This window comes from Ambystoma mexicanum, chromosome 10, assembly GCF_040938575.1.
Source record: "Ambystoma mexicanum isolate Mex_15411 chromosome 10, UKY_AmexF1_1, whole genome shotgun sequence".
Classification (NCBI taxonomy): Eukaryota; Metazoa; Chordata; class Amphibia; order Caudata; family Ambystomatidae; genus Ambystoma; species Ambystoma mexicanum.
In genome coordinates, this window is record NC_090932.1 from 1,390,250,740 (window position 1) to 1,390,322,828 (window position 72,089).

Consider the following 72,089-nt stretch of genomic DNA (forward strand, 5'->3'; position numbering starts at 1 on the left):
AGGAAGTAATTCCACTTCATATATGGTCCTCTAGCATGTGATTTGTAAATGGAAAACACTGGCTATTCATTAGGTGCCAGCAGAAGATAGGACACCTGTGGTACTCCCTAAAAACACATACAAACCCAAGGTCAAGATCATAGAGATTGCCCGAGTTCATGGTCTGAGGAATGATGGATGGTAATTTAGTAGATTGCGAGAGTCAACCAGAATGAAACAAACATTCTGATTGGCTCTCGCGAGGTTCATACCTCGCCGGGAATCCCTCGGCCGGGATTCCACTGCTTTGTAGCCGGCGGGGGGCGTGGCAGCCTCTCAGCCAATGAGGAGGCTCGAAGCGATGCAATCCTTGCTCCGAGCTTCCACACGGCTGGAGGCCGCCATCGTCCCCTGCAGGGGATTCAGATATGTGTTGTTGTTTTTTTTCCTCCTCCCTCCCCACCCTCCAAACACCACTTACCTTCTGATTGCTCCTTTTTCGGGAGCGAATGTGCTGGGAACAGTTCTGTTCCCAGCGCGTCCGCTCCCGATGGACGCCATGGAAAGGGAAAACATACTCAGTTTTCCCTCCGTTTTCCCTTTCCTGGCACCATTTCCTTGGACATTTTATTTTCCTTTCTGTTCCGAAATGCTGCAATGGTTAGGAACAGAAAAGAATGGTATTAGTACCCTGGTCTTGTGGGCCTGGGTACTAATAGCATTATGCCCCTTGCCACGGGGCATTACCTAGTCTGGTAATGCCCCAGGGCCTTTGTTATGGCCCTCGTGGCTTGGGGCATATTGCTTAATTCTTTAATGAATAGAAGACAGTTCATCGGCCTCTCTCCCCCTGTCAAAATGTCCAAGGTTGGTTAGCAAAGAGCCAACAAATTGAATCCCTTAGTGTCATGCCGTCCACCATGTAGAATGCCAGCCAACTAGTTTTCTTAGAAGTTGTGCATTTTTACTTTTATCAATATCGGGATGGTCTCAGGAGGAGCCATCAGATATCATGTACACAATTAGCTGTGTTACCCTTATATGATCCATGTCCACCCACATTCCTTAACCATTCCCCATTCCCCTTAGGTTTTGTAAAATTGTAATGATGTATGATGTGAGAGATGATGCGTTAGAGTAACCATTTATGTGTTGTTTTGTATGCATTCAAGGAGAGACTCAAGATGTTGATTGTTAAGGGACTTCAATTCAGCACTCCCACTAAGTCAATGCCGAGTCTGGGATGCCCAAGGGAAGCCCTTATTTATATATTTTTATGACAAGTTATAATCTGGATGATAAAACCCTTATATAACACCCCTCTCTTTGAATCCCCCTGACCTCACTGAGCCAAGAAGTAGGTTTGTTTTACAAATTAAACAATATATATATATATATATATATATATATATATCACACTTTTATCATAAATTAATATTTGGTAGCACACTTATGAATATGACAGTGATCAACAATGGATAATATTACACTAGTACACTTAATTAATTACTTAGGAGTTAGTATAGAAGGGATAACGTAGCTGAGAATGCTTTATGGTTTCAAAGAAAAACAATGATGGAAAGAATGCAGCACAGAACGGATATGGTTTCAACAAGAGAGAATATAATCACTTTTTCTTTTGACAATTCACTCCCCCCTATGCAATATAAGGAAATGGAAGGGGAGCACACAATTTTCAGGAATACAATCAAATGCAATTTAATTCAGTTGCCCCCTAGCAAGCTTAGAGCACAGGGATGAATTTAAAACACAGGAAAAAATAATTTAAATGTGGTTTGCAAAGAAGTGAAAATATGCTAAAAATGATTTTAATTCCCAATAGGCGATTCAGGGTAGGTGGAAGCTACTTTGAATTAGTTCAGGTCAACACCATTAGTGATTCATGAGGGATTATTAGGTTGAAAATGGATTTCAGCAATGCAAAGTAAAAGACAGCGATTTTTTTTACAAGTGATGAAATTCAGCTAGTTGCAATTCGCGGCACTTTTTCCAAATGCGTCAAGTGCGATTACGGAAAAACTATAAGGAGTAGAAAGTCAGATTAGGGCTTGTTGGAAAGCTGAGGATCTTAGCTTTCAAATGAAAATCTCGTTCCTAGCACACGCGGTTCCAAAGATACGGACAATTTAGTGGAGGTAGATTTTCAGAAATTAAATTTTAAAGTTCAGAATGGCAAAATGACACTTTTACAGGTTTAATCAGAGAATGGACACACGATTTCTATGATGCAGTTCTGGACAGGTTAAAATGGTTTGAATCAGATTATTTTAGACTAAGAGATTGGCTCTGGCACAGTTTTGAGGATACTCACTCCTAGTCTTGGAAGGAATGGGCCTCCGTCACAGATCTGGTCAACAGGTTTAGCTGCGGTTCTCTCGCCACGGACGGTCTCTGGTACTGGTTCTGCTCACAGCGATCTGGGTCAGCTCTGCTCTGCTGGTCTGGATCTCTGGTTCTGGCAAAAGTTCTTGGCACTGCACAGCGGTCTGGGTACAGCTCTGCTTTCTGGGTCCTGGCACAGGCTTCTAGCCAGAATCAATCAGCACAGCCCGGCTGTTGAAGAGTGGAGTTAGGTTGCAAAAGATTTTGAGGCCTGCTGAAAAAGGATTCAGCTGGTGGTTCAGGCCCCTGTGCTACAAGTTCTGGAGTCTGGATTCTAAGTTCTGGTTCTGGAGTCTTCTGGATATTGTCTGGTCCGGCAAAATGCTTCGCAAGAAATCAGTTTGAAGTGGAAAGTGAATGTCCCTACCTGGATCCCAGTGGCTCCTTTTATTTCTTTAGAAAATGGGTGTGTGCGTGGGCATAAGTAAGCCTGCCCCTCACAACTTACCATTGGCCAAGCTCTCCTCTATCCCTTGATTGGGGGAAGGAAATGGAGTATCATCGTGATGAGGTAAGTTTATGGGTCAGAGGATCCTCCCCTTGTCAATTTGCACACAAATCTATTTTTGATCCAAATACATATTTATCTATGTACAATTTTTCTAATATTATATGTCTAGTTAACATATTTTCTGTAGTACCAAATCATCCGATCCCTGTCTTTGTAAGATGTCGTGTCCACTTCTGACAGAATTCTGCCCTTTTCATCAAGAACACAACCTCTAAACCTTTCCAGAATTTACACACACATGAGCAAGGAGTATGGGCATCAGATGATAAAGTGTCAGATTTTTAACATACAGACATTTGGAGTAATACCCTGTTTTCCGCTACTACCCCCCAGAACATACCACAGAGTCCTAACACCTCTTAAAATGTGCACAGAAAAATCACAAGAATAAATGATATTATTATATAATTTTGACAATTTCGTACTATGAATTATCCATGTCTACTTTGTCATTGAGTTTGGCTTGGAGTAATTCCAGTTCTTCTGTCATACTGGGAACTTCTGATGGGCCTGTGATGAATCCGATGGTGTCCTTTCCCGGCACTGAATTCTCCTTGTGTGGCCATAGGACGGCAGTTGCTACCTAATCCAGACCATGGGGATGGCTATATGAGGGAGGATCACATGGGAAGAGACAACCTCTGAGGGAATAGGGGGGCACCATCAGACAGGGCATGGTATTCCCCTTACTCTCTTGAGGATACTCCATCCATATCCAATTCCTTAATGGCATATTGTTACACCTCCCTAACCCGTCTAGAAAGACTACTGAAGACCTTTACTCAAGATCTGTATGGACATCTCATGAAAAAACTTTTTCAGGCTCTACCAGCAAATTCTTCAGAGCGGACCTGCCCTTAAAGAGCACTTATCCAGACATTACATGTGAAACACCAAGAATGGACTACCGTTCCCATAACCACAAGGATTTTGGGATGAGGAAGATGAGCCAAGTAATGCAGAGCAGCAAAGACCAAGAGTACAGGCTGTGCTGTAGTTATTGGGAGCGCATATCTGTAGCTGGGAAATTTAAACAGCTGCCACAGCTGATTGAGGCACACTGCTGGAGAGAGAATTCTGCTTCTCTTGATATGGAATGAGAGACCATGAGGCTGGAGAGAGAGCTGTGGAGTCGACCAGCTCAGGGTCCAAAGAAAGGGATGCTGGCCAAGAGAGGAAACACGCTAGCAGAATGGCAGAAGCCAACGGAGGGCTTCTGGGCATTCGCAGGTGTTTTGAGGCAGCCGTCGCCTTACCGAAGTCTGACAACATGAAGCACCGGAATGCAGCAGGGACCACGAGAAGCAGATAAGCCAACAAGCTGATGTGGCAACAGAGAAGGAGACGCCAAATGACTGCTACCGGCTTGCTGCAAAAGAAGTAATAATGTAGCATATGAGAGAGAAAGAATGAAAGAGTATTTATTTGAAAGGGAGAATGTAAGAAAAACACAAGACTTTCAAGTTTACAAGTGTATGCAATACACTTCTAGGAGACGACCCGGAAGGATAATTTACCAGACAGATATAATAACAGAAAAAGCAAACACAAAAGAGTATCACGTTTGGAGGGGTGTTCAGAACCCATATGAGAAAAGCCCTGGCAGGGAAGTATACCAGGCAAAGTAACGGTGTAGGAAAGATACATATATATATATATGAAAGCCCTAGCAGGAGAGTATACCAGGCAGTTGCAAGTGTATGCCATGGAAGGGAAGTACATCAGGCAAGGACAAGCTGAACATTGTATAGGAAATACCTGATCTAAAGAAGTCCTGAGAAAGACATATCAGGACTAGCAAAAGGGCTGTGCTGATCATGTAAAGAGGAGGGAAATGCTGGCAGGAGAGTCCACCCGGTATCCTAACAAGATATAGATTAAGAGTCAAGTCGTTTTGTGTATCAGTTGTGTTGTTGATCAAGAGCAACCTAAAAACTGACATTGGTGAATAAACAGCCAAGGGAAGAGAAATCCAGAGAAAGGCCAAAGACATTACCATTTTCAACTTAGAGTTTATTTTGTTAGAATGTGAGGACCTGAATAGTACTTTGGACATGGGACCGTTTTGCTTTGGACATTCTGATATCGACAGACCCATTGTTTTGGTTTTAGGTAGGGAAATACCTCTTTGAGTAGGGACAAAGAGGCATTTCCACACACCCTTTTATTTTATTAATGGTCTTTGAGTGAACTATGAATCCCTTGTTTCTGAGTCTCATTCCTGGCTCCTCACAGCCCACTCAACAATTTGACAGCAGATGTGAATTACAACATCAGGAACATATTTAATTTAAGAGGTTTAAAAAGTTGAGTTTTCTGCACGGGTCATATGTTTTGAAGACATTGGGCCTCATTACGACCCAGGCGGTAAGAGGTTAACGGTGCCGTAAAAGGTGGCAGTGCCGTTAACCCCTTACTGCCTAATTACGAGGTCCCTTTGCGGGTCCCTACCTTAACGGCTGGTTTTACCAGCCGTTAAGGATTGGACCTGCAAAGGGACCTTGGAGGTAATTACGGTACCGCAATTTGCGGTACCGTAACTTCCGCCTTCCCCATTTCCATTGAGCCCTATGGGGGCAAAAATGGGGAAGGGCCAATGTTGAATGGGGAATACCGCCCCGCCAACCTTGGAATGGGGTGGTAATTCCGCCATTCACCATGGCGGAATCGGTAAAATTCCGGCGGCAACCATGGCGCTACTAGCGCCATGGTTACCGCACGGGTCGTAATGAGGCCCATTGACTGCAAATTACCTTTACAACTACGCTATAAAAGGTCAAACAAATCTCATAAAGGATAGTTCTGACTAGGGTGCTGGCAAGAACTCCTAATTTGCCCCAGTCAGCTGCTAAAAAGCTAATAAGAAAAACTATATGTATTTGTTCCAACAAATCGTGGAGCATTGGGGGCAGAGAGCTCTACCCGCTTGTCACTAGCAATCAATTGATCATTCCAGCCTCCAACACAGGTCTTGTAAACCCACTGTAAATCTGAGAAATCATATGCACATAGAAATCACAGGTCCTTTTTGACTCTTTGCTTCTTCATTGGCTTTAAGTAATAAAGTTATGTATGCTTAATAGACAGTGGTATCTACCCCATGAAGTCTACTTAAGTTTCAAAGGGATATATCATTTAGTTCCACTTGAAAATTATCAATGTGCTAACTTTTTAAAAGCCTTGAGTTGAGAACAACACAGAGGGGCTCAACATAGGCTGATGATATCATATGATATGGCATTTGTAACGCGCCTATACACAAGTGAGACTGTGAGGATATCTCTGGCCTTTTATGTTGTTCTGCTCCTCCCGCCATCTGAGAATTACTCTGCAGGGCTTTGGATCTGCTAACTAAAAAACTACAATTCTAGACTTTAGCTCAGTTTTAAGGTGCTAGAATGTATTTTGTTCTGTTCCATTCTGACTAATATTTGGCTTTTTATTTGCCAATCGTTGGTGCTGGCTATCCTTCTTTTCACTCATTATCTTTGTCTAGATGCTTCTCTTCTAACTGTCCTTGTTCTGATTGTATTTTCCCTTAAAATATGTTAATCCCTCCTCCTCAGGGGTTCACTTACATGGCCTGAGCCTATAGGTCCAAAGACTCTGAAAACTCAATTCTTGTTTGTCTTTCCTACCAATGGCCATCTCAGTCTTAACATACTCTTCATACTCTGACTCTAACAACTCATTGGCTACGGGTTTGGCAAATCAAACATTAGCTCTGTTAAGCTTCTGATTTTGAACTTCCCTTCTCCCTCGGGAAATTGCCAAATGCCAATTCTTTAACATTATAACCATATATTTTTCACTAAAATCTTGGTATTCTTTAATAAAATAATTTGCATACCTTTCACATTCTACAAAGTGGTGGCATTTTATCCATTAGCCCGGCCCATTGAGATGACGAAATATCTGTGATCCAGGCAAATAAAGGCATCACATTTCTCATACAAACAAGAACTCTGATATTTATGAAACATACATATTCCAGAAGTGTTCATCATGCCCTTCACAACCAAATACAATGTAGGCCTCACACATACATTTGGAAGCAGCTGTGAACATTTTAAATACTTCATGCAACTGTTTAAAAGATGTATCATTTGTTGCTCTCTGCACACAAGCAGATCTGTCATTTGAATACTATTATGCAATAGCATTTGCAATCTAATTCTTATACAGGCCTTCTCCGACATGAAGCACAAAGTCAAGGGGCCTCATTACGAGTTTGGAGGTAACCATGGTGCTATTAGCACCATGGCTGTCTCCAAACTGGGCTCCATTACCGGGTTCCTGCAATGGGGACTTACCGGGTCATTCCGACATAGGAGTAACCTCCTTGCAGACCATTCCCCATTCCCATTGAGCCCCATAGGGCTCAATGGGAATGGGGAGGGAGGTAACAATGGGCACATTATAAGTGTCCCGTTGTTACCTCCCTCTTCCCCTTGCGGGACTGGAAAAAACATGTGGTTTTACCAGACGTCTGATCCGGGTCCCGCAAAGGGAACCTCGTAATCAGCCCTGACAGAATGAAGGGGGCCGGTCCCGTAACGTCCCCCTTCATTCCGTCAGAACCGGGGTCATAATGAGGCCCAATAACTCTATTTAATGTTTACATGAAAATAGTCATTGTGATATCTCTACGCCCCATAGTATTTCCTTATAATTCAACCACCAGACTACCTCTTAATATTTATTTATGATGAAAGTACCTTTAAAACGGTTACATTCACCAGACTGTGTTGCCAAGATCCATATGTTTCATTAGGTAATATTCCATACAGGGCAATTTAAGAACCCACTCTGTAACCAGATTTACAAGCTTATTTCATATAGGTCCTTTAATGAAATAACACCTGTACACTGGTGCCTGCAGGAAAATCCCACCCCACTATTTTGTTTATAATATGTTGTTTTTATTTAATATCAATGTGAACTTAAATTTATGATCCCCACCCCACAACAGAGGTAGTCACTAAAACACTTCAGATCCTTGTGTGTTTTCATGAAATACAGTATGGCATCATAAAACAAGCTGCCTACATCTAGTATTGTTCATCAAATGGAAAGACAGAGCTCAGTTTCTAGTATGATACCATTAGATGGGTGATGTGGATGTCCATTTCTCAGAACAAGAAATCACACCAGCTGTAGGAACTACAGATATTCTTCTTGGTGTCAATACACAATTCTTCTTAAATTGACCACATTTTGTGGTTGCTGCTCTGAGGATCACAGGCAGGTTTTCCAGAGTGAGTGAGGATGATGTGGAAGTTTTGTTGAATTGTCATTTGCTTGTTAAATGTTGTATTGTGTTGTTTAATTTTGTGTTTATGGTTTGTGTTTTTTTTTTTCCTCCCATCAAAGATTATTCGTTTGGATCGATAGTAAAATTACTTTATTTCAGGGTTTTACAAAAATACATACAGGTAGTAATTAATCATTGTTTTTTTTCATGTAATCTATTATCTGAAATAAACTCTAAACTCTAAGCTCTAATCAAATGTAATTACTTACCTTAGTTAATTTGTTTCATTTCATTGCATTTATGAACGTTGTTCTTGAAGTCTTCTTGAGGAGAATTCTTGAGATAAGTCATGATCGAGATGGTGTATATACGTTATTATGTTCTTCTAATGGATAACTTGTATGTGGGCTCCAGCGTGGTACATCGACTTGCTTCACTGAGGGATTTATTTCCCATTATTGTATGGCTAATTCCTATATGTCCTGTATTTTCTTAACACAGAGATAGACCATTTGGTATTTTGCAAAAACATCACCACTAATCCATCTTCTTTACAGAAAGACTTTGAGATGTTAAGGTTTCCTTGGAGATAGAATTAGCCTTTATACAGGTCCGATGAAGTCCATTGGTTTCAAAATGAAACTTTACAACATTGGAACACAGAATGGTATAGCCCAACTAGATTTTGCATATAAGCACACAGGCATCATATAAATTACTTGAATGGCATGTGCTCATCAATCATTAAATACTGATCAACCTAAACTGTAATTCTTTTTTTATAGTTCTCCTGGTGCAAATAACATGACATTTGAAACGTGCTGTGCTTAAGTTATGTGCTACACAATCTAAAATGATAAAACATAGCTATTCTTTATTTAATTAAAACCCAACTTGATGTCAGTGTATCTGATAAAAAATAATATAATAACTACCATGTGTGCACCTAAATGGCTTTTATTTCTTTAGAAAAAACAATATTGTTCTCTTTTAACTATGTTTACAAAGAATCTAGTTTGAACAGATATGCTTCTATTCCAGGTAGATGACAAAATACTCCAAAATATATATCTGAAAGTGGAAACGGTATTCATGAGTTCCATTATGGTGGTCTTGCAAGATTAACAGACACACAATTTAATGTTATTAAACTCCATTGCTAGCAATACAAAAACAGATTTTTGGTCCCCTCCTAGACTAATTGAAAATGAGAAGTACATTATTTCAGACATCATAATTCTGCAATGGAAACAGTCACTACGCTACACTTAGTGGGCAAAGGTTCCTCTAAGGTTTTGAGGAAAAGACCTGGGTACACGGTTAGGCACGAATGATATGATATGATATTATAAGTTACTAGGCGTGACAAGACAAGGGAGTGAAGACAGTGGGAGGACAAGACAAATGATCTTGCTAGGCCTTGTGTCATGCAGATCGTGCAGTGCAAAGTGCAGTGGAGAGGGAGAAGTGCCAGAGAGACGGAAGGGCGTAGTGCAATCAGGGCAGGATTGCTCTGAGTACTTGCAGCCAGGGCGGCGTGGCTCTGGGTAAGTGCAAGGAGGCAGGGGACTGTAAGGTTACAGTTACCACCCCTAAGTGAATGGCAGGCCTGGAGGCAGTGCAGGAGAGAATGATCATGGAAGAGCCTGGTATCCAGTGAGACTCTGAAGGTAGCCAAGCAACCAGTCAGTACAGCAGACAGGTAGGTCAGCAAGGGAGAGAGAGAAAGCAGAGGAGAAGAGGAAGGTCTTGAGCTGCTTCCGAACTTCAGGTGGTCCGGCTCAAGTTTGAGAGGGGCATGGAGGCCATTGCATAGGGAGGCACCTGCAGAGGAGAGATACCTACCCCCCACTCTCTGCCTGGAGAAGCATCTGACCCTCAGAGAGTTTGAGGTAGCTGAGCGAAAGGCTCGAGAAGGAATATATTTTGGAAGAGAGAGTTGGATGTCAAATGAAAGTATTTAATGTGGAATTAAAATTAATTCCACTTATGTTCACAAACGGAAGCATAGAACATGTAATTTGAAATGTAACAACAAATAGATTTTTTTCTCAAAAGCTTTGAGGAACTTTTACCGACTAGAACCACTGATCTTGTAGCCAAGGTCTTACCTGGAGAACCGAAGAAACATCTTTAAAATCAATTGATATTTGATAAAGTGTTGAACACCTTGGAAATCTATAGTGTGCACCTCTACACTCTCTTCCTTTACTACACTACACTTACCCATAACATGACACAGTTATATTCCTGGTTGCATTTCCCATCTCTCATGTTATGTGTCTCATTGAAACAGTTCTGAAACAGGCTTTCTTCAAGAGAATCTGTTAAACCACACTCATAGTTGTAGGACATTTCTATTTCTTTTAAATTAACTTACATATGAACACTCTCAGGCTAGTATGAAACTTAACAACTTTATGTTGGTTCCATGTTAGAATGCCCAAGAGCTTCTATAAAATCCCTAGAGTTGAAAAGGTATTTTAAAAGCATAGGTGTTCCCTATAGATCACTAATATTTAAAGGATGTCTTAATGTTAGAATACATTCTTATAAATGTCGGCAGTGTCATACATGCATGTTTTGTGTGTTTAAACTAATAATGAAGACTGTATACATATTTTTTTAAGGTTTTTTGTCCTCTATGAAACAATATATTAAACTGAAACAAAATTCCTGAATTCTATCCCCAGTTGGGTCTGCCCTGGACTCATCAAACATGAGGAGCTCGAAATAAGGGTTACCGCTGAAACATAGGCACTAATAATGCTACCACTGGCGACTCCTGTGCTAATAGCGCCGGCAGAAATTGCATCGCTGCCGAAATGGGCCGCATTACAGCAGCCATTTTGACAAACACAATTCATCAAATATCTCCATTTCCTGCAGCCATTCGGACCTGGAAACTAGCCAGAATGTCTCAGGAGAGGATCAGAGGCAAGGTGGATAAAAATTGACTCCGAAAACCAAAGTTTAGTGAGGCGGAGCTGGTGATCCTGACCAATGAGTTTGTTGCTCATACTGATGAGATATATGGCCTTCCCCAAAGGAAAAAATCAGCACAGCTCAGGACAGCCACCTGGAATGCCATCAGCCAGAAAGTGACAGCTGTGGCCAGCATCCCCTGTGATAGGGAGAACTGTCACAAATGCTGAAATCACCTCAGGGTCAGGGTGCTTGGGCTGCTGTCGCAACTGTGGAGACACTTCTGGACATGAAGGTAATTAATGGAGTCAGAGGTGGGTGCCAGAAGACATGAGCAGGAGGTGAGTCAACCCCACCCCCAGCACAAGTGCAGGCACAAATGACAGTCTAGCATAAGATGCTCAGGTGGACAGGTACACATGTCAGAAAACCCAGTAGCAGGGCATGCAAACAGTGTGGAGTGAGGGGCTGGCACATCAGCCACCCTCCACAGCAGCCACGGGGCAGGGCACCAAGAACAACCTTGTGCATTTCCGTAGTGGGAAGGGGTGGCAAGTGTCCTATCCAAGTGCCATGCACCCCACACCCCTGGAGGTGCACCCTGTGCCAGCAGGACTGTTGTGCGTGAGCAACCACGACACAGTGCAGCAGTCACACAAGCATGTTGCGGGCCCAGTTGGCTGGCCCCATATTAGGAGGGAGTGTGGTGGCATGAAGGACCACAGGCATGCATGCCAAACATCAGCTGCCCCAGCATGGACACCCTGCCCCCCTCCCACAGGCCAAAGACCAACTGGCCATGTGTCACTCACTCATTTCTTCTACCATCCCCATGGTGCTGGACCCAAATGCAATATGCCCTGACCAACCATGTCCATCTGCCCTAATGTGTGGGTTCCCACCCTGTCCCATAGCAAATGTACATTGTTTGCCAACATACATGGGGGAACCATACCTTATAAGTCTTATAAGTCCTTAACCCAGTCCCAGCAAGTTTCACACTTATCACCTCCTGCTGCTCAGCCCCGGCTGCTATCCTCTCCCATCCCTCATCTAAGTGTGTCCATAGAGTACTGTCCCTACTAGAAACTGCTACACTGGTCTCTGTCCTCGCCATCACAAGTCTCTACAGCTACGGACCTTCTTTACTCCACTTATCTCTGAACCCTCTCTTATGCGATCTACCAAATCTCCTTTTCACCACCCTTTCTTCCCTTCCCCCTCTCTCGCCCCCTCTACCTTCTCCACTTCCTCCTACTCTCCTTTTCCCTCCTAATGCCCCGCCCTCTCCTCTATCGCCTCCCACACTCCCCCTGTCACACACCTACCCTTTCTCACCATCCTAATCTTCTTTACCCTCCTACTCCCCCGTCACTCCAGCCTCATGAATATGGCACTCTGGAACGCCAGATCCATCTGCAACAAGACAGCAGCAGTTCTTGACTTATTCTTTCGTCCCTACCATCATTTCCTATGCCTAACTGAAACCTGGACCCCCCCTATAACACTTCTGTCCCCGCTTCCCTAACCACCTCCTTGTCCTCCTTCTCTCATACCCCTCACGCTACTGGCCGTGGCGGAGGCATTGGCCTCCTCTACCACCCCAAGTACATCTCCTCCTCCTCCTCACCATCTCTTCCTTCTTTACCTTCCTTTGAATTCCTTTACAAATCTTTCTCCTCTCCTCACCCTATTTCCTTCCTTATCATCTATCGTCCCCCTGGCCCTCTTCCTTCCTTCTATGAAGACCTTGATCACCTCCTCTCGCTTATCTCTCCCTCCCCCTCTCCTCTATCTGTGCTTGGCGATTTTAATCTCCACCTTCCTTCTCCCCCTCAATCCTTTCCCCTCTTCTCTATCCTTGACTCCTACCTCCTTTGCCCCCTTTCTTCCTCCCCCACTCACACCTCTGGCTCCACCCTTGACCTCATCTTCAATTCTTCCTACCCCTCTTCCCCAGTCTCTACTCTTCCTGTCATTCTCTCCGATCATGCCTTACTTTCCTTCTCCCTTTCTCCCCTCCCACACTCCTCCGCTGCTAACCCCTCTCCTCCAATCTACTCACAGCGTGACTTTTGCAACTTCGACCCTGCCCTCTTTATTGACACTTGCTCTTCTTCTCTTCCCTCTCTCCAAGACTTCTCCTTATTATCAGTGAATGATGCTCTATCCTCCCTTTCCTCGTCTATTTCCTCCTCCCTTGATCAACTTTACCCCCTTTCTCTCTTTCGCCCAACCTGGAAACCCTCTCAACCTTGGCTCACTCCTCATCTGCTCTCTATGCGGCGCCTTCTCCGATGTCTGGAGAGACTCTGGCTCAAAACTCCTGCACTTTCCAACCAAACCTCCTATTTCTCTTACTAAGCACTCTACGACTCTTGTCTTGCCTCGGCTAAATCCTCCTACTACTCCAACCTACTCCAATCTCAAGCCACTCACCCTCGTCATATCTTCCAAACTCTCCCTCAACTTCTCTCTCCCCATACTCCTGATCCCTCCTCCAATTCTACACTCTCTCCTTCTGACTTTGCTAACTTCTTCTCCTCCAAGATTCTTACCCTTCGGCAAAAAATCAACTCCTCCTCAGATTTCCCCTCTTCCACTCCCCCTCCCTCATCCTGCATGTCCATCTTGTCACCTATCTCCCCTTCTGAAGTCTCCGCCCTCCTCTCCAAAGCCCACCCCACGTCCGCCCCAACTGACCCTCTCCCTTCCCTTCTTATCCCTAAGATTTACGCTCTTCTTATCCCCTACCTCACCTCCTTCTTCAACATCTGTCTCTCCTCAGCAACCTTTCCCTCTGCTTTCAAGAATGCCACGATCACCCCTATTCTCAAGAAACCTTCTGCTTATCCCCTTCTCACCTCTAACTTCCGACCTATCTTCTCCCATTCCTCTCCAAGCTTCTCGAGTGCCTCGCCTACTCTCAGCTCTCCTCCTTTGTCACTAATTTCTCTCTCCTACCACCCTCCCAATCTGGCTTCCGTCCCAAACATTCTACTGAACCTGCTCTCACCTATATCCTTTACTCCCTCCTCTCGACATTCCAAGCAACCCTCTATCCTTATTCTCCTCGATCTCTCCGCTGCCTTTTACACTGTCGATCATCCCCTCCTTCTCCACACTCTTTCCTCCTTTGGGTTCAAAAGCTCTGTTCTCATCTGGTTATCCTCTTACCTCTCTTCCCGCTCCTTTACTGTCTCCTGGGGTGGCCGGTCCTCTCCTACCCATCCTCTTGAATACGGCGTACCCCAAGGTTCGGTGCTTGGTCCTTTCCTCTTCTCTCTTTACACCACCCTCCTTGCCCCTGTTATCTCCTCATTTGGCATCTCCCACCATTTCTATGCCGACGACACTCAACTGTTTCTATCTTTCTCCTCAACTGACCTTCACCAAAAACTTTCTTCCTGCCTTACTGCCATAAAGAACTGGATGTCTTCCCACTTTCTCTCTCTTAACACTGACAAGACCGAAGTCGTATTCTTTCCCTCCAACTCTCTTCTCCCTCCCTCTCCTCCCCCATTCATTCACTTTCCTCCCTCTAATCTCCCTATTTCTCTTCATGCTTGTAATTCAGGCATTCACTTTGACTCCTCTTTCTCCTTCTCCCAACATATTTCTCTGACTTCTCGTACCTGTCGATACCACCTCTTCAATATTCGTAAAATCCATCCCTCTCTCACCTTCCATACTACCAAACTCTTAATCTCCTCCCCCATCTTCTTCCGCCTCTTCTACTGCTCATCCCTACTCTTTGGACTACCTACTTCTCAACTTGCCCCCCTCAAATTCATCTACCACTCTGCTGTTCGTACCCTCTGTCTCCTTACCTCCCGCCACTCCATCTCTACTTCCCTCTCTTCCCTTGGCTGGCTTCCATTTCACTCCCAACTTAAATTTCACTTTCTCTGCCTTGTCTTCAAATCTCTCCATGGTCTTGCTCCCCCTTATCTCTTCTCACTTCTCTCTTTCTACTCCCCCTCCCGTTCCCTTCGGTCGCTGACCATTTCCTTCTCACTGTACCTCCGTCCCCCTGTGCCTCCTCCCGTTTCCGCTCCTTCCAACTCCTAGCGCCTCTGCACTGGAACTCCCTTCCTCTTGCAATCTGCTCTACCCCCACCTTTAGCTCATTCCGCACTTCCCTTGAATCTCCCCTCCTCCAATCTCCTCCTTGAAACCCCTTCCCCCTTCTGCATCCCCTCCCTCCTTATTCTTTCCCCTTGATTATCTTCCTCCCCCCCACTCTCACCCTTCCCCTTCCCTCCTCCCACTCATCACCTCCCCCCGCCCAGTCCTACTCCTCTATTCTCCCTATCTCCTTCAGTTAATTGCTCTTCTCACTGTTTGGTTGATTGATTCATATTGTAATTTTGCTTCCACCGTTATATTGTTAATGTTTATGTATTAAGTTGTTCCATTGTACAGCACTTTGGTGTAATGCGCTCTATAAATGAATAAATACAAATACAAATACAAATACCTGACAACATTTTCTCTGTCACCTACAGGCACTCACAGTTTGCCAGGGGCATCTGAGGAGGACAAGGGAGCAGTCGCATCTGGGAGTGGCACATGCAGGCCCTCAAGGTCCGCCACCACCACTGCCACCCTGCAAAGGCAGAGCCAGCCCATGCCAAGGCAGATGTTCTGCCGTAAGACACCACAACCCAGCAGGGCCAGGCCGATGTCCACCACACAGTCCACCAGATCCACTGCAATGCCCACTGCACTCGCTCGTGTAGCTGGAGGGGCTGACATGGAGGCCACACCTGCAGGCAGGTTGACTGTGGAAACACAGGGGGCACCAGCCCAGTGTTACCACATGCAGAAGGGCCACAGACCTATGGGTGCCCCCACCATCGGCAGCGTAGCACAACACCTGAAGGCCCTCATTGCCAGCAGCATAGCCAATACCTGAAGGCCATCATGACAGCCAGTGTAGCCAAACAGCTGAAGGCCCTCATCACTGCTCACACATGCTCACACACCTGACGACAGCCTCGGCCCACTGCACAGTCAACCTCTCATATGGCACACACCAACAAGCAGAACAGTGCTGCAGATGCTTGATTAGATGGAGCGGGGGCAGAGGGAGATGGAGGCGATAGGGCACATGCATTTCAAACACTTGCAGGCCATACAGAACAGCATCCAAGGGGTCATCTTCAAGATTGTGCCAGCCATCGCAAAGAACTGGGCAGAGAAAACAGCTAGTATGGCTGCCCTATCACTATACGTCCAAAGGGTCAGAGAGATGAACACAGGTGTCTCAGCACTGGCAGAGGGAATCCGCCAGAGCACAGAGGTGCAATGCAAACAGATGCAGGGGCCAGAATCCACCCCTTCCACTTCTACCACTCCCACAGAGGAGTCACAGCAGGTCACACAGAGGCGTCAGTCACAGCGCCTTCAGTGCCCAAAATCACTCAGTGCTGGTGGGAGGGTGGGTGGGGAGAGGCCACTGTTGTAATGGACTCTGAGACACTAATTGCCAAGAGTGGCCATGCTGGGGAGTTGGTGGGGGAGGCTGCAGGGGTAATAGTGTGCTGGGGAGTTGGTGGGGGAGGCGGGACGAGGGATAGTGTGCTGGGGAGTTGGGGGAGGTAAGAGGCGGGATAGTTGGGGCACTTCATTACATTAAAACCGTTAAACTTTATCAATGTGAGGGCATTCCTGTTTGTCATGTCATGTTTATTGATAGAGGTGAGTGTCACACTTTCGTGCATGGCTTGAGACCTGTTAAAGTGTCAGAAGAAATTGTATATCAGTCTCTGGCGGGTCAATCTCCCATCCCTCATATCATCTCTGGCAATGTGTGCATTTGCCTCTGCCTCATGCACTGCAACCTCATTCTCTGGGGTGGCATGTCCATGTCAGAGGGTAGTGGGACATTTCTCTTCTGGCAGATATTGTGCAGCATGGCACACACAAGCACAATTCTACCCACTTTCTCAGGAGCAAACATCACAGATCCACCGGTACGGTCGAGGCAGCAGGCTTCAGGAGGCCAAAGGTACGCTTGATATACACACAGGTCCTGCTATGAGCGTGGTTGTAGGCATTACATTATCCTGCAGTGTTTGTGGATCACACACTGGGGTCTTTAGCCAGGGCAGCTGTGGGAACCCTGAGTCACCTGCATGGGGGGAGATACAGGCATTAGTCACAGTGTAAAGTGTGGGGATAGGCTTACACAATATCAGGGTAATGGACAATTTGTACATGCAAATGGGCCTTCTTTTCATGTCATCTGTCGATTCAATGTCTGTGCATGTTGTGTCACTTGTGTCATGCATTGTTTCTGGTTCACATGCACCCTGTTCCATTGCACCATATGTTACACGAGGTGTATGTTAGTGACATGTGCAGCTCGCGTGGTGGCTGTCATGTGGCAGTGTATTTCCACTGCGATTGTGGCATGCTAGGCTTCCCATGGGCCCTCCCTGAGCACATAGGGCCACTGTGTCACCAGTGTGGGATGGCCACACATACGTTCATGACTGTTGTAATGGCAGGGTAGTTGTTGTGTGAGGCGATGTGGCCATTGGTCAGCATTGCTTTGGGAAGTGTGTTTTGCATTGCGGTACTTGTAGTCATGTTGGTGTTTATAGTTGCTACTGTATGTGTACATTAGCTTCTTCATGCAGGTTAGTCTAACACGTACATACTCCCTGGATTGTACTGTGCCTTTGGTGCAGGAAATGTTTAAGCACAGATTTCGCATTTGCTTGTCATGCCATCCTTTGTGTAGTTATTTGCATCCCCACCATTTGGGCATGTGCTTCATAGTGCATGCTTGCTGGCTTTTCTACTCACCCATTATCCAGGTCTGTTGTCCTCTGTGCCTCTCCATTTATCCTGCCAGTGTGCTGTTCGATAGGACCATGCCATCGTGGGTGGAACCAGGGTAGCGGGCACAACAGTGGGTGATGTACGGTTTGGGTTTGCAGGTCAAGTGCACATTCAGGGAGTGGTAGTACTTGTGGTTACAGTACACTGCTTTGTGGGCATGGGGGGCCACCAGTGCAACATGGGTACAGTCCAGAGCAGCAATCACATTTCTTTTTTTTTATTATTATTTTTATTATTTGGTTGGCTGAATTATTCAACCTTTCAAATACTTAATTTTCTAACAATACACATTGAAATCTGTACATTTCATTCTTACAATTTAGTTTCCAAAAATGTAAAACTTAACATATTTTACAATTTACAATTACAAAAGATGAATAAAATGTATGCAGATTAACATTGCATTTGAAAGCAGTTTTCTCACAGCTCAATTGCTCCATTAACTCTAATGGAGCTCAGATTGTATGGCAATGTTAATAAACTGGACCATTGCTATCTGTATAGTCGTTTTTGATGAACATAATAACAATTTCCATATTTCTTCTTCAGAGTGATAACATAAAAATTTACAGTGTTTAACAAAGTACACCTTCCTAAGAGAAATCAACGCTGGGCAGTAAATTACAAGATGGACAAGCGTTTCAATTTGAGCATTACAATGTCGACAGACAACCTGTTGTTCGGGTATCATCTTTCTTCTTACCAAGACCTGCCTCGTTAAACACAAATTTAATCTAATACGCAACATTTGTGATCTCACATACCTTGAAGGACATTTTACTAAGTAAGATTGCATTGTACGAAATCTCTTGTGAGAAAACATCATTGCTTCACAATTGACATACAGTTGACATTGTGTTCGTGTAAATATCCAGTCATTTCGATATAAATACATTTTTGCCTTAGTGGGATGCAACAAAAGAAGCGCCATAGATATTGCTGCATTACACAAGGATTCAAGAACACAACTAGTCCAGGCCTTAGGAAATCTAGATGTTGATGTTAGTACATAATTGGCAAAATATTTGGGGTCTTTGCACTTTCTGTAACGACTAATCAGTTTCCATTGTACCTGTGAATAGAGAGAAATGGCACCTATTTCATATCGGAGGAGAGGCATCAGTGTGCATTTTGGAAGCCCCAGTACAGAATTTCAATACTTGGCTTCCAAACAATCTCAGTATTTTCTACCTTTTGGAATCATTGTTTCTTGACCATACGAAATTATCGGTACAACTTTTTGTTGATAAAAAGTCATAATGTGGATAGTTGTAAATTTGCCGTATTTATACAGAAGAATCTTAGCTTGCGAAATTAATGTCCTCAATTTAGTTTCCAATGTTACAATCTGGATAATATCACTATTAGTTTCAGTAAAGGGCAGTCCTAGATATTTATAATCAGACACAACCGATAATGCTTTTTTCTGTACGGACCATTGAAAATTCACTAATTTAGTAGTGCAAGCCTTATGACAATAGACAACTTGATTTTTTTCATGATTTATAATCAAATTATTCTCTATGACATACTCATCCAATTTATTAAGAAGATGTTGAAGTCCTGTGGGTGTTAATGATAATAAAACTAAATCATCTGCATAGAGCAGCCACATAATTTTTTGATTTCCGAATGTAGGTGCATCTGAGATAGTATCTTCAAACCTATGTCCTATATCTAACAAAAAGAGATTAAACAATGTGGATGCTAATATGCACCCTTGTTTCAATCCACACTCCATTGGAATTCTAACAGATAACAGCCCATCAAGTGTTAGCCTTATTTGTATAGAAGTTTCAGAATGTAAAAGTTTGATCAAAGTGAGGAGAGAAGCCGGACAACCATAACGTTGCAATTTTGCAAAAAGTAATTGTCTATCAACAGAATCGTATGCAATTCAAAAATCTACAAATGCCAGATACAGCTTTTGATTCTGGTCGAGGTATTTTGCTTTGAGAAGATTAAGTGTGAGCATATTTGGGGCTGTGCCCAAACCACTTACGAACCCCAATTGAAAGGGGTCACGTTTTAGATCTCGACTCATCCACTCTTTAAGTTCTTGTAGAATGATGCGACAATATACTTTGCCAGGGGCGTCTAATAACGCAATTGGTCTGTAACTTTCAGGCTTCCGCAAATCTCCTTTTTTAAACAATGGAACAATAATTGAGTGTTTCCATGTAGATGGAATACACTGTGTGTAATTAATGTTTTGAAAAATTTGAAATAAAATTTCAGACCAGATTTCCGGATTTTGCTGAAGGATCTTATTGGATAAGCCATCCCGACCTGGTGCTCTCGATTGGCTTATTGCGTTGATAAAATACAACATATCCGCCCTCACTATATCAAGGTGAAAGGGAGTATTTACTTCTACTGTTCGATGATCTGGACTAGCCAGTGGATCAGTATATATCTTAGTAAAATGTGTGATCCAAATAGCTTCAGGAACACTGTGTACTTGTGTCACCAATTGGGAGGTAATTGTTGCCTGATTCAGTGCTAGCCACATTTGAGCAGTATTTTTATTTTGCAACAGGTTCAACATGTGTTCACCATCTCTTTGGGCTAACCTCCCACGATAAGAGTGTAACCAATGTCTATATATCGTGTTAGCTCTAGTTATAGCTCTTTGTTAACCATTTAGGTTTAGAGCCTTACGTTTTTGGGCACAGTGTTCTGACTTTTTCTTTTTAATTTGACTGTCAAAGACATGGGCTTTACCATTTATTTGTGTATTAGATGTTTTTTGTACAGTATACTTCTGCATTAGATCGTAGTAAGATATATCAGACCGAGCACCACTATGTCAAGAGTGAACAAAAACCACATTTATATAATTTGCAAAATTTGAAAGACTTTTTTCCAACCACCTAAGGAGGTTCATTTGTGCATTGACTGTCACAAAGCCCGAATACTGCTTTTGACAGGGAGATGACAGGGATTCTATCTCACACCACTGTGTTGTGAGCATTTCATGGTCACTAACCGGTACATTGCGTACTTGAAAAAATTGTATTCTAGTTAGTAAACTGTAATAACCATACATATAATAAATAATTACCATGATTCCATGTAGTGTGAGGCAGAATGTCTACCGTACAAGAGCCGTTAAGCATACACAATGCACGAGAATTTATCAGATGTTCCCACTGAATTATTTTCTTCCTTTCCTTTAAGTTACCATCTTCAAAGCAATGTATGTTGAGATCTCCAGCCAAGAGAACATGCACAATTTCAGAATTCAAAACAACATAATCTAACATCTTGGAAACCTCTTACAAAAGATTAGAATCTTCAGTGCCATTAGGATTCCAATATGCATTGATTATAGCATACAGAGTTGAATGAACAGAAACAATGGTAAGTTGGATAAATGCATTCGGGGCATATGAAAAAACAATGCTTAGACCAGAACTAATTTTAACACAAGTGAGAAGACCAGACATTGGCCGACCCATCTCACCCTGGAGAGCAGGAGTGAAGTGTATTGAGTGATCATGCCACACAGGGGCATTAGTTAACCATGTCTCTTGAATCAAGACTATATCATACTGTTCCAAATCAGACTCTGCACTGTTAAACAGATGTCGATGCCTACAAGTATTTCAAGATACTCCCTGTGGAGATAGTTATCTATTAGCCTTACAAGAACATGCACATTTAACATCAGTTTGTTTCACACAGTTTGAGACAGCAATTTGAGATATCACTCTAGATAGAGCACCTTCAGCTGAAGAACTTAAACGTTGTACTTCATTTATTTGCACATGTCCTAACAATAATATAAATCCCAAGTCAAATAGTTCTTCCTTTGCAGACCAGATGATATTACGAACTAGCTGAGAGCGTAATCGCAAACATACCAAACCCAAATTATTTTCATTAACAAATTCCACCTGATCAATATCAGATGTTCCTACATCCTCCAATTTGTAAATATCGGAGAGAGTTCCAATATACTCCTTCTATTCAACACATATTGGGGGAAAGGAGCTTCCCAACAGCCAAGTATTAAATTAGTGACATGTTAGTCAATTATTGGCAGTTTTGATTTTATAAGTGGAGTATGTTTAAATGTTTTGATGTCTACCCTTGGTGTTAAAGGGTTTTTTTTGGTTGTTCTTTGGGTAATAATGATTGCAACAGTCGAGCGATTTCTGCTCCATGACCTCCATATTGGTCATCATGAACCCTTAAAGTACCAAGAGTACTTATTGGCTCACTCATCAAATTGCTCTTCTTCACTAAAGCTGCGGTTTCCATTGCTATTTGTTGGGATTTAGTTTCACTGACCTTAGGACAACCTTCAAATAATGGCAATGCCTTTACAATTTCTCCATTAGTAGTCAGCTGCTTTGAACCATGATTTATAGGCGAAACTCTCGACAATATAGCAGTGGGAGTGCATTGTCCACTGAAATTTACATGCAGAGCGCCGACATTAGGTAGGTTGACAAATCATGACATATACGGATCTCCCTCTCTTCTAATCTCCTGGCGTCTAGTATCCTCGGTTACTTTTTTTCCAGTATAATATTACATGCAGTAACTTTCGGGGGAACAAGGGCAGCAGGTAATGAGGATGTTTGTTTAACATGTTTGTCAATCGCTTCTACAAGCACATCCAGTGGGGAATGTGGACTATTCACTTTATCACTCTCGTTGGTAGCTTGCAAACTCAGTTTACGTTTGCGGTTTCTGTCCAATAATGTATATTTTTTTTCCCAACCGCAGAGGATGCCAATTGTGTGTTCATCAGCAGGGCCTTAAGTGTTTTGATAAATTGCCTCGTAGCCCCTGACATTACATTTTTCTTGTTATTCATGTTTTTTGGCTTTTTTCCCAGATCACTAACAATGGTCACTTTACCTGTGTTTGATTTTAAATTAGTACCTCTGTTTAACTGAATTTCAGACGTGGCCCCATTTGACTTATTTGTAAAAATTGTATAGGTTTTTTTTTTGCCACCATTTCAGTAGTATTGAGATTTATCACAGCGTCTTCTTTCTGTTCTACACCCACCTCTGTTATTATGCCCGTTATATGTGGCACAACAAATTGAACATCATCAGTTGAACTGGTGGTACAAGAGGGTGTTTCAGTATCACAAAATAACATTGGAGAAGTAGCTCGATCATTTTGTACATATGGAATCTTAGAATGCGATTGCCAACCAATTATGTTTGCAATTTGCGAACTCTGGATATTCATTTTATCATTCAAGCTCTCATAAAGTTTAAAATCGTGAGCATCGTCGTATTCAAAGCCTCCAGGGCCAATCCTACTACAGTACTCATTCTGTCAGTAACAAAATGATTCTCAACACCACATGTTTGCCTAGTGGTCGAGGCAAGAAAGAAATATGCCACATATGATCTCACCGGGCTTATACCAGAGAACATCTCGGGCGAGAAAGACAATTTTTCTGGAATGGTCTGTGTTGTGTAGTCTGTGTGCATTGAGCTTAGATCAATAACCGCTACATCACCAGAAACTTCTGCACTTTCTCCAACGGTATCCGTTGTGTCATTTACCACAGTTTCCCCCCTCAATACAGTACTATCAGACAACGAAACATTGCATACTACAGAATGGATAGAGAGACTTGTTACTGTTTTCATGACACTACCAACAGCCGCCTCTTGATTGCTAGGTTCCACCAAATTCTCATCCAAAGAGGCTTTTATAGATGTGGTGGGAAAGAATCTGCATATGCCAGTAACCGGTTTGTTGTTTAATACGGGTTGTACTGACTTTGCGGTTACAGATTGTGTTTTAGGAGTTGAGCAAGATTCATCTGCAAAGAACCTTTTCCGGCTCTTTGACTGTTTTGTACTAAAGGCAGTTTCGGTTTCAGTTTTCTGTGCTAAAGATAATAACGGCATTCCTGTACGTAATGTGTACAGAGTGCGTTTCATTGTCTATGAATGGTACACACAGTTAAATTGGTAAGTAAACCAGACGTTCAATTAGAACAGCCACCACTCAGCACCAACCTTATTATATACTGAGCCACAGCGCAGCACCCTATGCACCGCACCGATGCTCGTCACAGCGACGAAGCGGCAAAGCGTTGCTTCAATGGTGCTTCGCTTGGTGCTTTGCTTGGTGCGAGGACGCCTTTTTGAAACGTCGGCAAGAGTGGGTGGAGTCTCACAGTGGATTAGGCTGGGAATGTTGAAAATATAAATAAAATAGAAGAGTATAAGTTACAATAGTTGCCTTTAACGTTCCTTTAGACCCTTAGATTGTCCCATAAGAGTAAATCAGTGATTATATGATATTACCAAGGCAACAACAGGGCAAACTTTAAAAGGTCCAACCTCAATGAAAATTACGAGCGGCAAAGCGGTGCTTCAATGGTGGTTCGCTTGGTGCGCGCGCGCTGGTGCACGCGAGCACGCCTTTTTGAAACTTCAGCTAAAGTGGGCGGAGTCTCACAGTGGATTAGGCTGGGAACGTTGAAAAGATAAATAAAATAGAAGAGTATAAGTTACAATAGTTGCCTTTAACGTTCCTTTACACCTTTAGATTGTCCCATAAGAGTAAATCAGTGATTATATGACATTACCAAGGCAACAACAGGGCAATCTTTAAAAGGTGCAACTTCAACGAAAATTACGAGCGGCGAAGCGCCTTTTTGAAATATCGGCAAGAGTGGGCAGAGTCTCACAGTGGATTAGGCAAGGCAACAACAGGGCAAACTTTAAAAGGTCCAACTTCAACGAAAATTACGAGCGGCAAAGCGGTGCTTCAATGGTGCTTCGCTTGGTGCAATCACATTTGGCATTTGGGCAACGGCATAGAACTGTGCCTTCAATGCATTGACATGGTCTTGGTTGGTAGGCAGTGAGATGAGGTGCTGCAATTGCTGTAGGAGGGCCTCAAGCACCTGGCCCAACACTGCACAGAATGTGGGCTGTGCCATGCCACGCATCATGGCCACTGAGTGCTCGAAGGCTCCAGTTCCAAGGAATTTTAGGACAGGCACTAGCTTCAGCAGTGGGGGCACAGGTGTCCGGATGTTGATCCTCTTATCTATGTCGTCCTGCATTATGGTGAGCAGCTCTGTTATGGTCTCCTTGTTGAGGCGGTAAAGAGTGACCAACTGGCTATCGGTGAGGGTCCAGGGTGAGGGTCTTACCCTGGGGATTGGTGCACACCTTGCCTGGGCACTCTACCTCCTCCTCCTTCTCCCCAATTCCCCATGTGCTCCCTGTGCCCTGGCCTGGTTTTTTCCTGCCTCTCTACTTCCAGGCAAAGTATGACCAGCTGCCTGTCCCAGCTCACAGTCGCTAGTGGCAGCATGGTGTTGGAAACAGTGTTTGGGGTAGGGGTGTGCCTTATGTAGCCCTCTGGGGTGGATTGGGATCACCCGTGGCTTACTTTCAGGTGCCTGCGTTCATTTACCACCAACAGGAAGCTGGAGGTAACTGCTCTGTATTTTTGGCAGTATTATCACCAGTTTTTGGTGCTAATACCACCGAACATTGACTTGTGATGCAGCTGTGTTTGCTCCTTGTGTGGCAGACTGTAAAAGCACCGGCTGTAAAAGCGCCGATTTAATTGTGCCAGCTGTAATTGCGCCAGCAGTAATCGCGCCAGCTGTAATCACGCCGGCTAATTCTGTTACCACCACCTTTAAGGGTTACCGCCAGACTTGGGGTGAGGCCCAATATATACAATGTTACATTACTGCTATGAACAAATCCATTCTAGTGCTATGTTAACTATCCTGTTTATTTTATTTTCTATATTAGTATGATATAGTATGAACGCCTACAACTTTTTGTAGCAGCTGAGCCTTGTCCAGCAGTGGGTTCATTGTAAAACAGACACTTTGGAGGCTTTGTTACATTACAGTGATTACAAGAGCATTTTTTAGTGGTGCGGTGAGGCCGGTTGGCACGTAGGAATGGTGGTGACTGTGGTGCCTGGAGAGGGTCTTCTTTGAAGAGGAGGGCATTGAGATCCTTTCCAAAATACATGAGAGTGTGTATATGTCTATATATATGTACCAGGGTATGCGAAATAAAATACTTTATTTAGTGTAGTGTACATGATTGTTGTGCTTACTGTACTGTGACTGAACCATCCAGCCCACCCTGGTGCTGGAATGAAAGTTGAAGTAGTAAACGGAAAAAAGAAAAACAAGCAAAGAGCTCCCCTGCCCAGGAGGATATCGTTAAAAGATATTGGATGGAAATACTGCAAATCACAAAACATGGGATATTTTTGATCGCATCTTAGCACATTTCATGGAAAATACAGATGGGGGTTCGGGTTGGGGTTTTAATTAAGCTGGATGATGTGAGGGGGTGATCATCCCATACTTATTTTCGATAACATGTGTTAAACATTGAAGAAAATAAATCAATGTTTTCGGATTTGCAGTGATTTTTTCGATGCAGTCACATCCCCCAAGAGTGGGCTGGTCTGGGGAGGTGAAGATTCCACAAGAGATCATTGGAAAAGAAACATGTTTGAAGAGAGAGAGACAGTAAAAAGCAGTGGAAAAACTTGACAGCTGTCTGGAGCCAATACTTTGAGTGGCACCCGTAAGGCTTAATAACTGGTGAGAACCGGGCCATGTAGTGGCGGGGCATCCCGGCATCATTACCTTGGGACCAGGCTCTGTGCCCGGAGGATGGCTGTTGGCCTTCCTGGAGCTAGACTGAATGATCCCATTGGTAAATGCCAGGACCGCATGTGAGGGCGGTCCAGGCAAAGAAAATAAATACACAATCTAGGCTGTGTGTGTGGTGCAGCCTGAACTAGATGACAGAGCCATGCCCCTTTTCGGACCGCCACCACGGAGAAGTCCTCCAGGGCTACATATGCCACACAGCCATGTAAGTGAAGAGGCTGTGAAGTACGTATGCCCCATGGTGTAGGGTCATGTGGTGTTGAAAAGGCCCACGCTGCCACAGCAGGTGCCAGGCAAGAGGTGAAGAAGAGAGGAGTTGAGAAAGTCTGACCTGTCCCATAGGGGCATAGCAGTGATGCAAAGTCCCAGGCCACCACATCGGGTACCCTGGATGAAGCAGCTCTGGGAGAAGACCAGCTTCCCCCTTTATCACTCTGACACAAAGAAGAGAGGTGTGGGGCCGCAAGGCCTCGAGTGCACCATGAGTGCGGCATTTGGTAACAGCAGCCTCCTCTTAGCAACCTGGATGCTGCCTGAAGAATTAAAGGGGCTGGGCTGTGATTCTGTTATTCTCAGTTTAATAAAGCAGGGTCATCTGGCAGACATCAACTGATGCTTGCACACTCACAACCAAGTTTGATTACATGGAGATCTTATACCTCAATATGTGTCATCTATGACGTCAGTCTACGTGGCAAAATACAAAACCAATCAAGGGAAGGAATTGGTGAAGGGAACATATCTACTTATAGAACATATAAACGTTAGTGCTTCATTGGCTACCCTTTGTCTGTAGGGCACACCTTGAACTACCCCTAAATGCATACAGTATTGGTTATAGTGAACAAAACATAAGGGAATTGGCTCTTGTAATGTTGAATGATAGGTTGGCCCTACTGATTGGTTGGCATGTTATCCCAACCTTGGACCTTTGGCTCATTAGCAGCATGTATGTGAAACAAAACTTATGTGTTTGAATCCCATCAGACTACACACTATTTTCTCAATTAGTCCATCATCTGTCATCGGTAGGCCAACAGCAAAACCCATTTGCAGTTGACCTTGTTGCTGCTCACTGTTCTAGAACGTTCAAGGGAGTGTGAGCACACCACTATCTTAGCTTAAGGCTGTAATGAATAGTCTTTGATTTCGACTTCTGAGTCACGTGTGAGTGGGCCACTAATTTGTCCATTTCATCCTTTCATTTACTGCTATTTGATTTAATTATGCAAGGTGTTGTTGCCACTCTTGGCCCCTAGATACTTGCTCACTCTATCTCATTTGAAATTTATACACTTTTAATTGACAAGCAGTTTGGCTCTCACAGATGTTTTTGTCTTCCTTCTTCTAAGAAGAATGTTTCACATTCAAAGCTTTTCCATTGCTCTGTGCTTGTCCTTTAAAAATAGCATCTTCGCTCTGGGCCAACCTTTACTTATCGTCGGGTCTGCTCATGGAGCTGTCTTTTCACATCTCCTGATTCTTAAAGCTTTGGCCTGTTTCTGAGGTAGCTTGGTTACATTCAACGTGAACCGTCATCCATTTTCCTGATATGGCCGTCCTTGCCACATTATATATTCCTGTATAGCAATCTTCAAAACGTCTTTCTACCTTGCCTTACTGTGTATTTAGTGTTATTGGTCAGTAAGTTGCTTCTTCTTCTTTTAGATTCGTGATTACTTTAACTTTGGGTTTATGTTACTCTTAGTGCTTCAGTTTTTTCATATTGTGTTCATACATCAATTACAATTACAATTACAATTACAATCTTCTTCATGACATTACTTTGTCCTTATCAGATTTCAATTAACGCCCATCCATGATATTCACTGATGCATTCTGACATCTTGGCAAACAAAATTATTCCATGTAACTTTCTGCCATACGATATCCTTCCACATGTTCGGTGCGAGGGTACATTCTGTATGGTTGTCTGAGTGCATAACGTCTCTCATACACTCAACTGTCATGGATCAACCTAATTTAATTATAACTGATGTTGAAACTCCAGCTGGGTATGAAACCAAAGACACATTGAGATATAAAATACTGGCCTGGCTTTGCCAGAAGACTGGACTTGGGGTCATAAGAACATCGGACCATCGGTTCCTCCGCAGGATCAAAATTGACCTACTGTGCACTCGGAGTAACAGGGATTGTATGCTCGTAGGGTTTGGCAGTAGTAACCTCCCATTCTTTTTTGTCCACCTGCAAAGATCTTCATAGAGCTGCATCTGACTTGACTCTGGTAGTGGATTATTAGTTAGTCCCTGTTACAATAGAGAACGGCAAACTGTTGCCAAGTCTTTCTTTTTCTCTGATTTTCCTGAATTTTGGTAACATTTTAAAGGCTTTGAAGTGGAAACTATATGCAGCAGTACATGGTAAAATGTTCAAGGATAACATCCATCTAAGTCAAACAATAGGGCACATTGACTGGTGTGAAAATAAATTGGTCTTGAAGAAGGCTGAATTGATGGAATAAGGCGATAGGACGATTTGTACTCTACCCATTATTTATGGGCAACAAAACTTGTAACAGATAATGCGTGGTGAAGCATGCTGTTCATTGACATCAGAAATCGAGTAGACCCTTAGTGGTGGAGACTAATGGTTTCTGCAGCCTAGTTATCTGGTTGACATATGATGTTTGGTCTGTTAACGAGAACTACAACTAGTTAGAAACTCCATGTAGACATCAGGGATGCTGATTATTATATGTCCAACATCAAATACTTTTGGACACTTTTTAATTAGTAGTGGGTAGATGCTTAATGTGGTGACACTGTGCACTTACTAATTTCCTAAACACTGTGGCATGCGTAGTGTTTTTTTTTCATCCACATATGTGTTTTTGTTGAAGTGGCTTTTATGATTGCTGAAATTTAAATGCTTTTTGGACTGAATAAAAGTGTTGCATAAAACAAGTCTTTGGTCATGAAACAGTGGCTAGTATGATGTCTAGAATACTCCTGATAGGTGTGTTGTTTAGATACCTTTTGTGATCTGGCCACAGAGATAATTTGGTTGGTTCTAGGGCTGTCAATAGAGATGGGGTCTGCAACCTGTGACTCTCAAGATGTTCCTATGGACCTGCAGCATGGTATATGCTGGCTAGGGCTGATAGCACTCAGATTGCAAAATATCTCAAGAGCCAAAGGTTGCGAAACCTTAATATAGGGGGGGGGGTCACGTGTCAATCAGCTGCTCAATAATGCAATTACAAGTGCATCATGGTAAAGATTTGGTTATGGGATAAGACATGTTGCGGAAGCTAAGCGATGTGTTGTGGAATAGTGCCTGGAAGAGCTCCTTTTGTCGACCGGACTTAGAACATTGACAGGCCGATTCATGGAATAAATGTGCGCCGAAAATTCCGGCGCAGAGGGGCCTATACGTGCGCTGCGCTGAAAAATAGCGAAAAGCGCAGGGAAACCAGCGCACGTCGATTCATGGAAGTCTGTGCGTAAGAAAAGCATAGGACGTGTGCTGAAAAAGTGCGCGGCGCACGCCGGCGCACAGGTCAACCAACGGCGTGCGCCACGGCCACTGCGCTATCACTCCGAGCGCAGCGCACAGCTCTAAAGTAGGCGGAACACAGGGCGGGACACTCGGAATGGGGAATAAAATGGGGCACAACACTCGGAATGGGGAAGAATGTGGGCGGCACGGGGAAGTACAGGAGGCAAGTGCGCGGAACGCCCACACGCTCTCCGGCAACACGTATTCATGGATTCGAACAGGGCAAAACAGCGCTCGATCAAACCAGCGCACAGGCCCAAAAACGTACGCCACAAGTAAGCAGGCGGTAGCGTCCCGACGCACTTAACGAAAGTCCGCCAAAACCTGCGCCAACAAATACCACCCACATACAGCAATGGGCCATACCGTGACCCCAAAGGACAAATGAGGTGCAAAGGTGTACGCCATTAACACGGACACCCACTGTTCAACAATTCGCGCGTGTGTGTACAACGGGTTGCGCGAGAAGTCACTCGCGCGATTGCCCTGGGTACGTGTATCCCGGGGTGCGGGGAAGTCCCACACGCGATTGCCCTGGCCACGTCGATATCAGGGGTGCGTGTGAAGTTCCACACGCGAAAAGCCAGGGTACGTCAATTACAGGGGTGCGCGGGAAGTTTCACACGCGAAAAGCTAGGCTACGGGAATTCCAGGGGTGCGCGTGAAATCCTACACGTGAAAAACTAGGGTACGTCATTTACAGGGGTGCGCGGGAAGTTTCACACGCAAATAGGCTGGGCGCGTGTATTACAGGGGTGCGCGGGAAGTCCCACACGCGATTACAGCAGGGTACGTGTATTTCAGGGGTGCGCGGGAATTTCCACACGCGAATAGGCTGGGCGCGTGTATTTCAGGGGTGCGCGGGAAGTCCCACACGCGAAAAGCCAGGGTACGTCCATTACAGGGGTGCGCGGGAAGTTTCACACGCGAAAAGCTAGGCTACGGGAATTGCAGGGGTGCGCGGGAAGTCCCACACGCGAAAAGCCAGGGTACGTCCATTACAGGGGTGCGCGTGAAGTTTCACACGCAAAAAGCTAGGCTACGGGAATTGCAGGGGTGCGCGGGAAGTCCCACACGCGAAAAGCCAGGGTACGTCCATTACAGGGGTGCGCGGGAAGTCCCACACGCGATTACAGCAGGGTACGTGTATTTCAGGGGTGCGCGGGAATTTCCACACGCGAATAGGCTGGGCGCGTGTATTTCAGGGGTGCGCGGGAAGTCCCACACGCGATTACAGCAGGGTACGTGTATTTCAGGGGTGCGCGGGAATTTCCACACGCGAATAGCCTGGGCGCGTGTATTTCAGGGGTGCGCGGGAATTATCACACGCGATTTGGCTTGGTACGTGTATTACAGGGGTGCGTGCGAAGTTACACACGCGATTAGGCTGGGTGGGTCCTGTCACCCTCGACGGCCCCTGCAGGCAGCCCACAAAACAGGGGACTACCCTGCACACCTGCTCATGTCTCCCACCACCCCCACCATCCAGGGGCAGCCTCCACCAGGCCCCCACTCATGTCTCCCACCACCCCCACCCTCCCGCCACCAGGGGCAGCCTCCACCAGGCCCCCACCCATGTCTCCCACCACCCCCACCCCCCAGCAGTGCAGGGGCACCCTCCACCAGGCCCCCACTCATGTCTCCCACCACCCCCACCCCCCAGCAGTGCAGGGGCAGCCTCCACCAGGCCCCCACCCATGTCCCCTATCACCCCCACCCCCCACCATCCAGGGGCACCCTCCACCAGGCCCCCACTCATGTCACCCACCACCCCCACCCCCCTGCAGTGCAGGGGCACCCTCCACCAGGCCCCCACTCATGTCTCCCACCACCCCCACCCCCCCGCCACCAGGGGCACCCTCCACCAGGCCCCCACTCATGTCCCCCTGCACCCCCACCCCCCAGCAGTGCAGGGGCACCCTCCACCAGGCCCCCACTCATGTCTCCCACCACCCCCACCCCCCCGCCACCAGGGGCAGCCTCCACCAGGCCCCCACCCATGCCCCCCACCCCCCCCACCCCCCCGCCACCAGGGGCAGCCTCCACCAGGCCCCCACTCATGTCTCCCACCACCCCCACCCTCCCGCCACCAGGGGCAGCCTCCACCAGGCCCCCACCCATGTCTCCCACCACCCCCACCCCCCAGCAGTGCAGGGGCACCCTCCACCAGGCCCCCACTCATGTCTCCCACCACCCCCACCCCCCAGCAGTGCAGGGGCAGCCTCCACCAGGCCCCCACCCATGTCCCCTATCACCCCCACCCCCCAGCAGTGCAGGGGCAGCCTCCACCAGGCCCCCACTCATGTCCCCTATCACCCCCACCCCCCCGCCACCAGGGGCACCCTCCACCAGGCCCCCACTCATGTCTCCCACCACCCCCACCCCCCCGCCACCAGGGGCAGCCTCCACCAGGCCCCCACCCATGTCTCCCACCACCCCCACCCCCCAGCAGTGCAGGGGCACCCTCCACCAGGCCCCCACTCATGTCTCCCACCACCCCCACCCCCCAGCAGTGCAGGGGCAGCCTCCACCAGGCCCCCACCCATGTCCCCTATCACCCCCACCCCCCAGCAGTGCAGGGGCACCCTCCACCAGGCCCCCACTCATGTCTCCCACCACCCCCACCCCCCAGCAGTGCAGGGTCAACCTCCACCAGGCCCCCACTCATGTCCCCCTGCACCCCCACCCCCCAGCAGTGCAGGGGCACCCTCCACCAGGCCCCCACTCATGTCACCCACCACCCCCACCCCCCCAGTCACCATGTGCACCCTCCACCAGGCCCCCACTCATGTCTCCCACCACCCCCACCCCCCCGCCACCAGGAACACCCTCCACCAGGCCCCCACTCATGTCACCCACCACCCCCACCCCCCCGCCACCAGGGGCACCCTCCACCAGGCCCCCACTCATGTCCCCCTGCACCCCCACCCCCCAGCAGTGCAGGGGCACCCTCCACCAGGCCCCCACTCATGTCTCCCACCACCCCCACCCCCCCGCCACCAGGGGCAGCCTCCACCAGGCCCCCACCCATGCCCCCCACCACCCCCACCCCCCCGCCACCAGGGGCAGCCTCCACCAGGCCCCCACTCATGTCTCCCACCACCCCCACCCTCCCGCCACCAGGGGTAGACTCCACCAGGCCCCCACCCATGTCTCCCACCACCCCCACCCCCCAGCAGTGCAGGGGCACCCTCCACCAGGCCCCCACTCATGTCTCCCACCACCCCCACCCCCCAGCAGTGCAGGGGCAGCCTCCACCAGGCCCCCACCCATGTCCCCTATCACCCCCACCCCCCAGCAGTGCAGGGGCAGCCTCCACCAGGCCCCCACTCATGTCCCCTATCACCCCCACCCCCCCGCCACCAGGGGCACCCTCCACCAGGCCCCCACTCATGTCTACCACCACCCCCACCCCCCCGCCACCAGGGGCAGCCTCCACCAGGCCCCCACCCATGCCCCCCACCACCCCCACCCCCCCGCCACCAGGGGCAGCCTCCACCAGGCCCCCACTCATGTCTCCCACCACCCCCACCCTCCCGCCACCAGGGGCAGCCTCCACCAGGCCCCCACCCATGTCTCCCACCACCCCCACCCCCCAGCAGTGCAGGGGCACCCTCCACCAGGCCCCCACTCATGTCTCCCACCACCCCCACCCCCCAGCAGTGCAGGGGCAGCCTCCACCAGGCCCCCACCCATGTCCCCTATCACCCCCACCCCCCAGCAGTGCAGGGGCACCCTCCACCAGGCCCCCACTCATGTCTCCCACCACCCCCACCCCCCAGCAGTGCAGGGTCAACCTCCACCAGGCCCCCACTCATGTCCCCCTGCACCCCCACCCCCCAGCAGTGCAGGGGCACCCTCCACCAGGCCCCCACCCATGCCCCCCACCACCCCCACCCCCCCGCCACCAGGGGCAGCCTCCACCAGGCCCCCACTCATGTCTCCCACCACCCCCACCCTCCCGCCACCAGGGGCAGCCTCCACCAGGCCCCCACCCATGCCCCCCACCACCCCCACCCCCCCGCCACCAGGGGCAGCCTCCACCAGGCCCCCACTCATGTCTACCACCACCCCCACCCCCCCCCCCGCAGTCAGGGGCACCTGCCAGAAGGCCCCCACCCATGTCTACCACCCCCCCCGCAGTCAGGGGCACCTACCAGAAGGCCCCCACCCATGTACCATCCATGTCCACCTTCACCTGGGTCACAACCCCACACAATCATGACCGTAATGGACAGTCTGCCCTGCAAGAATTCCCAAACAACTATCCCATCCACCCACATATCAAACACAATGACATGTGACACACCCAATGTAAATCATATGCATGAACACATGTCTGTCACACACAGATGTTGCAAGTGAATGTCCAAACACCCCACATGTCATGCATGAAAGCAATGAGATGATACAACACATTGAAGGATCAAATGAAAATGTATTAAAAATAAACAAGGATGGTAAAAATAAAAAATAACAATAAACAAGCAATGCAAACTAAATAATAAAAAAGTACAACCAAAAAAATCAGGAACACTAATTAACAAAAATAAAGTAAAATAGGGGTCCAAAGTCAAAGTCCAAAATTAAATCCAAGTACAAATGAAAGAAGAAACACATTGCCTCATGTGAAAAATTAAAATAAATATTAACATCCCTCAAACTATCAACATGATGATCCGGGTCCATGAGCCCTAATAAATGAAACCTAACTATTTACACTAAGTAAGAAAATGTCTATATACAAAAATGTGGTGCATTGTCCTTTGGCAACCAAATAATAACATTAAAACAAAGGAAACCTAACTACAAGTAAACTACAGAACTATATACAAAGGCGGTGGGCAAGTCCTGCGGCTCACTGATTGTTGTTCCGGGCCAGGGCATCATCGAACTCCCGCTCGATGTCCCGGAGGCGGCCCCGTTCCACAGCCCCGAGGGTCCGCAGGGACGCCGATGTACCCACCTCCAACTCCCTGCGGATGGCCTCGAGGCACTCGGGCCGCCTCAGGGCCCTCCGCATGGAGTTCTCCGCCCTGACCATAGCGAGCCGCGCCTCTTCCGCCCGCCGCCGCTCCGCATCTATGGCATGGCCCAACCGCTGCCACACGGAAGCCACTTGACGTCCAGGGTCCTCCTGCCCTCCGGCTGATGCCTGCCCCTCTGATGGTGATGGCCCCGAGCCATCAAGGCTCCCACCTTCTTCCTCCTGCTGCTGACGTGCTGGTGCCGGTGCCCTGACACCTGCTGCCTGCACATCCTCCATTGTTTGGGGTGCTGTTGTTGCGGTGGCCACCCCTGCTGGACTCACGACTCCCGACTGGGGCAGGGATGTGTCCTCCACCAGCCTGGCCCCATCGTCAGAGGCAGCTCCACAGGGCACCCAGGTGACAGGTGGGTAGGAAGATGGCACGGAGGACGACTGGAGCATAGGGGGTTCAGGTGAGGAGGGGGTCGGAACAAGGCCCAGTGTATGGAGGAACACAGCCTGGTCTCCCTGAGAATGGGTCCGGACGTGGGCAACCCTGCTGGTGCAAGATGATGCAGACACAGGACCGGGGACAGGATTACACACAGGCACCTCCGCGGCGGCCTGTGCTGCCTCCTGTCCCTGCCCCTGTGCTGCACCACTAGCACCAGTGGAATGCCCACCTCCAGACCCCATCTCAGTCCCTTGCACGGCCTCCTCCTCCACCAAACCCACCACCAACCTGGATGACTCCCTGCCATCTTCCGCCGCGGAACCCTGTGGGGTCTCAGCTGCCCCTTCTGCTGCCGAGGAGTCCAACTTCCTCCTGCGCCTCCTGGACCTCCCCTCGGCAGCTGCGACCTGGGACACAGCACCGGACTCCTCACTCCCCGACGAGATGACAACAGGGGAGGGGAGCCGGGCCTTGCGTCTCCGGCTGGCGGTGGCATCCCTGCCGCTGTGCTCCACAGCACCTTCTCCGCCCTCCACATCAGATGACGCTGCAGGCAGGGAGAGACAGGAGACAGGCATCAGGACACTGTACAATTGACTCACACACATAACAGTTGTACAAGAGTGGCATTGTCATACTCCAGACCTGGCATCACAATCCCCAACACACTTGTCTCCTCAACGCACACACATGAGTCATTCAACAGCCATATTGCTACAGCCCGCTACATACATTCACATACAGCAGCATGAGCAGACAAAGGTGAGCCACACATCACATGATACACACGGACTCAAATACACATGCACACATGCAAAGCACACATCCAAGCATGTGTACCACTCCGCAAACTGTCAGTCATGAGATGAACATCCATGTCACATTTGCAATTCACTCTCCAACATGACAGTGTCACCTGCATCCATGTAGCAACACTGTTGCAACCTTCACAACTACACACACGCACACGCTGCAGACTAATGCACCTGGAATCAACATCCATGTGTCACACCACAAGCATGCCAACTCACATGCACAGTCAAACACATGTGCCCACACACAATCATTTGCACTGCAAGCACACACACACACACACACATGCACCATCCTTGTCTCACACATCACAGGCACACATGTGCTTGTCTCACAGCCCTGCACACACACATTTATACATGGCCACACAAAGACATGTGCAACATGCACACTCCTGGCACACCACCACACACACAGCTTACAATCAGTATGCATGTACACTCACCGCTCGACTCCAGACGGGTCTGCCTCCCAAGGACCTGGACATGGAGCGCTGGGGATATGCGTTCCAGGACCTGAAGTTCATCTTGCGACAAGTGGCCCCGCCGCCCCTTGGCATCCACTGCCTTCACGAGGCGCCGGGCCTTGTTCAGGGTCCTGGACCTGTAGTCCTCCCAGCGCTTCTTGACTTGATGGAATTCTCGGACTGCCACCCCCTCTGCGTTGATGGCAGTCACAATGTCCGTCCAGATCCTGGTCCGTCCTTCCTTGTCGAGGCGCATCCGTCCGTAGAGGGCATCATACTGCCCCAGGACTCGCTCCACCAGGACACCAACTTCGGTGGCACTGAAGCTGGTGCCCCTCTGCCTCCCTGGCCGGGGGTTGCCAGTCGTGCCAGATGTTGTGCTCCCTGACATGGCAACCCCAGAGGCAGGAGTGGGTGGGCAACTGGGTCCTGGGGCTGGGCTGTGGAGCGATGGTACGGCTGTCGGGAGTCTTTGGTTCCAGCAGGGGTGGTCACAGCAACTGCACCCCTGGCTGATGTGCAGGCAGCAAACAGCAGGGCACGTGGGCAGCAGGCAGTCAGGCAGCAGCAGATGGCAGGTGGGAGCGTGCTCGGGGCTCTGGGGGGCAGGATTCCGGCCTTCGGGGCAGGAGCGTGGTCTTCCGTGTGTGAACGCGTGGCCAGCTTGATACGGAGTGAATTGGCACGTGAAAATCATGCACGTCTGCGTGGAATCCGAGGAAAGGCCGCGTAAGCACGTCAGCACGCGTACGCGATTTCATTGGTCCAAAGGCACACAGCGAGTAATCGCATATTCAACAGCGCGCGTGAAAAACGCCCGGTTACCATTTACATCTGAATACAATTACAATATTAATAACGTACATTTAACCTGGTAAACCTCGAGCATGTAGTCACACACGCTCGGCCACGACACGTGCAAAATTACAACAGGCAATACGGAAAGACGTACGCCTGCAGGAAGCAGGCGTACGTGACCCGGCACGTCTAAATATTCACGTGAAAACATCCTACAAGCTCAGTGCAAAGATGAACATACCGTTCCTAGCAGCAGTGGCTGTGGGTTACCAAAGGAGGAGGAGGAGGAGAGTCAGGGCCAGAATTTTCTCACCCAGAACCAGCCTATTCGGGATGCCTGATGACCAGGTGTATGGGAGGTACAGGTTTCCAGCACACATCATACTGGACCTGGTCAGTGAGTGGGAGGATGACCTCACATCACCCACCCTGTGCTCCCAAGCACTCAGCCCCCTGCAGAAGGTCCTCAATGTACTGCACTTCTTGGGCACTGGATCTTTTCAGCGGACAAGTGCCATAGTGGGTGGTGTGTCACAGGCCACGCAGTCACGCTGTCTACACTAGGTCTTGAACATCATCACTGCACGGCCATCAGTCCGCAGGCACATATATCTCCCCAGGACTCCTGCAGAAAGGCGGGCGTGCATCCAGGAATTCTATGGTGTGTGCAAGTTGTATGCAATGCCAAGGGAATCATCACATCAGTATATGCCAACTATCCCGGGTCCACCCACGACAGCTTCATCTACAGAATGTCTACCCTAAGCCGGGACCTAGAGGCTGGCCGGCATGGAGATACATGGCTGCTTGGTGAGCATGAATGCCACTGCACATGCATGCATGTCAGATACAGGGTCATGTCACAACACCACTAATGATACCCATCACCACCTCCGCAGGGGACAGTGCCTACCCTATCAGCCCCCACATGATGACCCCAATCCGGAACCCCACCACGCCACCCGAGGTAAGGTACAACACAGCCCACATTGCAACACGGGGCATAGTGGAGCGCACATTCGGAGTGCTGAAGTCACGCTTTCGCTCCCTTGACCGTTCTGGCGGGCAGCTGTTATATGCTCCCCCACTAGTGTGCAGGATCATAGTGGCAGCATGTGTCCTGCACAACGTTGCAACACGCCGGGGCCTGCCCGTGGACATGGTGGTGCCCCCACATCCACAACCACATGCACGCCCGCTGCGCATGGGAGGGGAAAGGGCACGGGGGGAGGCAGCCCGTACGCAACTGGTGGCCAACTTCTTCACCTAGGAATCACAGTGCTGGCTAGTGCACACTGCTCTGGCACATACCATCTGACGATCAATGATGACACTACCTGACAATGTCACAAAATTTCTTGACAATAAACTGTCAGAAACACATCAGCCTGAGATTGTTAACATGGAAGTGTCACTATGTGTGCACCCCTACCTACACATACACCAGCAATGCATAACTATGAAAAGACACAACTCCATTCATCAAATATGCATTGGCACAGGCGAATTGCTACATGACAACATTGCCATGTCACCCAATCCCTTCACAGTCCCGCCACAGAGGACACCATGTCATGGTATGTGAGAGCAAACAAACTGACCCTCACAACATGACACCGGTGTCACAAATTGCAGTGCCCCAAATGGAACATAGCCGCACTTGAACAGCTAACCGTGATGGAGGCACTACTACACACCTGTGTAAGAGTCATTTCAATCAAATTACACACCAACCCACCCTGAAGCCCACCAAAACAAGACACAATGCATGTAATCAATGGTAGTCTCAATACCTGATTGTGCTGGTATGTCCTCACCGTCCAGATGTACAGTGATGGCGCCACGCAAAAGTGTCACTGCACATCTACCGACATGTAGTCTGACTCCAGAGAGTATGCCCGTGTGAAGAACTGTGTGAAATACCAGAAAAACATGAGTAACATATGTAAGTTGAGGCACATATCAAACCATCATGCATAGTTAGGTGCAACAACAATGTACACTATGAATGTCTACACAGTATTGACTATGGACTGCCCAACAGCTCATGGGAGTCCAATGTCACCGTGTAATTTGCTGTCACTTGGGCACACCCTTTGCAAGCCCATGGAAACGGAAGCAGGAGGGGTGTGGATGCCAGGTACCCAAGCATCGAAACCAAACTCAGGACAAGCCTGCATGTGCCCAGCCACAATACAGTGTATGCCCAGGTACCCACACAAGGCAACACACTTGAAAAAGAAAAATATGATATGAAAAAATGGCCATGAAAGGGCCGGCGGGGAGGGGGGGGCCACCTATGAGGTCCGAGGACAGGATGCACGCCACAATCCACCTGTGTGGATCATGGGAAGTAAAAACACCCCATAGGCTCGTGGCCCACACGGCTACTCTGTTGTGGGAGATGAGTCGCTATCGCTCTGGCCAGACCCTGCAGCTGACTCAGGAGGTGGGGGAGCTGCCTCAGAAGATGGTGTGACAATGGGAGGCAGCCCACGCAAAGCCCGAGTTTGCTCCTCCATGGCTGCAAGCAGGCGGGTCTGGAAGGTCTGGTTCTGGATTATAATCATGCGGAGGTCCCCATGCAGTAACTTCCGGGATGACCTGACCTCCGCACGAGTTGCCTGCATCTCGGCCGAGAGCGTCCGTGTCAGACGCTCCAGCTGCTCCTCTGTCCTTCTATGGGATGAAGCCTCAAGCTCTGACAGGGTCGACCTGAGGTGATGGAATTCTTCCCTCAGGCCTTCCCTGTGGCGCTGGGACTCCATGGAAAGTGATTCCCGCAGAGTCGCCAGTCCTGCCCGCCTGTCCATGTTGGACGCCAACATGTCCTCCCTGTGTGCCTGGCAGATGGACTCTGTAGCCTGCTCCAGTCGCTCCATCAGCCTTTCTGGGGGGACAATGGAAGTGGCCACCCTATCCATGGCCTGTGCAATCATCTCGGATGATGCTGCCTGTTGGGTGGCCATACCGTAGATGGATTGCTCCCAAGCGGTATTGCCAGGTGGCATACGGCCACCACGTTGGCGGGCACCACACCTGCCTGGGGCAAGGCGGACTGCGCCTTGCTGTGCCGGCAAAGCCTCAGGCTGCAGGACTGCATTCCCTCTCTGATCTGCAGCCCCAGGAACAGGATCAGAGATTGTGTGGTGTGGCCCTGCATCCGTAACCACCGGAGGCTGAGCTGCCGACACTGACATCCCCATTGAGGGCAATAACCCGGCTGCAGGTGGGTCGGACAGAGGAGATTCTCTCCCAAGAACACTCACCTGCGACTGCACATAGGTGTCATCCTCCGAGTCTACACCTGAATACTGCTCGGGGGAGGAACCCCCAGAGACACCCCTCGACAGCACGACCTGCAGCACTTGTGGGTTTTCACCCACAAACACACCACGTCCCTCACTTGTGGAAGGTCGGCCCGGGTTGCCCTCCTGGGACGGCTCCACCACCACATCCCCAGCATCAACAAGTGCGTCGTCCCCTGCAAAGACATGAAAGAGAGAAATGGAAACAGGCATTAGCACCATGGCATACAACAAGGGCTGATGAACAACAGAGCCAGTAGTTCAATGACACATGTCCCACATGACTGGGAAACCTCCTATGCATTCACCATCACTGGGTCTGGAGGGGAGGCTCAGGGCACACAATGATGACACAGAGAATGGAGAGCAACGCCTGCTCCCCATGCTGCCTAGCACTGGCATCACACATTGGCCGGTGATTGCCATGTCAAATGCACATGCCATCACACACATGGCATGTGACATAGCCACCAAGTGAAGAGGGAGAGGAGGGCAACTAATTTGGATTTTGGCCACTCTGGTCCTGACATTGCTTCATCACATCAAGAAGTTAACATGTTGGACATGGATCTGCTAGTCCCAATTGGCCACGATGCACAGTGCCTTGTCAACATTAACAAAATGCAGTAAACAATGAGATTCCACCTCCCCATCACCTGTAATGGATTCATATAGCATTCGTGAGGCACCTGTACAGAAATGTATGAAGGTACAGCGGAGCACTGAGGGGTGGTGGGGCAGAAGGGGATGCCATTCAACAATCCTACTGGTGCTGGTGTCATTCATGTAACGCAAGTGCAGAGGTGGGTGGCACAATGAAGTGCAAGGGGAAGTTGCGGCTGGAAGTGCTGTACAAGGTAAGTAGGACTTAACGTCGAGGGCAGATGGTGGTAGGCGCAGACAAGTGCTGGGGGGGTGGCCTATAGGGGTACAGAGACAGTCATGCAGTGCTGTGGGCTCGGAGGGGACAGGGGAGGTACACACTGCATCTGGCTCGGCAAGGTCCTTGCAGATTTCAATGTGTCCTGCAGAGTTGTCAGATGCCGCAGATATGTGCCCTTGGATTGGGGCTCTCATCTTGGTGAGAAGGGTGAGACGCTATTGCCTTTGGAGCAGGCGGCAGGCCAGTTTGCCAGAGGATGAGCATGATGCAGGCCATTTCCTCTCTGCCACCCGGCACCTGTGTTTTGGGTTCACAAGATCCGAGTCATGCCAGGAGTCAGCATTGGCATGGGGCTTCAGGCGGATTGTCATGACCGTGGCAAAGACATCCAGTGTACCTGACATAGAGTGGAGCATGGAGTGGGCCCTGTCAGGATGGGAGTGAGCCTAAGGGGGAGCTGGATGGGGGGGAGATTTTGGCAGCATAAGCCTCGACTGACACACACTTCATGGGTTGGAATACCAAGAAGGTGTGTGACTGTGGTGAGGGTGGCTTTGCCTGTGGGGTGGTGAGGGTGAGGTGGGAGGAGAGGAGAAAGTGATCACTCCAGGAGAGAGGAGTGCAGAGAGGGATGGAGAGGGGAAGGTCAGATGAGATCAGAGCATCAAGAGTGTGCCCTGCAGAATGAGTAGGGACAGACGGGAGTTTAGAGGGTGATAGGGAGTTGCTGAGGTCACGGAAAAGTCACGTGGGGGGGACAACAAGCATGCAGGTGGATGCGTACATCACCAAGGAAGAGGATTTCAGTGTCTGGGGACATGAGTGAGGAGGAGAGGTGAGGCCACTCAGAAAGGAAGTAGTACATTTGACCAGTTTTCCGATACACAGTACGCACAGTTTGTGAATGTCGAGGTGAGATGGAGAGAGACGTCACACAAGCCATTCCAGAGGGGAGTAGGTCTACGTAGGAGTGACAGTGGCAGGAATACCCTCAGGGAAGGCAAGGGCACCCCCCCCCTGCACAGTAGTGCCGGGCCAAGGAGAGGATCTCCTGAACGTCAGGTAGGAGTGTGTCAAAGATGCAGACAGAGCTGGCCGTCAGACATGTTTCCATGAGACCAAGGATGTCAAGGTGCATTACCTCATGTAAGTGACATATATTGGAGGAATGCCTGATGCAGCGGCAGAGTAAGGAGTGTAAATGTGGAGGAGGTTGACAGCCTTGTAGGACTTACGGGGAGTGCTACAGATCAGAGGTGCAGCATGTGTAGGAGTTGGAGTGGGAGGCGGAGAAGGATCATGGGAGGGTGCAGGGAGGCAGTGCAGGATAGATGAGGAGAGAGGAGGGGGGACAGCAGGAGAGGAAAGGAAGTTGATGAGATCTGGGTAGCATTTGTCAAGGGGAATAAGTTTGGCCTGAGGGCCTTGGACTGAGATGCTCCCATTACCATACACATCAATTGTGGCCTCTGAGGATTGGAAGGAGGCCAAGAGTACACCCCAACGGGTCACACCATTGATGGTGGAAGAGGAGCAAGGAGAGAGGACTGGGACCATGTGAAGGGTCCATGGGACAGGCAAAGGCATGTATGAGCAGATGTCAGTGAGAGTTAACCTTGAGTAGGCTCAGATGTACTTGTCAGCAATAGGGTGGGTCGCATTGGAGGGCAGGGTGCCCTCATTTGACTGTTTGCAAGCAGGTGTCGTGAGTAGGGCACGATGGTCTGAACAGTAGAAGTCAGGGAAGATAGACCATGAAGAGCAGCATGGAGTGTGAGGGAATGGGGCTTGAAACCAGACGGAACAAGAGCACACAGGTAGGAGGTGGGTGTCAAGGCAAATTCCAGAGTATGACAGCATGTTGAGTGCCATGTATATACAGAGGACGCATTAGCATGTGGTATCATTGCATGTCAGGCATGTGACGATGGAACTTGAATGGCTGGGGGAAAGTGTAGGAATGGTATGTAAGACATAAGATGAATAGACAGGGGAGAATGAGCAACAATGTCGTGACAAAATGACAATTCAAGGGGAACTTCCATGGTGTAGGGCCATATGTGCACTGTTGCCAGTAGGGATAGTGGTGTGGGCACATGGTGTTGCACTGAACATACTGGATGAGGCACATGGGTGACACTATCAACTCTGCCACACACCCCCTTGACAGGCACCCAACATGAAGGCTTCGCACACACACCATGCACATGGATATAACACACATGCATGTGCACTCACCGGATGATGCCTCGTAATCAGGGAGATCTCCCACACCTTGGAGTTGTCCCTCGGTGACGTAGGATCCAGCTACGGACTCGTGTGGTGTGAGTTCTATTTCCTGTGCTGGGGACCCACCTCCAGTCACCAAGGTTGCGGCATGACTTGAGGCCAGCTTCTCCTTTGCCCTGCGCTTAAGGTCATTCCAGCGCTTCTGGCAATCACTAGCTGTGCGCCTCACTACTCCAAGGGCACTTATTTTGTCAGCAATGGTCTGCCAGTGTGCCTGGCGTCTGGCATGTGTGGTCTTGGACCCTGCAACGATGACCATTTCCCTATCATGGTCTGACACATACTGAACAAGTGCATTCAGTTCGGCGTCTGTGAAGCTGGGCTTCCTTGATGGGCCGGACTGTGCAGCCGTGCCTGGGGCATCAGCCTGTGCCGGACGTGCACTCTTCCTCTTCCGCTTGGAAGGGGGTGGGGATCCAGAGTGTCCTACGCCGCTGTGGACACTAGGGGCAGGAGCCGTGGTGGACTCAGTACTGGGTGTGTGGGATTGCACACTCAGCATGGGAGTAGGTGCAGGCATTGGGGGTAGAGGGATAGGGTCAGGCCTGATCTGAGGTGCATGAACTAGGACCGACACAGTCTTGGCAGGGTGTATGAGAGGTGGGGTGGATGGAGCCACACCCTGCCCACGGGGGGCAGCAGATGACCTATCTGGCATAGATGCGCGTGTCCTGATGACACCAATGTGCACCGGTGCACGTGCAGTGGACCTGCTGACCTGGATGTCAGCGATGGAGTCACCCTCGGACAGGTCTGGTGCCACAATGGGCTGGTCCAACAAGGGCTGATCAGGGTTGGTATCAGCCACATGACCCTCAACCTGGGGGGGGGGGGAGGGGGGGGCATGGGTGTCCCTGACTGGTCCTCCAGACTGGGGGGGACAGGGGCACCCTGCAAGTCACAACCACGTCCCCTAGTGGATCCTCCACGGCCACCACGTGTGGCTCGGCCACCTTTGCCACCCTTACGGCTTGCACACCTCCCAACCATGGCACTGATGTTATTGTGCGTATGGGAGTGGGTGTGCACAATTGTCCTGGGCAATTGGGTGTCAAAGGGGTTGGGTACCAGATGGTATTCGTACCCTAGTGCAGTGGCAAGGCTATATGACACCCCTGGGGAAAGATGACGGGTCACGCAACGCACAGGCACCCCAAAAAAGTTAAGGAACGTGCACGATACCCCTCCTAGACCACGTGTGCGTATAAAAAACCCTGCACTACGCTGTGGCATCCAGTAACACAAGAATGAACGTATGCGTGTCACACGCAGCCTAGATTGACCTCTGAAGAGGTACGTGACACACGGGGCAAGCACAGATGATAGATGCGTGCGCAACTCACCGTCTGCCAGGGAGAAATGCGTCAAAAAGACGCGCGTGTGCGCGTTGGCAACACCCCCGCCAAAAGAAGAATGGGACGCTGTCTGAGGAGACAGGACAACAGTAGAAGGGAACGCTGTGTGAGGAAACAGGCCCAGGAAAAAGAGCAATAGAGAATAAGCTGTCAGAGGTAACAGGGAGTACGACCTTTGAACGCCGTGAAGTAAATCGCGTGTCAACTGACAAGAAGTACAGAATACACCAACTCGCTCTCCACGAAAAGCACGTACAAGGAAATGGCGTTCTACATGTACCTTTTATGCAGGCCCACAGGTCCTGCGTCACTTCCGCGTGTAGGCGCTGAAGGGCCAGCCTCCAATCACACGCATTGACACTGGCTTGTGTTTCTTTCACGTGGGTTGGGAAACACCCGTGCGTCATAGGCGCGCTTACGCGCCTGGCCCTTTGGACCAATGAGATCGCGTACGCGTGCTGACGCGCTCGCGCGGGAGGTTTATTTTTTCACGCGGGTTGGGAAACGGCCGTGCGTTATAGACGCGCTTACGCGCCTGGCCCTTTGGACCAATCACGCGGGTTGGGAAACGGCCGTGCGTTATAGACGCGCTTACGCGCCTGGCCCTTTGGACCAATGAAATCGCGTACGCGTGCTGACGTGCTTACGCGCTGAGGGCCTTTCCTCGGATTCCACGCAGACGTGCATGATTTTCACGTGCCAATTCACTCCGTATCAAGCTGGCCACGCGTTCACACACGGAAGACCACGCTCCTGCCCAGAAGGCCGAGTTACTGCCCCCCAGTGCCCCGAGCAGCCTCCCACGTGCCATCTGCTGCTGCCTGCCTGCCTGCTGCCACCGTGCCCTGCCATTTGGTGCCTGCACATCAGCCATCTGCAGGCGTACAGTTGCTGTGTCCACCCCTGCTGGAACTGAAGACTCCCGACTGGAAGAACACCACTCCACAGCCCAGCCCCAGGACCAAGTTGCCCACCCACTCCTGCCTCTGGGGTTGCCATGTCGGGCACTGAAACATCTGGCACCACTGGCAACCCCCAGCCAGAGAGGCAGAGGGGCCCCAGCTTCAGTGTCACCGAGGTTGGGGTCCTGGTGGAGCGAGTCCTGGGGCAGTATGATGCCCTCTTCGGAAGTAGCCGCGCCAACTATGAAGGACGGACTCGGATCTGGGACGACATCGTGACTGCCATCAACGCGGAGGGGGTGGCAGTCCGCGACAACCCACATGTCAGGAAGCGTTGGGAGGACTGCAGGTCCAGGACCCTCTCAAAGGCCCGGCGCCTCGTGGAGGGGGGCCGGGGCCACATGAGTTCGATCCAAATGAGGGTCCTGGCACGCATACACCCAGCGCTCCACTCCCAGGTCCTTGAGAGGGAGACCCGTCTGGAGTTGAGCGGTAAGTGTGCAGGCATTGCTGTGTGAGACAGTGCATGTTGCAGTGTGCTGGTTGTGTGATGCTGTATGTGTGGAATGGGCCTTGTAGGCATGTATGTGTGCAGTGTTGTCATGGCGATGCATGTGCGACCAGTAATTTGTGGATCACATGGTTGTTGTATGTGTTGCTATGCAACCTGAGGAGGCCTATGCAGATTGGACACATGTGAGCATGCAAGTGTATGTTCGTGGACATGGGTGTGGGTGAGGGATGGATGCTGATGCCAGGTACATGTATGGTGTCGAGGTCGGTGTGCTTGACCTGCATGTCTGTGACTTTTGAATGGCATGGATGCATGACACATGTCTGTGACACTGTACAGATTCACTGATGCTGCCTAATCATCCTTGTATCCACTGTGTTTGTGATGTACGAGGCCACATGGATGTGACAGAGGTGAAGTGTGTGCGTGTGATTTGCATGACCAATGATGCATGTGAGTTCCATGACATCGTACTTTAGAAGAGTGCAGTGGACATGTATGTTGATGTGCATGCCATGGACCATGGGTGTTGCGTGTGTGTATTGCCTGACCCATGTGTTGTGGAGGGACATGATAGAAGTGTACTTTACCATTGCCAGTCATCTGATATTGCTTCCTCTGTAGGGGACCATTGTACAGTGCCCTGATGCTTGTGTTCTATATCTCCCTCTATGCAGCGGCTAGTGATGGAGAGGGCGGAGACGGCGCTGTGGAGGTAGACGGCGGGGATGCCCCCACGGCTGCGGCGGAAGGGGTGGGTGAGCCCCCACAGGGGCCAGCTACAGCGGAAGAGGGCAAGGAGCCATCCAGGTTGGTGGTTTCTACAGAGGAGGAGGCGGCCGAGACTGAGGCACACCTGAGGCCTGGTGGGGGCATCCCTGCTGGTGCAAGTGGTGCAGTCCAGGGCCAGGGGCAGGAGGCAGCACAGGTCGCCGTGGAGGTGCCTGTGCATGTCGCTGTCCCTGACCCTGTGAGTGCACCACCATGCACCAGCATGGATGCCCCGTCCCAGGCCCGTCCGCAGGTGGAGGGGGTGTCTATGTCATCTGACTCCCCTCCACCTGCGGACGAGGGGACCCGTGGGCGCATGGAAAAGGTCCTGATTGGGGTCGCGTTGCGCACGCGGGTCATTCGTGATGACGTGCGTGCTTCCCGGGAGGAGCACGCACATCATCACGAAGAGCACCGTGCCGACGTGGCCCAGTTGGGATCTGCCATTGGCGCGGGTTTTCTGCAGGTGATGGCCAATGTGTCGGGCATCTCCTCCTCTGTGGTAAGTATGCGCCGGTCGTTCTCCTTGCCGTCTTCCGGCCCAGTTGACACCAGGGCCCCCTGTGGACCTGCCCCGACCAATGCAGCCGGCTCAGTGGGGATCCCATCCCTGCCACAGTCGGGAGTCGGTGGTCCAGCTGGTGTGGACACCATGGCAACTGGACCCCTGCAGGTGGAGGATGTGCCGGCATCATCAGGCAGGGCACGTGCACGACGGCGTCGGTGGATACCATCAGCCTGGATGCCGTCGTGCTGGCAGAGGCAGTGGCTGCAGAGGCAGCAGCAGCGACGTGGGAGGCGTCATGGCTCGGGGCCATCAACATCGGAGGGGCAGCCATCGGCTGGAGGGCAGGAGGACCCTGGACAGAATGTGTCTTCCGTGTGGCAGCGGTTAGGCCACGCAATAGATGCGGAGAGGCGGCGGGCAGAAGAGGGGCGGCTCGCTATGGTCAGGGCGGTGGACTCCATGCAGAGGGCCCTGAGGCGTGCCGAGTGCCTCGAGGAGATCCGCAGGGGCTTCGAGGTGGACACTGCGTCAGCCCTGCGGGCCCTCGGGGCCATTGAGGATGAACGCCTCGGGGAGATAGAAAGGGAGTTCGATGATGCCCTGGCCCAAAACATCCCTCAGTGAGCCGCAGGACTGGCCCGCCGCCTTTGTATATAGTTATGTAGATAGTAGGTTTCCTTTATTTTTATTTATTATTTGGGTTGATTGGACAATGGCCCACGTTTTTTGTATATAGTTAGCATTAGTTAGGTTTTGGGTAGGTTTCATTTTATGGTTTTTAGGGATATTGGACCCGGACAATCATCTTTGTACATAGTTTGTGGATATTTTCGATTTTATTATTTGGACCATGGGGCAATGTGTTTGTTTTTGATTTCCATTTTGATTGACTTTGCACCCGTTCTTTTGGATTTCACCTTTCATTAGATTTTTTTTGTTTTTTACCTGTTACTTTGTGTATTCATTTAGGTGTTTCTTTTTTTTTCCTTCTTACATTTTAATACATTGTTCTTTTGATTCTATTGTGTGGACTTCTCTCATTGGTTTGTTGACTGTCACAATCTGGGTTTTCACAGTCATGTGTTGCCATTGTGTGAGTCTGACGGACTTGGACTCATGCGCATACTGCTCATTGGTTATGTATCATGTAATGGGTATTTGATTTTTGAATGGATGTGTACCTTGGATGTGTGTATGGACTGGGGTGACATGGGGTGGGATGTGGTTGCCCATGGGATCCTGGGTTCTGTATTGTGATTTCCTATTGGCAGGGGAACATCTGTGTGGGCCTGGTGGAGGGTGCCCCACAGTGCTGGGGGGTGGGTGTGGTGGGAGGCATGAGTGGGACATAAGTGGGGGCCTGCTGGCAGGTGCCCCACAGTGCTGGGGGGTGGGTGTGGTGGGAGGCATGAGTGGGACATAAGTGGGGGCCTGCTGGCAGGTGCCCCACAGTGCTGGGGGGTGGGGGTGGTGGGAGGCATGAGTGGGACATAAGTGGGGGCCTGCTGGCAGGTGCCCCACAGTGCTGGGGGGTGGGTGTGGTGGGAGACATGAGTGGGACATAAGTGGGGGCCTGCTGGCAGGTGCCCCACAGTGCTGGGGGGTGGGGGTGGTGGGAGGCATGAGTGGGACATAAGTGGGGGCCTGCTGGCAGGTGCCCCACAGTGCTGGGGGGTGGGTGTGGTGGGAGACATGAGTGGGACATAAGTGGGGACCTGCTGGCAGGTGCCCCACAGTGCTGGGGGGTGGGGGTGGTGGGAGGCATGAGTGGGACATAAGTGGGGGCCTGCTGGCAGGTGCCCCACAGTGCTGGGGGGTGGGTGTGGTGGGAGGCATGAGTGGGACATAAGTGGGGGCCTGCTGGCAGGTGCCCCACAGTGCTGGGGGGTGGGGGTGGTGGGAGGCATGAGTGGGACATGGGTGGGGGCCTGGTGGAGGGTGCCCCATGACTGCTGGGGGGTGGGGGTGGTGGGAGACATGGGTGGGGGCCTGGTGGAGGGTGCCCCATGACTGCTGGGGGGTGGGAGTCATGAGCAGGTGTGCAGGGTAATCCCCTGTGGTGTGGACTGCATGCAGGGGACGTGGAGGCTGTACAGGGAAGACCTGTGAAGACCCAACGATCGGAGTAGCGTGTTCAACTATCAACGCCCCCCTGAAATGGACGTAGCCTGGGATTTCGCGTGTGAAACTTCCCCGCGCACCCCTGTAATGGACGTACCCTGGCTTTTCGCGTGTGGGACTTCCCGCGCACCCCTGCAATTCTCGTAGCCTAGCTTTTCGCGTGTGAAACTTCACGCGCACCCCTGTAATGGACGTACCCTGGCTTTTCGCGTGTGGGACTTCCCGCGCACCCCTGGAATTCCCGTAGCCTAGCTTTTCGCGTGTGAAACTTCCCGCGCACCCCTGTAATGGACTTACCCTGGCTTTTCGCGTGTGGGACTTCCCGCGCACCACTGCAATTCCCGTAGCCTAGCTTTTCGCTTTTGAAACTTCACGCGCACCCCTGTAATGGACGTACCCTGGCTTTTCGCGTGTGGGACTTCCCGCGCACCCCTGGAATTCCCGTAGCCTAGCTTTTGGCGTGTGAAACTTCCCGCGCACCCCTGTAATGGACGTACCCTGGCTTTTCGCGTGTGAAACTTCCCGCGCACCCCTGAAATGGACGTAGCCTGGGATTTCGCGTGTGAAACGTTCCCGCGCACCCCTGAAATGGAAGTAGCCTGGGATTTCGCGTGTGAAACTTCCCCGCGCACCCCTGTAATGGACGTACCCTGGCTTTTCGCGTGTGGGACTTCCCGCGCACCCCTGCAATTCCCGTAGCCTAGCTTTTCGCGTGTGAAACTTCACGCGCACCCCTGAAATGGACGTAGCCTGGGATTTCGCGTGTGAAACGTTCCCGCGCACCCCTGAAATGGAAGTAGCCTGGGATTTCGCGTGTGAAACTTCCCCGCGCACCCCTGTAATGGACGTACCCTGGCTTTTCGCGTGTGGGACTTCCCGCGCACCCCTGGAATTCCCGTAGCCTAGCTTTTCGCGTGTGAAACTTCCCGCGAACCCCTGTAATGGACGTACCCTGGCTTTTCGCGTGTGAAACTTCCCGCGCACCCCTGAAATGGACGTAGCCTGGGATTTCGCGTGTGAAACGTTCCCGCGCACCCCTGAAATGGAAGTAGCCTGGGATTTCGCGTGTGAAACTTCCCCGCGCACCCCTGTAATGGACGTACCCTGGCTTTTCGCGTGTGGGACTTCCCGCGCACCCCTGCAATTCCCGTAGCCTAGCTTTTCGCGTGTGAAACTTCCCGCGCACCCCTGAAATGGACGTAGCCTGGGATTTCGCGTGTGAAACGTTCCCGCGCACCCCTGAAATGGAAGTAGCCTGGGATTTCGCGTGTGAAACTTCTCCGCGCACCCCTGTAATGGACGTACCCTGGCTTTTCGCGTGTGGGACTTCCCGCGCACCCCTGGAATTCCCGTAGCCTAGCTTTTCGCGTGTGAAACTTCCCGCGAACCCCTGTAATGGACGTACCCTGGCTTTTCGCGTGTGGGACTTCCCGCGCACCCCTGCAATTCCCGTAGCCTAGCTTTTCGCGTGTGAAACTTCACGCGCACCCCTGTAATGGACGTACCCTGGCTTTTCGCGTGTGGGACTTCCCGCGCACCCCTGGAATTCCCGTAGCCTAGCTTTTCGCGTGTGAAACTTCCCGCGCACCCCTGTAATGGACGTACCCTGGCTTTTCGCGTGTGAAACTTCCCGCGCACCCCTGAAATGGACGTAGCCTGGGATTTGACGTGTGAAACTTCCCGCGCACCCTTGAAAATCGCATGGGCCGCTTGCCGTGATGGTCCAGGGTTAGCGCAGCCCCTTGCGCTGGTTTGTGATTTTTATGAGATTTCCCAGCGCAAGGGGCGTTCCTGGGGGCGTAACTGGCGCTGCAGCGAGTCGCTGCGCCACTGTGCGCCACGGCTGCCTGGGGAAGCTAAAATCCATGAATACGCTGTGCGCCGGATTCGGTTTTGGCGCACGCAGCTGGCGCAGACTATCGCACGCGCACGCTGTGCGCCAGCCGCGTGCGCTTCTTGTGCGCTGAATTCTATGAATTACCCTGTGAATGTTTTCCACAGATGTGCTCCATTTACATGCATTCTTCATAGTTTGTAAGGGTGGGTCAAGCTGCTTCATAATGCTTCGCCAATTCCACCAAAGTGATGGTTCTTTGCAGTTGTGGACTAGTTAACCGGGAATTCTGGAGATATCCTGGGTGGTCTCACAGCCGTGGTCCTCTTTTGTGTGGATCATCTAGTTTCTACTCCTCTCACATTCTCTCCCATGCACTCTATCTGTTTCCTTCCATCGCTCTTCATACCCCTAGATCCCTTTATTGTGTTTAACTACTTTTTAATCCATATAAAGTAAAACATGTGCTTTAAAATATACTATTTGGACCCATATTTCCATATTGTCTTGGTAGAGCATCCCTCAAATGCCACTTAGAGGTGTTGGGTTTTCTTGCATGGTGGAAAATGAGGGCACATTGAACCACATTTCTGGGGCCACTTTTAGCACCCAGTCTACCCCTTTCTCTATTATAGCTTAATCCATTTTGAAGAAACCTAAGCTACTGTTGAGGTTTGAGTTTTAGAATCTTTCTTCTAAGGGTAAAGTTATGTTGTTGGGCACTTGCAAATTCGTGGTCACCAATATAGTTCAAATTGAAAATCCCTAAATACTGACAAAATGACTGCTTTGGCAAAAAACTATCTACAATCATTTTTTGCAGCCGGTTACATATGTGCCCTCAGGACATCAGTTTTATGTGTATTGCATTTCTAAGTAGATCCGGCAAGAGAGAGCATAAACTATCTGCCAGAACTCTTGGAGAAGTATGTAAATGGGTCCTGGTGTTGATCAGCAGCTACGAATTGTGGAAGATATTGGGTCATTTCAATAATTTCTTCCAGAACTGCTTGAAACTTCCCATGATTCTTAACAATGTTCCCAAAGCATGACTTTATTATTTTTAATCAAGAAAACAATGTATTTCATGTTTGTAACTTACCTGTTTGTGCCGTAAGATTGCCCCTCTTTTTCAGGTTCTGACTGCACAAAAGCACATAGTGCAAAAATGATGTTATACGATCGACTTTTACTGCCATTTTCTTCATTAGAAATTCAGCCATAAAGATGTCTTTTCATGCTTTACACCATTTGTTTCATACTCTAAGGCCAACACTAGTAAGTTGACTGAGACGTCTACTTTCTACCTTGTCCGTACAATCCTCAATTACGACTCAATTATGACTCCTTTCCAGGAGCCAGGAGCCACCGAGCTCTGAACATGAATAGGTACTACATTATTCTGGCTCAAGTGTTTCCCTATCATCCTTCCTCAGTCTCTCCTCTCCCATGTCAACACATCCTGTTCCTGGACCAAACCCTCTACAAAGTCTAACTCCAAACATATTCACGTGGGCCGATTAATACAAGATCAATTGTAAACAAAGTGCCACACAGCTCCAACCTAATCCATGAGAAAATCCTCACTATTATGGAAATCTGTTTTTGCGACCAAAATATCAGCTTAGATGGCCTGTTTCTGGACAACTCCACCTGCATCACCCTAAACAGAAAAGCCAAAAAAGAGGCATTGTCACTTTTAACGCCCCCTCTTACCTTCAATAAATTGTGTCCTCCAAAACCTGTTACCGCTAAAGGTTCTCTCAACCCAAAGATACCACTTGTAATTGATGCTATCTACAGGCGCCTTAACAGAACAGCATATTTCACCATATGGACCTCCTACATGACAATCTTGAAGAAATGCATGTACTGTGTAATAACATTATTGTTTTCAGTTAAAAAATGTCAATGTCTGGGCTGAAGAGCATGACAACTCACCCTCCTCCAATGTCCTTTTCATCTACGACAACATTTACATCACATACCAGCCTTGCAAACCATCCACAAAAAGGGCAATCCTTTGATCACAAATGTATACACCAGCCACCATCACAGGCATGGAGATTGCACCCATCTCTTTTGGGACCGCCTCCTGGTCTCTTTTCACCTTTCCTACCTCACCATGGTGTGCACAGAATAAAAGGGAATCCGTAGAAATGACCGGAAAAAACAAAACAAATGGGATATTTCTTCGAATATCAGCAGAAGGAAAATTACGAATAGATGAAAATATCGAATAAATATCCTATTTGGTGTGATTATAGTGAACAAGGGGAGCAGGGTTTGCGGGGGTGTCCCCCACACCCTTGTTCACTATAATCGCAACAGAGGTTGCTAGGGTGTCACCGGCAAACTAAACAATACATTTTATTTTTTAAAGGACCCTGCGGCGCCCGTTACCATGCATGTAAGTGAAGGGAACAGGCATCACGGACATTTCTGATTTGACCAAATCACGGACAATCGTATTCAAGACTATTAACGAGACATAGCATACTGAGGTAGACCACCATATTTTAATCCCACCACAACATCTCTCCACCGGTATACACCACTGACCTTTCCTCTCTCCCCTCAGTATCTCTCCAATTAAAGTGTAAAGATATGTCCAGCTGTGAGACTTATTTGCCTCCAAGATCCAGAACCTCAAAACCGAAAATGACCTACTCTATGTCCCACAGCTTTCCCTCACTACTTTCCCTCTAACGTTTTATACAACAGTTCACTTATTTTGCAGAATGTCTTCTGATGACATCCGCAGGGCATAAGAATATAATAGGCCAGTCTAGATCCTCCATAGATTCCTGCCTATCTTCTACCTCCATTAAGGCCAACCACCTTACTCTCAACCTCAATAATCATCAACAAATTATTCAAAGAGGGCTCCTCTGTATACCAACGCAAATAAGCAATGTTGACCCAACTACTCAAGACGCCTTTGCTGGATCCCTCTTTACCTGGCAGATGTTTTGCCAACTCAAACCACGTCTGGATCAGTAAGATCATGGAGAAAACTGTATGACAAAAGTCCAAATCCTGGATCTTCACCAATCATGATTCTGACATTTTTTTTAAACATTAGAGAACATTCTGTGTGCCTGAGTAAACCTCTTTAACGAAGCTTGACCCTGGCCAATTCATATTACTTATCCTGCTTGATCTCTTGGTGGTTTCTGACACCAACAACCACTCAATCTGCCCTTCCAAATGCCATCTTTTCCCCTTGATAGAGTTTAACATATTTAATATGGCCCTTTTCAATCCTGTCTCTCCAATCTAGAGTTCAGAGTTCTCAATCCTCCTCAGTTCCTGGTCTGACACCCCAATGCTTGTCCTTCAACTCTTTCCACAGCTATCTCATAGGGATGCATAGATGGATGTACTTAAGGAAACTTACTGTTAATTGAAATAAATAAGAAATCTTACTTTTTGGCTCCCCTCATCCCACATCACTTGCTCTTGCCTGGTCTCATTTAAGCCAACTGCCCGTCCCCCTCTATAACAGTTTGTACCATGGGATTTCACTTGGATGACAAACTGACCATGTGCAGCTAGATCAACCAGCTGGTTAAGTCCTGCAGCATCTAATTCAAGCTAGTTTAAAACATTGCAGCTTTCATCTCCTCCACTCACAGAGCTTCTCTTCTTAGAGTTGCGTGGGCTGATTCTCAAAAAGCAGCAAAAATGAAAGTAGTGCAGAGAATACAACCTCCATTTGAGCTGCTTTCAGCAATGCTCAGGTCACCCTATTCACAAAGGTGAACAGAGAGTTTCTGGAATGTCTGGATTGTAGTGCAAAGATGCGCTGTCCAACCCCCTTGTTTACATTAGTGTCAGGAGCATGCTCCTGACACTAATGTGCGATAGGCTCCCATCAACCACTTAGTTGCTGAAAACGCATTTCACTGAGACGGGTCATTAAAAGGCCCATCTCAGTGAAATGACCAGAAAAAAAAACATTTCCGTCCCAGCCTGGGTGGTGGAAATGCTAGTGTGACAGCCACGGTTTCATCCTTGGCTGACACACTTAGAAAACAAATATCATGACAGATCAGAAACTACCCTGTCATAATTTGCAACTCCCCCTGTGCCTGTTTCAAAGGGCACAGGGGGAGGAACCTCAATGGTTGGTATTTCAAAGTGCATCCCGTTTTTGAATTTGGGATGTGCCTTAACATGGCTAGAAAAGCCCCCTTATTTGCGCAAATACGCAAAGGGGGGACAAAAAGCAATCTGAATGAGCGCATCTAAGCTTCACTCATTCACATGCCCTTTTGTGAATTGGGCTGCTACCTTTTTTGGCTCAAGTGCGCTTGCACCGACATATTTCTTGAGAATCTGGCCCATAATCTTTCCAGGATTGACTCTGTCAAATTCTTCTACTGCAGTCAACTTCAATCCTCCCTTGCAACTCTCGTTTTCCCTGACTGACAATGTCTCCGATTCTCACACTCTGAAGCAATGGATGATCTGGTTGCATTGGAATCCAACAAGAAAACTAAATGAATACATGCAGAGGGCAAGAGCTTTTTTGTCCTGTTGTGATCAGGTTTATAAACTGAATACAAAAACATTGGCCCTCATTAGGTCCCCGGCGTTAACCAATGGTGCTATTAGCGCCATGGTTAACGCTGGTAACTTACCGACTCTGCCATGGTGAAATGGGGAATTACCACCCCATTCCAAAGTTGGTGGGGCAGTAATTCCCCATTCACCATTGGCCCTTCCCCATTCCCATTTTTGCCCCATAGGGCTCAATGGGAATAGGGAAGGCGGTAAGTATGGTACAGCAAATTGTGGTACCGTTATTACCTTCAAGGTCCCTTTGTGGGTCCCTACTTTAACGGCTGGTCCGCACCAGCCGTTAAGGTCGGGATCTGCAAAGGGACTTCGTAGTAAGGCGTTAAGGGGTTAACGGTGCCGCAACCTTTTACGGCGCCGTTAACCCCTTAACGCCAGGGTCCTAATGAGGGCCATTGTCTTACGCATTAAAAAGCCACCCTATTGGCTTTACCAGTGCTTGCTCTAAGGAGCCCCTTCCACCCTGTTCTTCTATTGACCCCCTCCCTGTACAGGTTATATGGGCAAAGTCATGATGAGAGGTATGGAGCTAATGATGGGCGAGAGGAATGCTATGTATCTGTGCGCTGGCATTGCTGTTATTACCGTTTTGAGTGCGTTCAATTTGCAGTGAGGAATACTCTCATACCTTTACTTCGAACTTATCCTGACCTCTGTTAAACTGTGTCGTCATAGGCTGATGAGTAATGCCCCCTTGTGTATTGAAAGAAATCAGTTCTGTCTGCAGTGCGAAGGTGTCAGAGTAGATTAGCTGAACTGCTAAGGCTGAACTCTCTGGAGGCTGATGGGGGCTGTAAATCACCCACTGATAACACCAGCAGGAAACACAAAGGCACACACATGCATATTATGGAACATTTAATAAATAAGAGGACACTTTAAAACGACCAGAACACACTAGAAAAATAGAAATTAAAAGATAAATTGAAAAGCCCATGAAAATGTGACATTCCTTAATAAGTGTTAGAAGATAGTCAAAAGTTATACAAAGCTGGGAAAGATTCACTAAGTTGAATCTAGAAAAGAACTTTAGCATGTTCCTTGCAAGATACAGCAGGTTATGTTGATATATTTAGGCAATGTGTCCCGAGGAGTGGGGCATAGCCGGTCGGATAATGCCCCCCTCCGATGGTCAAATTGCCATTAGTACCACGGCACGTTGCACCAGATGCCACGGCGGAGATGCAGAGGCTTCAGATTCTTCTCAGCGAGGTACGGCCTGGGAGAGGGACAATGAGCTTCCTTGTAGCAAGCTCATTAACCCTCGCCGGGTACTAATGACAAATACACGTTTCCCTCAAAGAAAGAAAAACACATGACATTTGTGAGCGACACAGGGATGGGAATAAATGTGTCTGTAGGAAAACATTGGCCACATTAATCAACACATTATCAATTGAGCAGACGTATCTATGGGGATGAATGATGCCAATGGACATAAATGGGAAAGTGTTGAGTAGAAATGTTACAAAGTGGCTCTGTAGATCTTCTCAAGCTTTAATCGCCACTATTAGGCCACTATGGATGCAGGTGAACACTGAGATTGACCAATAGCATTACAGTTGTGTGGAGCAGTGATGATGTAAGTACTTTGAAATGTTAAGAGGTTTTGTGCTGAAAACGTTCTGCATGCCAGGTGAGAACCTTTTGAGTGGGCGAATACTAATTTCAACGATTGCAAAGCTTTGTGCAAAATAGGGTTACAAAGGTGTTTGGGGGTTCTGAGCAAGGTCAGTTTGCAAGAATGGAATTTAAAGGAAGTAGCTACCTTTGTGGGTCAAAAGGTATAATTATCTATGCTGACGTTGATAGCATCAAGAGGGACAGACTTTGTAACAGGTTTTTTTGCAATACACCTAATACCTTACCTGAGTTTGGTTTCTAAGCACGGATGCAGGTTTCAAACCTCTGTTGCTCTGCGTGGTCTTGCTTCCCAGACCACCTGGTTGCCCCTGTTCTATCCTCCGTCCAGTTTTAAGAGACTGGCACACCTTCTCACTCTGCAGGTCCTCTCCTAGTTCCTAAATCAGCCTTCAGGGATGCAGGCAGCATCTTGATGCTTGGAAGTATTAGATCTGAGAGTAGGCACTCACATCAACACATTCAATACAGACAGTCAGTACCATCATCTTGTAGGTAGCAAAAAAGTGTTTACTATTTTTAAAAGCAAAAATGTAAGATTTCTTCTTAAGATAAATCATGTTTTGTATTATATTGACAGTACTGCTGTCTTGGACTTCTTGCAAAATGTTATGAGTGCACACTTTAACAGTGTCTACAAGGGAGTAGCTTACAGATAGTGCTCCCTTAGAACTGTTCTTGGACACAGTGAAACTCTCTAGAAGCAAAGACAGTTAGAGCTCTTGCAAGGAGGCTAGGGATCAGTATAGGCCATCAGAATATTCTATGAATATATAGTTCCTTGAGTTGTTAGGGAAGGCATGGTATCACAAGTATGACACTGACACAATGGATCCAATTTGTAAAACCTTTACTGAAAATGTTGGGGTCAGAGAAACTCCTAGGTTGCCCTTTAACTAAGGTGGGTGTAGTCTAGACCATCAAATGATAAACAAAACAGTCCTAGTGGAGTCTGTCAAATCAAAATGGTCTATTCTAACAGAAACTAATTCCTTTCCTATTTCCTGTACAAAAAATGTAAAAAAAGAGAAATGTATGCAAAGGAAAAATCAGTGTTCAAAAGGATAAAGGTAGTTGAACGAGCTCTCCTCCTCACGTTAAAACTCATGTAGTAAGGTTGTCCTTGTAGGCAGGGTGCCACACTCTGGCTCGGTTTCTAACACTCTAAGCAGTTCCAAACCGTGGATTGACATTCAAAATTGTATTCCAACGTAAAGTTCACAAAGGTTCCCTTCTGCTGGGCCCAGACCTTACAGCACACAGTTTATGTAGGTCCCCCTCTGTCAGGCTCAGACCTCTCACGTCACCGTTCAACACAAACTTGCTGGTGGATCCCTTCCCCAAGATTACTGTGCTTCGGATCTCCCTTAATGGGACTCGGAACCCTTTCAGGTGTCAAAGACTTTTGAATGTGCATGGCTCTTACAGACCACCGGAGGACCACTTCCAATCATAGTTCACAGTTAATCTTGCTTAAATCACGTTTGCTTTATAGCTTCAAACAATGTACCTTTCAGGGAGACTTTAAAATGGGCTACTTCCTTTTGCTGGACCACTCTATTACTTAGAATCACTGATCTCACAGCTGCCTTTTACTTCAAAGTTCATTCACAGGTCTGCTTTTCTTCACATCTCATACACACACGTGCAGCCTTCACTTGTGATATAATGTTGCTACTTTATTCACTTCAACACACACCAGTCTCTCAGGTCGCTTGCCAACTGACTGGCTGTGTGCACTTCTTTCTTGTTTTGCTATTTACAATTCATGAGTCAAGGATAGTACCACAGGCTTGGCCTCACCTCCCCAACTCTGCTGTTCCCCGGGAGGGTCGCTGGCATCCTTGAAACACAATGCAATCTTCACTTGTGGGATCTGGCCTTCTCCACGCGTCTTTCGCGGTCTGGAGTTCACAACCTCCAATAGGGAACCCTTGGGTGTTCGGCTGGCTGCTTTTGTCACTTAGTCCGTTGCTTTGCTCCAGTAGGTGTGTCTTCATCCCAGAAGTTCTGCTCAGAAGTTGTACTTGCGTGTTCCGTCTTGCTCAGAGTGTGTCTTGAGGTTTGGCCTTTTATTCGTATGATGAGAGCTAACTGGTATCAGGTGTAAGCACATTGTGTAAAGTGCCTGACTTTGCCTGCCCCAATTAACGGGACATGTCCAGTACAATGTGAGAGAGTTAGTCTGGTTACTCTCAGTCACCCTCTTCCTCGGGCCAGTGTTTGTGTAAAAAGGAGGGGATATTGGGACTTTGGAAAATCCGACCAAATAGGATGGGGTAGATGAACAAAAAAGGGGGAATACCACATCTCACCATCATCTCTCTCACCCCCACTACCGAAAACCCCTCACCAAGGTGATCCTCCCACACTGGTCCACCCCGAGAGTCTGGATCCAAAGGTGATGGCTGTGCCCTGACTACCTGAGAGAGAGATCCTGGGGACTAGCAGGTGAGACACCCTCTGCTTTCTCAAAGGTCTAAATGAACAGTAAAAGGGCTGTGTCCACACTCAAAGGGAGGCAATTGTTGCTTCTCGGGCATACAAATGAGCCATAGAATTGTTACTTCTCGAGCATACGCATAAGCCATAGAATTAGCCTCACAGGACTTGTTTGACTCAGAATGCACTGTCCACTTGGTTCGCCGCTGTGCACAGACATTCATGCATACTGGGAAGGGTAATGGGCCTGATCAGAGGACAGGCAGTAGTGTTCAATGTGCGAATTGACTTGATGTTTGCCCCTGAAAACAGTTACAGCAGCTTTCTCTATTCTAGCTGTGCGTTTCAGTTCTCCACCATAGTAGCAGTTCATGCCCCGGAGCACCAGTGTATCTCACATCTGCCTAGACTGCAGTGCCAGCAACAGAAGAGCACTGCAGATGCAGAACTCTCAGAGACAAGGAAATTCAATGGAAATGCATCTAGCACCTGTCATGATCAAATCATCACTTCTGCTACTCCTGCAAGAAGATTGGATCAAACCCCTACATCTTGTTTACGGGATCTGGCAGCCCTAACTACATGCCACTTCCTATTGACCAAATACTTGAAATGCCTGATTGCCTATAGACAAACACTGAAGTGAAGCATACATGGCTGTTAAGGTAGGGGGTCTCCAGCTCGTTTAGGTGACCATTGGGCACTCTTCTGAGAACAAGGAGATGAAATAGTAAAGAGAAGTAGACACTGCAGGGAAACACATATCAATGGAGTGGGAAAAGCTTTTGTCTAGGACTTGGTTTGGCATCAATTTGGCAACATTTGGAAAATGATTTGCCAAAGACTGACCGAAACTAGCTTTATGAACCTCTACTCTTTCAGCACCCTAACTTATATTTCTTTGGAAAGTGGCCTTCGTTGGAAGGCACTATTGAGTGTTACCATATGAGATATGGAAGATTAATCTAAGCTCTTTATATCAAACATCCTTCATCAGAGGTTGGAAAAGGCAGAACGATTCATACAAAAGACCACCCCCGGTCTCCAGAACACCCAAAGCCATTTCGATAACAACCATACTACACACCACACCCTACCAAATGAGGGTTAACACATTCACCAATGTCTGATCCCAAGGTGTGCAGTAGGACCCACAAACGAAAGCAACATACCCACATTGTTTAAGGACTCAAAGGGCAAGAAGGATGGCAGCTAGAAATGGGTGAATCCCTGATTTATTGCGTCATGATTTAAGAAGGCCAATATGAGAATGCTGAGCTTATTAGTAGATTGCATGATGAAGGAGTATCCAGTAGAAGAGGTCCTCGTGGGAGGACTATACCGCTCGGCCCATGAAAGCCAACATTAGCCTGTTTTGCAATGTCTACCACAGCAAAAGATTAGAGAAAGCAGCATGGGGACGGATGGGAAGTGACAAAAGAGAACCGTGCTTGTTCTCATGGGGCGTCGGCATACAATATCAGAGACTAAAAACGTGTGAACTGAAAAGTGCAAGGAAATCCCCTAAAAAACGTGGCTCCATCATGCCTTGACCTACTCCCATCCCTGGTCTATCGGTAACATAAAGCCACTAAGAATGTACCCAAGAAGAAGTGCCGTCAGCCAACCAGGAGGTTCAGGAAAGTAAGGAAGGAAGGACATTGAGGCGGGACAGTGGAGACGATGAAAACTAGTATCAAAAGAGGAGTACACGGGAGAACAACATGGCCCGGTGGATGATAGGAATACAAGAAAGACAGCAAGATAAGAGGGAATTAGGAGAACAGAAGAAAGGTAGAAACTAGGGGAATAGAAACAATAGACACATGAAAGCACCCAGAAGGAACCAGGTATTGAAGAAGAAGAAATTGGAAGGGGAAACTCGAAGAAAAAGACAGGCACAACGTTAGGGGTAGAAGAAAGAGCAAGCCTAAGGAATAGAGGGTGACAGCATTAGAAGTTATATAGGAACACCCAAGAACAGAAGAGACCCTGGAAATAGGAAACTATCAGGAGGAGACTATCAGGGGGGTATCCAGGAGATGAAAAAAGTGTAATGGCAAAGTACACAAGGCACGTAAGGAAGAAAAAAGGTGAGAGTAAGAAGTGACAGAGAATAAAGCCCACTGGAAAATAAATGGCTGAACATAGAAGGGTGTGGAGTATTATAGGCAGGCCAAACAAGGTTTGCGGAAAGCTAAATGATACAGGAGAATTACTAGTGTTATGACATGGCATGAGAGCAAACATTACTAGCACTGAAGACTGAAAGATACTCTCGCTGCCAAGATAGCAGTGAGTACATAGCAATCAGCGAGGAATGAGGGCTAAGGTCTTGCAGAGTAAGCGTGACATCCAGGATAAAAGAGGCCCACCAGTAGGTACACCCATTATGGAATGGGCAGAAGATATATCGGCTCATAGGCTGTTTTCTTCTAGGTAGCTTTGATGCTGGCTGTGAAAAGGTGTTTGGAAATCGAACAGTGGTTTGTATGACATCTGATTAGTCCATGCTGTGCTATTCGGTAGACGTGTAACCTGGAATATTGGAGTAGGGTAGGAGCTAAACAAGTATGGCCATTTCACAGATGGAACTTACTGACCTGTAAAACCGAAACAATGAACTAAATCAACTATTGGATCACTTCCTTTAAAAACAAGCGAACAAAATAACATGCATCGTCCACCATTTCTGCACATTTACAAAGAAACAACATTTTTTCAGCACAAGGTCAGAATTATAAATGAAGACGCAGCAAACGGTCTTAACTGGTGGCACATCTTTTCAAAACATACCTAAGGTCGTTTCAAGTTCACATCAATCAGCATAACACTTCAGATAGCAGCCTTTCACTGAGCGAGACAGAGAAACATCACGTTTTATGTAGCGCTTCATTCAGATTACTTGCACTTCTAAGCACTACAAGAACAGAGACACCCCTCCACTTTGGATGGAGCCGGAGAGCCCCCCTGCTGCTTGCCAGCATGTGGCACTTTGTAATTGGTTATTTATAACACACTTCATACGCAGAACCAGGGGATCGAACCTGTGTTGCTCCGCATTGTCTTGCTTCCAAGGTGAGCGTGTTGCCCCTGAGCTATCCTCCCAATGTAGCTATCAGTACCCTAGTTAGAAAACCCTGGGTGATAACAGCAACAATCACCCACTCCACAGGCTGTACAGGATGATATGTACCTGTGGAAAGGGTGGTCATTGTTTAAATATTTCTTAATAATGAACAAAACATGAAAGATATCCACGTCTTTCATGAAATGAAACAATCTCATGGGGCAGAGGAAAGCCACACGAATCAACAGAGGATGACGCTACCTGATCAATCAGGTGCATCTACAACAAATCTCCATCCGAGTTGCTAGGTAATATATAAACACACCACCTCGGTGGACACCGCCTGCAGCCATGGCTACCCGCACACATCAGAATACGGCAACAACCACAACAAATTCGGTCTTGCTGGTCAGATAATTGTTCTGCCTACTTACACCAGATTACGCCTCAACACCTCTGTCATCAGGAGAAGATCTACGACAAATTCAGGCCAGCTGGACACATAACGAGTCTCTTGCACTCAGGCTATCTCCTGACCACCTACTCACATGCCTGGCCCCTGGGTTGCATTTACTAGAGACCAGCTAGCCCTCCTAAGCCTTAGCGTGGCCAAATGCACACACATATTCGAAACCTACTCTTTGATTTCCCACATTTTGGACTCCGGTCCCCGAGGGCTTTCCCACCACTACCACAATGAGACTATAATAGTGTTAAAATACTTTATATAAATGACAACTACACTACAATACAATACAATACAATACAATGTAGCTGGGCACCTTTAAAACAAATCTACAATGCCAACCCTTTAGACTCCATCAAATTAGGTCAGGTAAATAATCCATATTAATTTGTTTTTTGTATTGATCACACAAAGCAGAAACTATGGGCCTCATTACGAGTTTGGAGGTAGCCATGGTGCTATTAGCGCCATGGCTGCCTCGAAAATCAGTCTGGGTCCGGGTTCCTTGAATGAGGAATTACCGGGCCATTCCAACCTTAGAGGACCCGGTAATTCCTCATTCAAAATACCCATCCCCATTCCCATTCGAGCCCCCATAGGGCTCAATGGGAATGGGGAGGGTGCTAATAACGAGCCCGTTAATAACGGGCCCGTTATTAGCTCCCTGGTCCTTTAGCGGCTCCCACTAAGGGCAGCTGGTAGAACTATCCTCTCTTAGCGGGACCCGGTAAGGGACCTCGGAATGCGGCGGTAAAGGGTTAACAGCACCGGCATCCTTACCGGCGCTGTTAACCCCTTAGTGCCGCACTCAGAATGAGGCCCTATATGTTTTTAACAAAAACATTTTATATAGGAAACCTATTGATGGTTGCAAACATATTTGCAGAGTAGTTGCCTGAAAGGTTGTAACGGTACAAGAAGAACATTGGGCAAAAAGGGTGGCTCCATTGAGGAAAGGTGGGGCGAAGGACCAACAAACGGAGGTGTCAGAGGAGGGGGTAAGGGAAGCCATCAGGACCAACCCGGGTTGGTTGAAGAAGATTGAAGACGGTGTGAGAGTATAGTCATTTCCAAGCTTGACGGATACCATCGGCCAGCTCCCATTTTATTAAACTGACCCCTTCATCAACTTGGGATTGTCAACCATCTCACAAACCAATTAGTTTGATTTTCTCTGCTTGCCTGTTCCTCTTATGTACATTTCTACTTTGTTTTATATTTCTTGTAACCGCCATGTAATTGCACTTGCTCTGTGGCTTAGTTTATGCATAGCATTGTGTCTTTATAATTGCTTCAGATTTTAATTCCAATAGAGCACTGCATGAAAGGGTCCTCTAGAAATGATTGAAATTGAAAATCTACAGCAAATACCAACTACATAATGATTAAGACTCATACAATGGCAACCCGTGCTGCTCTTTAATTAAATAAATGAATCAGCATGTTGATTATTCAAGTTAGGCTTGTCTAAAAAATAACATTTGAGAGACAAGTTCTAATTTGCGCGGGTAGTATTTTTCTTTGTCAAACCTATGATTTTCTTTTGAAAGTTGAGAAGCGATGTTGTGGGTTGTAACTTCTAATTTCTTCAGGGTCTAGTGACTTGTTTGCATTTTCGCAAGAAATGTGTATCAAATCAAATGGAGGTGGGGGTGGGGCAAACAGACAGCCATGCAAGTATGTATGTGACTGGCAAGACAACTTTATAGTAAAAAAAATATTGGCAGACTGATGTGGACAATTTCACGCGAGTATCGATCGCATGAAAAAATGACACGGACACATGCACCAATCTACCAGCGCAAAAGCAACGTTGGCACCAAACAGCTGCTGCAAACATTACACTTGCACTGACCTATCACTGCAAAACTGCCATTGCATCAGTGTGTAAGTACAACTAATAGTGAAGCATTTGGCATCAGGATAAAAGCCCAAGAACATATGCAATGCATTGACTTTGGGGCTTGTTTGGAGGATATTACTGGATCATGACTCACTGATGGAGCACACAGAGGCACAGTCATGCCACGAGAAAGAATCTTTGGATAATGTGTGCCCAATAGACTTTATTTGTAGCATATATCCACTGGAATAATAACCGGCACTCCACAATCCTCTTTTTTTCTGTTCTCGTTGCTTACAGCAACACCATAATATCTTCGCTCGTACTGCCGTCCTCTCTCAATGCTCCCCTTAACCTGCTTTCCCTACTTCAGATCTTTCACCCTCCAACAAAAAAGCCCACTACATACAATCCACCTACAATCTTGATCACACCAAGGAATCATACTACCACTACAGAGACTTTGATGTGGCCAGCCGTGTTCATTTCCTTTTTAGATGGTGTTAGTGGGAATCGCTAGGACACAGACCCACAGTCAAAAGACTGGTTGTTCTTTAATTAATCTCAGGAAAATATGGCTTGTTCCTTGGGAATTCATTTCTTAGTAAACTTTGCTTGGGTAGCTTAACTACTGTCCGTGCCCTGCACAGGTGTTTGAGTTAATTTAGCAGTCTAAGTTTTCATGGAGCCTGGAGGCCTTTCATTCACTTAAGTGTGTGCTGCGACTTCCATTTTGGAGAAGATGGCTGCCCATTACTGTTGCAGTTCTATGTTATTGAGCTATATACGGGTGTAGTTCACGTTGCATTCAGCTTATACATTGCTTATGTTAATATTCTTCATGTCTGAATGGATGCATTTGATATTCTTCCTGCATAAATGCGTACTTAACTTAGTGTTCGTGTTTCTTCATGGTGAATGCATATTTGCTTCGTGTCTATTGCATGCACATGTGTTATTTTACTGTGAGCTTGTTTATTCTCGCCATCTTTAGTTGCATAAAGTCTATTTCCTGCTGTACCTGCCTGGGATAAGGGCGGGAAAAGGGCGGTACGGTCGCTTTAGTGAGTATCGTTTTTCCCTGTGCGATATTCGGGTGGGGTGGGGGCAGTAGGTATGGATGACTTATTCATCTGCCTCTCAACAGGACCAGCTGGTGTATAGGAATGGGGGGTGCACACAGAAACACAAGAGGTTTTGGGGAGTATGGGATAAGGAGAGGATTGGTCTGTAGGCAAGGTGAGAGGAGAGTGGCAGAGGAACGGAATGAAGTAGAAGGGGGGAGGGACATAGAGGTGGGAGAAATGGGTTGGGGAAGGATAGACATGGATGGGGCAGGGGGTGGAGTGTGGGATGAGGGCACAGGGTCACAGACCCAGGGAGGTGGGGGATCATATTTCACTTTTTCCGAGTTTTACCTCAGTTATGATACATCGTACGCATGTTGTCTGGATGCCAGTAACAGTTACGGGGCACTGAGCGCAGGGCCCTCGAGATGCAGGCCCACTTGTGGGGGACCCTATGCACTGTTTGTAGGGGGCATTTATTTGCACCCGGGAGAGCACGCAAAGATCGCTGTACTGGCTGTTTTTTGCTCTGCGTGGGGGTGTGTCGGGGTCATTCCGTACGTGACTTGCATATACTGTTACTTTGCGCAGAAAATTCCATGAATACTCAGGGCGCTCATTTTTCTATTCTGCGCGCAGGCTCGTGCAGTTTTGTTCTCGGCGCACAGCCCTTGCAAGATTAATGCGCTCTTTTCCATGAATCGGCCCCTCAGTGTGTTAATGTCATGGACCCTCGACATTGCAAGGAACACCTCAATAGAAATGCATCAAAGTGTACTGATAAAACTTACCAAAGGCCTGCAGTGGCATATAGAAGATGAAATGCAACCCTTGACATTGATAAGTAGAGAACACACATCACTTTACCCCATATTAAACTATTTTAAGGATGACACTTTTTAAAAGGGAAGAACAATGCACTGGTTTATGGAATATGGGAAAAGGCAAGAAAGGAACACACTGTACAACACAATAGCACATTATCTGCAATGAAGAGGAGCTTTTTTCTTCCTCTCGACACCTTAGAGGAAGTTCCCGTTTTTGTGTCTTTAGTCTCCATTCCTTGATTTGTGTCATTAACACATCAGATCTCGGAAAATATAACGTTCAGACTTGAACCAGCAGCAGCGGTAACACTTAAATCACTCTGTCGGTTTTAAGAGGTACAAGGACCATTTTCAATGCAGCAGAAATTCTATTGTGCATATGCCACACCACTGGAGGGGCCACGCAAGACAGCACACAGTACCCTTGATGTATGGCTCCAAATACTGCAGCTCTTGGAAGCCAGTCTGCTTTGAATTAGTGATGGAGGGGAACTGAAGCTGTGCATTGACTTTACAGAATCTGCCGCCGTTACTCTTCCAGCAACCTGGAAGGTGGTTTAGTCAGAATGACTACTACCCAGAGGTAATATTACAATGTGCCGCTGAATCTTTGGAACTGTGCGCAAGTTCAGTTTTACAGTGACTCCGGGAATATGTTGTACTGTAGGAGCATATAAGAGAATATATTATATGGTGATTAATAGTCTGATTATGAATAAACAGGCATGGACCAAAATAAATGCACTAAGTTCTTGTAGACAGGCCATACACTGTGACAGGAATTGTTATATTTCCTGAGATTTGGCGTCAGGAAACTGATAGGCTTTACACTGTATCTTAGGTTAGACCTCAGCCAGTAGCTACTGATGCTGCGTGGCAAACACAGCAGTTGATATTTGTATGCGCACTGTGCATGCCTTCACTGGAATGGAGCCCTGTGGTTATGTATCTGTCCTGAAAAAAATATGTATCAACACTTTATGCGGGACCCAGTGAAAAAGATGATGGTGTCAATGCTGCTGAGGGAATTGAACTGATATCACCTGCCCCTAGTTGTTTGAGTTCCTCTCGTGTGTGCATCCTATGCATGAGCTCACTAGCATGACAAAAAGGGCACAGAACTGAACACGAAGGCTCCTGAATACAATGCACCATGTGTTTCGTGGCCAGGACATGCATGTGTAGGTGATTTGCCATCTACCGGTGAAATGATGGACCATCTATTGCAAGGCTTTATCTGCCTTGTATCAGAGATACATTGGGATCAAATAGCGGTCAGATATGTTTGGGAAATGGCCCTCGTTGATACAGAAAAGATCATTATGCACAAATGCTGCTCTCGTGTACTGCACCTTCCCCTAAATAGAAACACTGTTCTTTGAAAGAGGCCAAAAGGTTATACCTAGAGTACTTGTTGCAGACATGTGTCATATCGGCCAACAAATGACCCACCCTTTGCCCCATTACTATGCCCTTTGTCTTTGAGCACAAGCTCTGTTTTATATATTTATGTGTTATCCATCCATCGCAGACAGACCTAAAGAGAAACGTATAACACCTCTCCACTCTCTCTATGGTGTGACGCAACACAGAATCGGTGCTGCACCTGTGCAAGGCCAGGTATGGGCCAAGTCAGGTGTTTGAGGACATATGCTGACATGCCTAACTGTATTGAAGCTAATATACACTCCCGCTTGCCTCAAAGTTATAGCACTGGTTTTGAAGTGGTTTGGTTTCTCAAATCTGAAATTTGAGCCACAATTGGAGCTAGGTGCAAATCCCACTCCTCTAATGCCCTTAGAATTGCCCGTCTTTTATTTTATTTTCTTATATGTTTTCCCTATTGACAATATGGGGTAACAGCTGAAGTACCTTTAGGGCAGCAGTTAGCCTCTTAGCTTGGTAGATAAGGGGATATGTTGCAGTCTTTGCAATGACTCTGGAACTATGTAGGCGTCAAAGTACTTGGACAGCCAACACCCCTTTGTGGTTTCTCTAGAAACCGTCCCACTTTAGCATTAACACAAGAATTTAAAAAACATGCTGCGTTCTTGACATGTGCAGTGAATGTACACTTGGGGCAGCAATTGGCATCACAGTTTGCCAGTCGCATGGTTCTGTGCTGTCACTTGTTAGTTGGAGATTGTCGGTCCATGGTTCCTAGACCCATATCAGCAAGCTACATTTTTCACAAAGTATTTATTAATGAAGTCATATGTAAGTCTCTTGCAAAGTGTGTGTTACTTGAAGTCTGGGGCTCCCTGGCCTTTTCTCTCTTACAAAGATGTGGCGTATTTTCTAACGATGATTTCTGTAAACCTGGAATGTACCAGGAGTTTGAACCTGGCGGTTACAGTGTGCGCCTAAGTAATGCCATTTTGTGCATTGCAGTTTGATCGGAAACACATTCATTTGGTGGGAAGCTCCAATATCTGGCATGCTAGATCCATGCCTGAATATCTAACATGCTAGATCCATGCCTGAATATCTAGCATGCTAGATCCATGCCTGAATATCTAGCATGCTAGATCCATGCCTGAATATCTAGCATGCTAGATCCATGACTGAATATCTAGCATGCTATATCCATGACTGACTATCTAGCATGCTAGATCCATGCCTGAATATCTAGCATGCTGGATCCATCCCTGATGTTCCTTCCCCTCGACCCAAGGCGCTTTAGAGCAATATTATTGTGTTGCAAACAAAGACTAGTGCACATTAAAAAAAAGAAATGTTTTGGGGGATATTAGCATCTAGAACTACATACAAGTCATCACTTCCTTCAGCCTGCTTTGCTTATACTTCCCTCCAGGAGCAATGCAGGACTGACATGGGAGACAAGGTAAGGTAGCTGGGCCGGCAGGGCAGGAAGGGGGTACTAGAGCAAACATACTGCATTGGGATTTGGCTCTTTGGCAAACAAGTTGGCAAAAATCCCCTTGCATATTGGTTGTTGATTACTTGGCCTCCGATCAAAATAATAATGTTCTTAAAAAAAGTTACTGGGCCTCATTCCGAGTATGGCGGTAAGGGATAGCGGCCACCGCTAACGAGAGCGGTGGCGGTAATCCCTTACCGCCATACTCCGAGTTCCCTTAGCGCCATGGTGCTTTTAACACCTGCTTTTAGCAGGCGTTAAATACCATGGCGCTAAGGGACCTTGATGTTAATTACGCCACCGTAATTTACGGTGGCGTAATTGACGCCTTCCCCACTCCCATTATGCCCTATGGGGCAAGAATGGGAATGGGGAAGGGTAAATGGGGATTGGGGAATTACCGCCCCGCCAACCTTGGAATGGGGCGGTAATTCCGCCAACCACCAAGGCGCTGCCGGTCCGGGTACGGCGTCAACCAAGGCGTTAATAGCGCCATTGGTTAGCGCCGTACTCGGAATGAGGCCCACTGTCCTGGCACCGATTGTGGAGGCTAACCATTAAATCAGGGAAGTAGAGCCCCTACTATATGGTTTGAATGAACACATTGGTCTTAATGACATTCTCTTGGCCCCTACCTCAAAGAATCAGGGGCTTGTCAAAAAGGGGGTGTTTGCACAATGTGATCCACGGGCAGTACACTCTGTGGAGACAACATAAAAGCGCTCAGGTGCTGACTATCAACTTTAGAACAGTGCCATTAGTTCACATGGTGGTTCGGCTGTATGGGGCACTTTGGAAGCATATGATGACGCCCCAACCTCCTCTAAATGAAAGTGAACATGTAGGACATAGTTAAATCAGATCATTCCAGACCCTGTGATCAATGGATGACAATATCATACTTTCAAGGGATGCATTTGAGGCTATTGTATCCACTTATATGATCATTGAGACGAGGTTTATATCCCGGTACATCACCAGCCTGACCAATAATTTAACAGAAAGTGGCTGGCATCAGTACTTTGACGAGTCTGACATGACATGCTTCCAAGGGACTTGGCTCCTGGAATCAAGCCAGGGCATTAATCATTCTGTATCCCAGCCAAACGAGGAAAGCAGGGTCTCTCACGTGTTGTGTTATTGATGTGGGTGGGTGTTTCTGTAAATGCTGAAGGTTCGTGATACAG